General features: G+C 44.6%; 1 protein-coding gene across 1 annotated transcript; it reads left to right on the top strand.

Annotated features, from left to right (window-relative positions):
• Positions 1 to 21,174: 21,174 nt before the first annotated feature.
• On the top strand, positions 21,175 to 57,133 carry LOC138301192 (lipocalin-like). Its single transcript, XM_069241420.1, has 7 exons — positions 21,175 to 21,451; positions 41,627 to 41,766; positions 42,849 to 42,925; positions 46,997 to 47,110; positions 47,563 to 47,664; positions 52,580 to 52,606; positions 56,945 to 57,133. The coding sequence occupies exons 1-6, from the start codon at positions 21,356 to 21,358 to the stop codon at positions 52,600 to 52,602; spliced, it is 552 nt and encodes a 183-aa protein (XP_069097521.1). The 5' UTR covers positions 21,175 to 21,355; the 3' UTR covers positions 52,603 to 52,606; positions 56,945 to 57,133.
• Positions 57,134 to 72,089: the final 14,956 nt, after the last annotated feature.

The following is a 72,089-nucleotide window of genomic DNA, read 5'->3' as shown; positions in this document are numbered from 1 at the left end:
GCCTCTTAGCATCATACTTATAGGAAGAGCTTGCATATCATAGTTGGAGACATGTCTATGCAATGGGGAAGTAAGATTTTATGTTACCACAAGTGATTAATATATACTTACATTGGAAACATTCCCTTAGTAATCCCAAGACAGATGAGTAACATCTCCAGGATACATCAAAACAAATCAATTCCTCTTCTTTTGCCTCTGTACCCTTATCTGCTAATTTGAGCGCACATCGAATCAGGCAGAACACCAGTAATAAGAGCTATTTAGGGTACATTGCCATTGCTCTTTCCTAACCTATATCCCATTCCTCACTGTCTGCCCTCTTCTCCACTTACCCCTCCCTACCTACTTGTCTGCGTACCCAGAGGAAACCTCTTCAATATACAAAACTCTAAGATAGGCTTTGTATGTGATTACTTTAACAGTGTGTCAAATTTAACCTTAGTAGTATGGTACAGAAGATCATGGCCTAAACATTATCTGATAAAAAATAAGGTGTTGCAAATATCATTCAGAAGTCTGGGGCCATATGTATCAAGCTCTTTTTTCTGGGTGCAAACGGAAAAAAGCAATTTCAATGTATCAGGCCAAAACTGCGAATCAGTAGCAAACTACAGAATGGCAACTTTGGTTTGCACCCAAATACCGATTCGGTATTTTGAAGGGGAGCACCCTTCCAAATCCCGAATTGGAATCCTATGTATTAATGTTTTGTAACCGAATTCCGGTCACAAAATATTAATAATTTACCAACTACAAAAGTGTAGTGGTAATGTAAATAATAATATTTTTTAAGAGCAGGCAGTGGACCCACAGACCGCAGCTGCCCACTCTAAAAAAATAAAACTGCAAAGTTTATTTTTTTATTTTTAAACTCACAAATCACTCTTGATCCTGCTCCAATCGGAACAGTCCAACCTGAACTGCCAGGCCATGACCTCCCTGAACCGGCACACAAGCAACAATTGGGGCTCTTCAGTATAGCTTGGTTGCAGTGGCACAATGAGCATGACAGCCACCTCTAAGCTTTCATGACGGAATCCATCTTTAGTAATTCCTGTGAATAAGAGTTATCTTCTTCCATTCCCATTGTTTCATACACAGAATCTTCCCTTTCATAAATATTAGATTTCACTAAACATTTTTAGGTCCGGTCTGGAGACAGCTGTCTTCCTAGCCCCAGGTAATAAAGAAAATCATAACTAAGAAAAACATACATATATATGTACGTAGAGTGTCTTTGGGCCAGCCCTTTACTTCGACAATGCTTATTTGTTTTCATTCTTTAGTTTGTTTTTCACCCTTGTTGATTAAACTATCCCTTCATCTTACAGTAATTCAACGCCAATAGTGGCTGTCCAATAACCACTCACTGTTCCAGAACCCACAGAAAATGTCTAAAAGAAATGAAGCTACTATTGTGTTACTGTAGTTGTCAGTAGCCTGTGTTTCTCAAGAAAACCAGAATTATCAGCAATTAGTGATGGATGCAGGGGCCTCCATTCACTTTTATGAACTCATACGAGGCCCGGGACATAAGCTCAGATGGCAGTGACTACATTGCTTTTTGTTATTCACAGGTAGAGCCATGGGTGGAGTGGCTGGGCAGGCTTTTTACAAGGGGAGCAAAATAGTTTCCTTGCGTGATCTGAAAATGGTAAAAGTCCATGCACAACTTTTAATGAGCTTCAAGACAGGTGCCAGAGGTACTAGCAAGGATTGAGGAGAGTAGCCCCGTAGCACAGGCATGCAAGGTAGGCACTGGTGTGCCTAGGCTGGTGACCATAAGTAAGGCTGCCCACAGCAGTGCAATGAATGAAGCCCAGCGAGGAGCACTGGGAAGGGAAAAGGACGTGCAGGTGTGATATCAGGGCTGGGAGAAGCAGCCTGAAGCACTGAGGTGCTGTGAGAAGAAAGGGCAGGGTGATGAACTGTTAACGCGTCCCTTTATGATAATTTATTACACATCAGGACTCGTTTTAGGCCAATGAATCTTTTGACCCAGTTGAGAGACACCTTAGGACGACATAGCTAACCAATATGTCAATCAATACGTCAATAATGTCATCAATATTTATCACAACAATACATTTCACTTTAGTCAAAGACATTAATCAATTCAAAACACCACCATGACCTGGCAGTCATGAATAACCACACCAGTTTAGTAGAATTTTATGAGTTTTATTCCCTATTGGTTACAATTCTAAAAGCAGATGTGTTAATCTCAAAACCAAGAAACACAATAACATAGTCACAATATGGCAACTCTGATAAGTTTTCATCAAGGCAAGGATCACAAACATCAAAACATAACACAGCGTGAACATAGATCAACTTTAGCAGAGTGTCATTAACGCGTCAGTTCAACAAAGCATGGATTCAGTCGTTTGTCTATTTGTGTCAGTTTAGTGAACACCTGTCCTCACCACTGATTAGCATTAGCATGTTGGGCTTCATGCAAAACAATTTAGAACATCAATTTGGAAAACATCTAGCTATGGTCTCTGTCAAAAGTAAGCAGTTGGTACCTAGAAAGGAAAAGCAAACAGACAAATCACAATTTCATTGTCATAGTTACCCTCCAAGGTTTAGGTCAGCACTCAGGTTCAGTCTTCGTCTTCAGGACATCAGTTGATTCGTCATCAGTCAAAATCTCAGCTCCGGGAAAAGGGGCACTTCCCTCATAAGGAGGTAAAGCCTAAATGGGCAATCTAAGGAAGAAGATGGTTTTAATAAACCAATCAGTCACCAAACAGAGTGACAGAGTTTCTGTATAAAATCAATAGCATTCCCTAACACCTCTCTCTGGCTCCCCGTGTCATGGGTTTTTATCCCTTTTTCGTTGTACATTCCCCTAAAACTTCATTGGTCCATGGTCATACCCCACTATCTTTATCCAGTTAGAAAATAGATATGTCATTAATCTTTCACCCCATATTAGTTTACAGACATTTTATTGGTCCATATGATTGACGTCTTCAGAGGTAGCACGTCCGGTATGATTTCATCCTTCTGTAATTCTTTGCACATCTTTTGGTCAGTAACTCCATTGTCTTCACTGGTTTAAACGACCTTGTAGATTATATTAGTCTACACGGTTGCCTTTCGATTAAACATTTCTACAAGCAGTATGAATTTCATGAGAACGGATCCATTATGGTTCCATTCAGCTTCTAGTTTGAAGAAAACAAGAGGTCATGTCCTTTTGCGAGTCAGCACACTGCACGTTAGAGAAACACATTTAATATGAGAGCCAGGCAGCTAAGCTTCAGCTCATGCTAAATTAAGGCCTACAAGATTTATTTAGCATAACGTTAATAACATAATCATTAATTAATTAGTACAAAACCATACTTTAATATCATATTTTATCAATATTAGTCATCTTCATTAGTCCTCATATACATTGGCGGCCACTCCCCGTGGTTACATTTCAAGTGCACGTTTTAGCAAATCAAGTTAATACAACTTCTATATGGCATTACCACACATTAGTTCATAAACATTTCATGTTAATATAGATTTTATAAGCTACGCTCTCTCAGTCCCTCCTCTGATGACGTTCATCATCACACAAACCTTTCTCTTTTTGACCTTTCATTTTAATTTTTCACCTTGCGCATAATGCGCATTTCAACACCCTGTCCTTTGTGTGAACTCTCCCAAATTTCATTTAACATTTTCTCCCTTTCAATTTCCTCGTTTCTTCTATTCCTTCTGGTCCAATTTCTTCTAATTTTCTCATTGATTTTACATGCTCCCCACAGACTCAATAAAGAAGCCGGGACAATTAATAGACCCCCTAATATTTTTGCAAGCACCCCATTCCAAATATTTGTAAACCAGCTCCCTACTCTGGCAATTCCTTTTCCAATCTTCTTCCAAACTCCGGGTTCCTTCAAATCTTTCAAATCTGCACTATCTCTAGTTAGGTTTGTAAGCATACCTCTAATCTTTCTACTATTATCTGGTATAAATGAGCAACAATAATGCTCGTTAAGCATCTTACAGACTCCGCCGCTCTTTACTAAAAGAATGTCTAAAGCAAGCCGATTTTGAAGAGTCATAGCTCTTTCCGGAGCAAGTTCAGTATCCATCAGGAGTATAGCCCCTGTGAAGTTCGTCAGCATGTTATCCACAATAGTAGACAGCTTTCAAATCTTTATGGAGTTTAAACTAACCCCTACTGAAGGAATTATGGCTCCAAATATATCACCAACGACAGCAGCCGCTGTCTCTCGTTTTTGTCTAGCATGTTGTAATTCAGACATTTTAGGTATTTGCTTTAAGTCATCAATCTGGTAAATCTTTGGGAAAACTATCCCCAAATAACATGTCCTATACCATCCCTTAGGGAGACGGTAATAAGCATTGAGTCCACAGATGTAATAGATCCCAGGGATCGCTGGATCCTGTCCATTTAACATGAATGTCCACTTACTCTCAAACAAAAACACATGCCTGCATTCACTCGTTCCCACAAATAAAGTGTCATGATCAGATTTTGGTCTATATATACAAAGCCTACCTACATGCAATGCATCCACAGCTAATTTTCCCTGTGTTTTTATTGCAGTGTAAGCATAATCATTTGCATAGGTGCGTTTCTCTAACCCTTTCTCTAATCTTTCTTTCAGTGCTTTGCGTCTATCATCAGTATGATCTAAGAAGCTTTTCTCCACAGGTGTTAATAAGCAGGTCAGATTGTTGTGGTGTGTATAGGCTGTGCCAAAGGTTAGCGTCGGCTCAAAGAAGCCTCTAACTAATTTTATACTGTGTTCTTTAGCTAACTTATTCAGAAACTCAATCACAGGCACAAACGAAAACACTACGGCCCTCATTACGACCCTGGCGGTATAGAACCGCCAGGGCCGCGGCACGCGGGAGCACCGCCGACAGGCTGGCGGTGCCCCGCAGGGCATTCTGACCGCGGCGGTAACGCCGCGGTCAGAACAGGAAAACTGGCGGTCTCCCGCCAGTTTCCCGTGGCCCGTTTGAATCCTCCAAGGCGGCGCAGCTTGCTGCGCCGCCGAGGGGATTCTGACAAGCCATACCGCCATCCTGTTCCTGGCGGTTCGGCCGCCAGGAACAGGATGGCGGTATGGCTTGTCGTGGGGCCCCTGGGGGCCCCTGCAGTGCCCATGCCAATGGCATGGGCACTGCAGGGGCCCCCGTAAGAGGGCCCCACTTTGTATTTCACTGTCTGCATTGCAGACAGTGAAATACGCGACGGGTGCCACTGCACCCGTCGCACCTTCCCACTCCGCCGGCTCGATTCCGAGCCGGCGTCCTCGTGGGAAGGTTGTTTCCCGCTGGGCTGGCGGGCGGCCTTAAGGCGGCCGCCCGCCCGCCCAGCGGGAAACTCAGAATGCCGGCCGCGGTCTTCAGACCGCGGTGCGGTATTCCTGCGGCGTAACTTTGGCGGGCGGCCTCCGCCGCCCGTCAAAGTTGTAATGAGGGCCTACGTCTAGATTTGAATAAAAATATTGCACATGTTCTTGGTCATAAAATCTTGTTAGTAGCAAACTACAACTTATCCCATAAGTTAATGGAAGACTATGATAGGTGACCCCTTCTTGCACTGATGAAGGGATCTTTGTACACACATAACAGTTTCTCGCATCCATGGTATCAACATACTCATTCAGCAAGCGATAGAAGACGTTAGTAGAGAGTTCCCCCTTTGAATTAGTTCCCTCATGCAAGTGTTGTGTATCTTGCTCAAATTTTTCCCACGGTGTTAGTGTAGCAGTTTCAGGTTTTGAAGCATTTTTAGTCGCTTTCTTCTCCAACCACGGCATTCCCACAATCACCCCCAATTATAATTGCACACACAATACCTAATATAACACTTAACCAATCACACACTTTACTCTTTTTGCTACTACCTCTAGTGTAAGCCATGATCTGTAAAGCATCAGATAGAAAATAACTCAAAACAAACAATCATCTTGAGGATGATTAAAAGCTCTCTCTTTTTTTTTTTTTCTTAATGCAAAAGTCTCCTTTTCTCTCTTTCTGCGTGTATTTACGGCGTTTCAGTCACTCCAGGACCCTTTTATCAAATCAGGTTAGCAACTTGTCATAATCGGTCTTTCAGAGTCAATTCAGGTTTTATGTCACCTCCAGTAATTTATAAGTCTCTTTTCTCAGCTTTCAGCTTTCGATTTCAATTTTAATTTTTAACACAGTCTTTTCTTGTTTGAATTCAGGTACAGTAGTATTGGCCTGGTACTTCTTGATCAAAGCAAAATGCTAAGAATTCTTGTTGCCATTCAGATGTCGTTGCATACACCCATTCAGGACCTGCGTACCTTCTGTTTGCGATTCTCTTTCTTTTCAGTCTGCGTTCACTTTGCAACTCTCCTTCACTAAGATCCTCTTTTCTGGTTGTGTCAATTTCTTCCTCTATTGTTTCATATGTGACGACCTCTTTCCTTGCAGCTAGTTTCTCTGGCCAGTTATCACCTTTATGCGTTTTCTTCCTGCTTGGCTTTTCAGGACGCTGGACAGCACCCTCCTCTTGTACTATGGTGTTTTCTCTTGACGGATCTGCAATTGGCTCAGGAGGTATCTCTGTGTTCTGATCTCCTTCTGTTTTTTCCCCCTCATCTTCTGGGTCTGTAACGGGTTCAAGCTCCATCCCGTATCCGTCTACTTCTGGGAGAACCTCTCCTTGTTGCGGTTTCCCTGCTGCTTCTACTGAGATAGGCTCACCGTCACCTCTCTCGGTCTCATTTACTGTTTGAGGGACTAGGCCGTCCTCAGTGGGCTCTCTTACAGTCTCAGTTTCCCTTTGAATACTCTCCGGCCCTGAGACTTCCCTCTCTTGAGCTGTTGTTTCGGGCACTTCAAGTTCCTCAACAGTTGGACATGTTACCTTCTTTGTGTGACTGGCATTTGGAACTCCTGCACACTTCACATCAGTGGTTGTTGTCAGTATTACTTGATATGGCCCCTACCGGAGCAGCTCCAAACACGACTTACTTACATGCTTCTTGACAACCACCCAGTCACTGGCTTGCAGAGTGTGACCTGGATCACTGATTGGTGGCAACGTATTGGCCTCCACCTGGTGGGAAAAAGAGCGGACCACATCAGCCAAACCTTTGCAGTAGTCCAACACCATATCATCCGTGATATTCACAATAGCATTTGCAGGTACTGCCGGCAACCTCATAGCTCTGCCCATGATTATCTCATGGGGAGATAATCCTGTCTTCTTGTCGGGTGTGTTTCTCATTGACATCAATACTAAGGGCAATGCATCTGGCCATTTCATGTTGGCAGCTGCGCACATTTTTGCCATTCTCGATTTCAAGGTACCATTCATCTGTTCCACTAGTCCTGATGCTTCAGGGCGATAGCTACAATGCAGTTTCTACTCAATGTCTAATGCAGCACACAAGAGCTTAATTACCTCATTGTCGAAGCGTCTGCCCCTATCTGATTCTAAAGAGACCGGAAAACTGAACCTTGGTATTAGCTCTCTAAGCAACAGCTTTGCTACTGTGAGACTGTCATTCCTACGTGTAGGGTAAGTGTTGGAAATGGCCCTTCTGCAGGGTTATCCCCAGACTTTTTGCCTTCCTCCTTCTCTTTTTCTGACCTCATTTTTGCTGGTTTTTAGACTCTGCACACTTTACCACTGCTAACCGTTGCTAAAGTGCATATGCTCTCTCCCTTTAAACATGGTAACTTTGGATCATACTCAATTGGACTATTTATTCTACTTATAAGTCCCTAGTAATGTGCACTATATGTGCCTAGGGCCTGTAGATTAAATGCTACTAGTGGGCATGCAGCACTGGTTGTGCCACCCACTTAAGTAGCCCCTTTACCTTGTCTCAGGCCTGCCATTGCAGGGTCTGTGTGTGCAGTTTCACTGTCACCTCGACTTGGCATTTAAAAGTACTTGCCAAGCCTAAACCTCCCCTTTCCCTACATATAAGTCACCTCTAATGTGGGCCCTAGGTATCCCCTAGAGCAGGGTGCTGTGTGGGTAAAAGGAAGGACATGTACCTGTGTAGTTTACATGTCCTGGTGGTGTAAAACTCCTAAATTCGTTCTTACACTACTGTGAGGCCTGCTCCCTTCATAGGCTAACATTGGGGCTGCCCTCATACATTATTGAAGTGGTAGCTGCTGATCTGAAGGGAGTAGGAAGGTCATATTTAGTATGGCCAGAATGGTAATACAAAATCCTGCTGACTGGTGAAGTTGGATTTAATATTACTATTCTAGAAATACCACTTTTAGAAAGTGAGCATTTCTTTGCACTTAAATCTTTCTGTGCCTTACAATCCACGTCTGGCTGGGTTTAGTTGACAGCTCCTTGTGCATTCACTCAGACACACCCCAAACACAGGGTACTCAGCCTCACTTGCATACATCTGCATTTTGAATGGGTCTTCCTGGGCTGGGAGGGTGGAGGGCCTGCTCTCACACAAAGGGCTGCCACACCCCCTACTGGGACCCTGGCAGACAGGATTGAACTGAAAGGGGACTTGGTGCACTTCTTAGCCACTCTTTGAAGTCTCCCCCACTTCAAAGGTACATTTGGGTATAAAACAGGGCCTCTGCCCTACCACCTCAGACACTTGCTGGCGAAGAAACCTGAACCAGAACCTGCATCCTGCCAAGAAGAACTGCCTGGCTGCTTTAAGGACTCACCTGACTGATTTCTACAAAGGACTGCTGCCTTGCTGTTGCCCTGCTGCCTTGCTGAACTATTGCCTTGCTGCAGAAGTCCTCTCCAAGGGCTTGGATAGAGCTTGCCTCCTGTTCCCTGAAGTCTCAGGACCAAAAAGACTTCTCTTTTTCAACTGGACGCCTTGTGCGCCGAAAAATCCGACGCACAGCTTGCTCCGCGGTGAAAATTTCACCACACGCCGATCCGGAAAGACGCCGCTCGACGCGACGCCTGCGGTGCGACCGGAACTTCGACGCACGGCCTCTCCTGGACAACGCCGCCCGACTTCCAGAGAGGAAATCAACGTGACGCCTGCCGTGAGGGAGAAGATTCCACACACAGCCCACCGGAACGACGCGCAGCCGGATAACAAGCCTAGGATTCCACACACAGACCCCGGGACATCTGGTAATCCCGTGAACCACAGAAGGAGACTGTCCATGCGCGGGAAAACGACACACGACTTCCCAGCGTGAAAAATAACAACGCAAGTCCGTGTGTGAAGGGGCGAAACCGACGCACACACCATTTTTACACGTATCTCCTCCTCTGCAGCCCTTTGCGGAGATTTTCCACTTTAAACCAGGTACTTTGTGCTTGAAAGAGACTTTGGGCCTGATTACAATTTTGGAGGAGGTGTTAATCCATCCCAAATGTGACAGATATACCACCAGCCGTATTACGAGTTCCATAGGATATAATGGACTCGTAATACGGCTGGTGGTATATCCGTCACTTGACCGTCACTTTTGGGACGGATTAACACCTCCTCCAAAGTTGTAATCAGGCCCTTTGTTTGCTTTTTAAAGACTTAAGACACTTTTCAGTGATATCTCTACAATTTCATATTGCATCTTTTATTGTTTTGACCTGCAAATACCCAGATAAATATTATATATTTTTCTAAACACTGTGTGGTGTATTTTTGTGGTGCTATATTGTGTTATTGTATGATTTATTGCACAAACGCTTTACACATTGCCTTCTAAGTTAAGCCTGACTGCTCGTGCCAAGCTACCAGAGGGTGGGCACAGGATAATTTGGAATGTGTGTGACTTACCCTGACTAGAGGGAGGGTTCTTGCTTGGACAGAGGGTAACCTGACTGCCAACCAAAAACCCCATTTCTATCAGTAAGCTTCAATCCAGTGACTGAAAACACACACAATTACCAACACGTACTTCAAGCCTCCACACACAGGCATTTCAATGAAATCCATTTGCATCTTGCTAAACGGACCTCCAGCTCTCCCTATGTGGCTCAGAGTTACTACAGTTCCTTTTCCCCTATTCATCTGTTGACAGATGATGCACCTGTGACAGGTAACCTCTGCGGCTTGTCTGAATTTTGGATTAAACCAATCAATTTTGAACAATCTGATCCTCGCATCTCTCCCAAGATGTGCCTGTCCATGGTACAACCTTGCAAATTGTGACAAAAGACTGTTTGGCAAACCAAATTTCCCCTCCTCTGAGACCCACAAGTCGTCAGCTCTTTGTACACATTGCATTCTCTGCCAGGAGCGTTTCTCTTCTCTACTAGCACGACCCTGCAGTGATTTCAATTCATCTAATGTGTCAACAACCCTTAATGCAAAGTTTAAGCATGTTTCATTTTCTGTTTGCGGTAACAATTCCCACTCATCCTTAAACGATATACAGTTCAATGCGCAAGACCTTGCGACTTGATCTGCATTGCCTTTTCCCATTGAAACAAAGTCTTGTGACTTAACATGAGTATTTCATTTCACCACAGCAATTTCATGAGGCAACTGAATCGCATGTAACAAATCCTTAATCTTTAATCTGTTTGCCATTTTTCACTGGTGAACCAGAAGAGGTCATGAAACCCCCCTGTGATCACAATTGGCCGAAATCATGTACAATTCCAAATCCGTATCGGCTGTCAGTATAGATAGTAACTTTCAAATTTTCAGCTGCGTGGCATGCCTTAGTAAGGGCAATTAATTCAACTTGTGCGGAATACACTCTTTCGAGCCAGGAGGCTTCTACAATACCAGTGATGGTACACACAGCATATCCGGCTCTCAGAATTCTGACTGAGTCTCTCAAACAGGATCCATCAACAAACATAATGCAGTCATTTTTTTCTAACTGCGTATCTTTAATGTCAGGTCTGGGTTTGGTGCACAGTTCTGTTACCTCAAGACAGTTGTGCTCCACTTCCTCTGTATTGTTAATTTCAACAGGAAGTAGAGTTGCCGGGTTCAATACAGTACATCGCTTTAGAGAGACATTAGGTGACCCCAAAATAATTGTCTCATATCGGGTAAGTCGGGCATTTGTCATGTGCTGAGTTTTAGTTCGGGTCAACAAAATTTCAACTGAATGCGGAACCATTACTGTTAGGGGATGTCCCATCACTATGCCTTCATACTGTGTGAGGCTCTGACCAACTGCTGCAACTGCGTGCAAACAACCTGGTAAGGCTGCTGCGACTGGGTCCAGAGTAGCTGAAAAATATGCTACAGGGCGATTTGCACCTCCATGGACCTGTGTTAAGACAGACAAAGAACAAGCATCATGTTCATGACAAAACAGTAGGAAAGTCTATGTATAATCAGGCATACCTAAGGCTGGTGCCCTACACATGCACTCTTTCAATTCTATGAATGACTCAAGCTCTTCCTCAGATAAAGTTATGGCATACGGTTCATCCTTAGTTTCCTTGCCTGTCAGCTTTATCAATGGTTTGGAGATAACCGAAAAGTTGGGGATCCACTGACGACAGTAACCCACCATACCCAAAAACATTCTGACATCCCTCTTTGTTGTCGGGGGGTTCATGTGCAGTATGGCCGTCACCCTCTCTTTCGATATTCTCTTGGACCCTTTCTCAGTCAAATGCCCTAAATATTTTACCTCTCTTTGACAGTACTGCAGCTTCTTCAGGGACACTTTATGTCCATTCTTTCCCAAATGGTTCAGTAAGGCAATTGTGTCATACCTACAGTCATCTTTTGTTCTGGACGCAATCAACAAATCATCAATGTACTGCACCATGGTCGAACTGAAAGGCAGTTCTAGCGACTCCAAATCCTTCTTCAATAACCGATTAAAGATGGAAGGTGACTCTGAAAACCCTTGAGGAATTATGCAACAACTGTACACCTTGTCCAGAAATTTAAAACTGAATACAAATTGGCTGTCCTCATGAAGAGGTACCGAAAAGAATGCTTGTGACAGGTCTACAACTGTGAACCATTCAGCATCACATGGAACCTAGAACATAATCACTGCTGGATTTGGCACTATGGGGCAACACTTTACCACAATCTCATTTACTTTTCTCAAATCTTGTACAATTCGAACCTTCCCACAAGGCTTTTTCAGACCCATTATTGGCGAATCACATGGGTTGCTCAATACCTCTTTCAGGACACCCTGCTTCACAAAGTCCGCAATTATCTGCAACACCTGAATAAGGACATCTTGTGCCATGTGGTACTGCGGCACCTGGGGGAACACTGCATTCGGCTTCACTTGTACTTTACAGTTTCTACTCCCTTTATCAGTCCCACTTCCTTTCCTGTCAGGTCCCACACTTTCTCTGTCACCGTTCCCTGCAGCTCGGCTGGCAGGTCTGTTGCTGTAAGCATCGGAAACAAGGTTATCAGCGGGTAGTCTACATTTACGGTCTCTGTTTCTGTTTCTGATTCTGAAAACTGCCCATCATCTCCCTCATCATCACTGTTGGTTTGCACTTCAATCACTTCATTCGAGCAGGTAATCAAACATTTCGTCTTGCACAGTAAGTCTCTTCCCATTAGGGACACGGGACTCGAATCACAGACTACAAACTTATGCAGTCCCTGGAAGTTGCCAATCTCAACTTGCACCGGGTCAGTAATCGGATTTGTCAGGTACTGGTTTGCTACTCCTACCACTCTTATGGTACGCCCTGACAGTGGTAATTTTGGAATTTCTGCACTTCTGACTGTAGAGCGTGTAGCTCCTGTGTCAACCAAAAATGAAACCTTGTGACCCATCACCTTTCCCTCTACATAGGGTCCTCTCTAATCTACTTCTAGGGATGCTGCAAGCCTGCACTCCTCGCTATCTGAACTGTCATCCGACCATTCATCATTCATTCCATCTTCACCACGCAATGGAAATTGCTGTACTGTGTTATTTTGGCTCATCACTTGACCTGTGACCTGCTGAGGAAGCATCGCCTGTTGCTGTCCCATTGGAGCTAATGGTAATTGCATTTGCTGTCTAGGTACCATGGGAACCTGCTGCTGTACTTGCTGCATTTGTGTTGGTTGAACACGAACAGTTGAATCCCGGACTATCGCTTTTCTCCTTATCTCTTTTCTTTGCCCATCTGCCTTCCCATTTCTCTAGAGCTCCCCAAATCTGCGCACTTTGCAGTATTTCTTTAAGATGCGCTTTCATTCCGGCAGACCTCATGTGCTCAAAATCCTTAGAGTCAAAGTCTAATCTGTAGCTTCTCTTCAAATGTTTAGTATTCTCAATATCAATATTATATTTGTCTGCCAGGTTTGCCAACCTCTGATGTACCTTACCTACTTTTTTAGTGATTTTGGGGCACAAAAATCTCAATTCTGCTTCTGTGTATGACTCTAATCTGTACACCCCCATTGTCCCTTCCACTAGTTCCGCAGCTTCCACACCCAGTCTCACAAAGTTTAGGTAATCATCTCTCTCTGATCTCTCTGCGATCACTGTAGCAGGTTGTGTAGGTTTGTTATTTCCCAGCCACTCGTTGAGTTGCTGCACGGAAAAGCCTTACAATGAGATATTCCCTACATGCATCATTGGCGACTGTGAGACGTTTGTACTTATTGTCTGTGGGTTTAGTACACCTAACCCTGCCTGTCTCATTGCCTCCAAAGGTGCTTCAACCGGACTAAGGTCTAACAAGGACCTGTGTCTGTCAGCTGATTGATGTCCTGGGGCCATTAATTGGGGAGTTCCTAGGGACCCTCCTTTTATTGCATCTTGGGTCATTACTCCCTGATCACACATACCGGGCTTACACTGCGCATACAATGGTACCGGTGGACCAACAGTAATTGGTAACGATATGGCAGCTGGTGTCTGCCCTGATCCCAAACTCCGTGGAGCAGTAACTCCCAAAGCTTGTCTCCCAGTGGCTGGTGTAGGCTTGAATGTGGATCCTGCCACTGGACTATAACTTGGAATCAGCTGTTGCTGCAGCTGGGGTAGCAATTGCAGAGTTGGCTCAATCTGCACTAGCCTCGATTTTGTGTATATCGGATCAGGCGGCACTATTAGATTCGTAGTAGTCTCTAGTACTGGGACGTCTGGATAGATTCTCTGTGTCTGCGGTGGAGGTTGCAGCTGTATCAGTATGTCTGGCGCAGTGGGTACACTGACACCATTCTGTATCAGACCTGTATGGCCAGTCTGTACTGTATCTGTAACTCCCTTCTCCTGCGTCTGGTTCCCAGGACCCGCACTAGTGCTCGGGCATTGTCATCTACTGCATAAGGTGGCGGGCGATCATGCAACAACTGATTAAGAAACTCTTCGTCGTCTGAGTCATCTTCTTCCATCCAGGACCTCTTAGTCTCTTTAGGCTTATTAGAGTCTCTGTCTGTCTTGCAGGAGGCTTTCTTTCCCTGTGTCTCGTCTCCCTGTGCTATTCCTGGGAACAATTTAAGTCCGTCAACTATTCCCCTTCTCCACATTTTGCTCTCATTGTCCCATCTAGCCTCGGCTAAGGTCTTTTCTGCCCTCCTCATTTTTCTCTCGAATTTCTGCTGTCTTTGTTTAATAGCCATTAAATCCCAGACTGCTAATGCCTCGTACTGAGCTGGCCTCGGAGGTGGCTTTTGTACACTTAACATCCACCTCAAATTCTCTAAAATCCTTGTATTGAACCTTCCATGTTCCGGAAACGGCAAACATCCCTCCTTTTCTGTCAATTTGCGCCACTGTTTCATCCATAAGCAAGGTGCGACTCCCTTCTCCTCCATTACTATATAAGTTGGAGTATCCTCGGGCGGTGTAGGCTCCCCTTCACTCGCCATAATGTATGCGCCTCCTTTTAGAGCACTCCTAAAAGCCTTAATAAAATGCATCTTTGCGTCTTTACTTTGTTTTGTATGTAATCAGGAAGTGACTTTAATTCCCAGGACACTCTTCACCACCTTTCTCAACCTATTGCCTCTCACGGATGGCTGCCAATCCGTGCGCGACCCCTCTCTGCAACTGACCTATCCCAGCGCGGCACCACTGACGTCACACTCACACCCTGCAGCTGACAAAGTCTTGCGGCTCGTCCGCCCCTTACTGGATTCACACCAAACTAATGCAAAATTACTGCAAGCACTTCTAACACAACAACAACTCAAATCTGCCTGTTTACTACAGGAAGGGTACACAATCACTTTAGAACATTACAGAGATTTCACTTGAAGCCTCGGCCGCTACTCTCTCTTTCTCAGTTCCAGCATATGCAAGCAGCATTCGACCCGCAAATCCTACTCTCGACTTGTCAATGGTTCGTTCTAGTGCCCTATAGAACTTGCCAAATCTCCATCGAAGGTTTCACTCGCACATTTAGACTCAAACTCGACTTGTCAACCACGCCCGATTGACCTATTAAACCGCACAAATTATAACATAAACCCAAGTGTCTCCTACACTTCATCAATATACTCCGGTGTCTTAGACCACGACGGGTCCGTACATTAACAACCAACCACATGGATAATTTTTTAGCACAAAGCGCCACACTCACATGAAGTACACCGACTTCCCTACTCTCATACTGCAGAGTACGCCCACTCCTACTAAAACAACATTTACCTGGCCTAAACACACGCAACTTCACAAATCACCTGCTAAATGCATAAGCTAAGCAAGCGCAAATCCTACACCACACATGCTAAGACGCGGAGAACATTCCCAACTCACTTAGGCAGGCTCCGAGATCCCGGGAAAGTAATGGGGAATTTAGAAACACATCATATCTCCAATTTACATTATCTCAGAAAAACTATTTAAACAATGATTCTCTGTCCTAGGGCCCCAAAGGGCCAAACCGTCGCTCTGCTACCAGAACTGCTAACGCGTCCCTTTATGATCATTTATTACACATCAGGACTCGTTTTAGGCCAAAGAATCTTTTGACCCAGTTGAGAGACACCTTAGGACGAGATAGCTAATCAATATGTCAATCAATACGTCAATAATGTCATCAATATTTATCACAACAATACATTTCACTTTAGTCAAAGACATTAATCAATTCAAAACACCACCATGACCTGACAGTCATGAATAACCACACCAATTTAGTAGAATTTTATGAGTTTTATTCCCTATTGGTTACAATTCTAAAAGCAGATGTGTTAATCTCAAAACCAAGAAACACAATAACATAGTCACAATATAGCAACTCTGATAAGTTTTCATCAAGTCAAGGATCACAAACATCAAAACATAACACGGCGTGAACATAGATCAACTTTAGCAGAGTGTCATTAAAGCGTCAGTTCAACAAAGCATGGATTCAGTCGTTTGTCTATTTGTGTCAGTTTAGTGAACACCTGTCCTAACCACTGATTAGCATTAGCATGTTGGGCTTCATGCAAAACAATTTAGAACATCAATTTGGAAAACATCTAGCTATGGTCTCTGTCAAAAGTAAGCAGTTGGTACCTAGAAAGGAAAAGCAAACAGACAAATCACAATTTCATTGTCATAGTTACCCTCCAAGGTTTAGGTCAGCACTCAGGTTCAGTCTTCGTCTTCAGGACATCAGTTGATTCGTCATCAGTCACAATCTCAGCTCCGGGAAAAGGGGCACTTCCCTCATAAGGAGGTAAAGCGTAAATGGGCAATCTAAGGAAGAAGATGGTTTTAATAAACCAATCAGTCACCAAACAGAGTGACAGAGTTTCTGTATAAAATCAATAGCATTCCCTAACACCTCTCTCTGGCTCCCCGTGTCATGGGTTTTTATCCCTTTTTCGTTGTACATTCCCCTAAAATTTCATTGGTCCATGGCTATACCCCACTATCTTTATCCAGTTAGAAAATAGATTATGTCATTAATCTTTCACCCCACATTAGTTTACAGATATTTTATTGGTCCATATGACTGACGTCTTCAGAGGTAGCACGTCCGGTATGATTTCATCCTTCTGTAATTCTTTGCACATCTTTTGGTCAGTAGCTCCATTGTCTTCACCGGTTTAAATGACCTTGTACATCATATTAGTTTACACTGTTGCCTTTTGATTAAACATTTCTACAAGCAGTATGAATTTCATGGGAACAGATCCATTATGGTTACATTCAGCTTCTAGTTTGAAGAAAACAAGAGGTCATGTCCTTTTGCGGGTCAGCACACTGCACGTTAGAGAAACACATTTAATATGAGAGCCAGGCAGCTAAGCTTCGGCTGATGGTAAATTAAGGCCTACAAGATATATTTAGCATAACTTTAATAACATAATCATTAATTAATTAGTATAAAACCATACTTTAATATCATATTTTATCAATATTAGTCATCTTCATTAGTCCTCGTATACATTGGCGGCCACTCCCCGTGGTTACATTTCAAGTGCACGTTTCAGCAAAACAAGTTAATACAACTTCTATATGGCATTACCACACATTAGTTCATAAACATTTCATGTTAATATAGATTTTATAAGCTACGTTCTCTCAACCCTATGGGGAGCCAGCTTAGAGAGAGGTTTCTGCCTCAGCCGTCATACTTCTGGACATCATTTGTAAAAGTAAATATCAAGCACCCCCATTCATTGGAACAGGCGGGGGACAGACTGCTGCCTCCAATGTGTGGCATTGGATGAAGACAACTGAAAAGAGGTGGCCGGCTGGAGAAGTGAAGACGCTATATAGGAGGCCTGGGTACCTGCTTTCCAAAGGCAATGCGTGGTGTTCTTCTGAAGGGTTTATACCTGAAAGAAATTGGAATGGACAGTGTTAAGGGTGCATGCCCTCCAAGAATAATAAGATGATGGCTATTGCAATGCTTAGCATGGGGATGCTTGGCAGTCAGCTGGCAGTGACTTACTGCATCATTGGAGGGGTTTTGTAGTGTCTGAAGCTGAGGAAGGAATGTTCAAGTGGTATTTTCCCGGAACAAAGGTCTGCAGTAGTCTGGTGGAGTCACAGGCAATAGAGTCCAAGAAATGTAAAAAAGACTGGAGAAGGATGCCTTGCTATTGAAAGCTTGTGAAAGCTAGGAGCATTCTGATATTGAGGGATATAAAGAACAAGATGTGCGTTACAGAGGTCTAAAGGCAAAGGGCTGGGTTTACCAGAAGGTTGTAATCTGTATATTCAGGGTGGTGGTGGGCAGCAAACTGCTTGTGGTCAACTGGGTATGGAGTTTTTATGAAAGAAAGAAGTATGTTCTGCCCTGGGCGACTGTCTGGAGCATAAAGGGAGAGCTCCAGACAGTTGGTAGATGACTGGGCCCTACACTGAATAGCTATGGAAGGTCACGAGTAGTGAAGCATCAGCTGCAAATGCCTAAGGTCTGGGGGCAGACAGGAAAAGAAGCATACCAGGTGGGACAGATGACAGGTGAGGATTACAAGTGTGTAGATGTAGGGAGTAAGGACAGACTGATCAGATGGCAAACTGGGGGAGTAATCAACGTTCCAGGACAGGGGGTGTAAGAGGTCATAGACCAGATGGCCAGGCACTGGAAAAGGTTGTTGGGACATCTGTGGAAAATAGCCAGTAGGGAAATGCTGAGGAAGTGTATTTTGATAGCCTTTAGAAGGAAAAGGGGAGCATGCGGGAAGTGGAAAGCGGATGACTTGGCCGTAACTGGCAAGAGCAATGGCTTGGGTTGCACGTGGCATGACCATGGAGCACTGGGGCAGCATATAGGTGCCAGGCAATGGAAGGCTTGGGAAAGCAACAGGGGTTATAATGAGTGAGATTAAAGTAATCTATCCTGCGGGGTTTTATAGAGCTACTGAAAGGTGTGCATTTAGTGCAGGATAACAGAATGAGGCTTAGGTGGAGGAATAGGAAGGTATCACATGGTAAAGGAAGCTATGAACCGGTTGTGGACAAGAACAAGAATGCTGCACAAGCCATAAGTGAGCGTTGATCCCTGAAATAGTCTGAGTGTTGCAGGGGGAGACCACTGTACGTCTGTGGTTCTGAGTAATGGTGACCTCAAGAGGGAGCATAGGGGAAAGGGTGCAGCTGCGAATGGTGAAAGGGTGCAGGGATAAAGATTGAAGTGATTATTTGGAGTTCACCTGGTGTAATTTTAGGACAGGATGGGAGAATTACTGTGATCCTGACTCTTTAAGGGTATCGTGAGGTTACATAGATTAGAGTGCAATCATGCAGTTGGAAAGAAGACATGCTCCAGAGTTCTTCAGCAGGATAGCAATGTTCAGCACTTACCTGGTACGACTACAAAGAGAAACATGGTTACAGCATGTGCTGCATTACCAAATATGGGGCTAATTACTGGGGAGGTGAGGGAGGAGGGCACGTGGGTGACTAGTAGTGGTTTTGGGGGAGTTAGGGTAGACATTATTTCTCAGCCTAGAGATGAAGGTTTTGATGTGCTTCATGTCTGAATTTATGAGTGGAACTGTGGAGCAGAAACTTTGCGTTGCAGTGACAAGAAGATATTATGGGTGGTGATGTTGGAGAGGAATGGGGGTTTTAAGGTGTGGCAACGGGCCTAAGACACTTGGCCTTTGCTAGCTGGATAGTGGTGTACTTGCGAGTTGTGGGGTCCAGAGGTTGGAGCTTCACTCATTAGCGGTCGTTGGGTACAAGCCAAACTGGAAGATAGCTATGGGGTGGTCACAATGAATAAGAAGGCTTTTGGAAGGGTCCAGACTCTGAGAGTTGGGAATGACTTACGAGGATGGCTAGGTGGATGCTGCAACAATGTGGCAGACAGATACTGTGGTTGGGTGGCACTTGGATTTCTTTTATGAATGTTTGCTGGGTAGAGGTAGTGTAGTACAGGTATGCAAGGAAGGGTCGTAGCAACTGTGGTAACAAAATAATGGGACATTTATGGCTTAGAGGAGGCCAGCTGACTGGCAATGGGTTTCTGTAGGATTCCGGTTGCTGTGATCCATGGAAGCCGAACAACGAAGTAAAACAGGGCTAGAGTAAAACATGGGGTAATATAAGACCTGGACCAGAGGTACAGAGATATTTTCGTTGTAGGACTTCCTAGTGCCTTATATGAGTGGCATGGGTTTTGTGAAAGGGAACTAGGGCCTGCTTTGAAATTACTGTGTGTGCTAGGAGGATAACAAATTACATTTCTTAGAAGGGGGGGGCAAGTAGGCATGCCAGTGGATTGAGGAAGGGACCCCGCACAGGGTACAAGAAGGCACACACAGAACGGCAGTGTGCAAAAGGATAATTGATACAGACTTTCTTTGAGCTGGTAAGAGGTTGGCCATGGCTAAAGCGGGACCCTTAGATTGTTGTTGGTTATTTGACACAGCTACTGGCCGGGGAACTGGCCAGAAGGAAGGCAAGCTTTGAGGATGTGCAGGATGAATTGCTGGGTGCAGGAGGTGATCAGCTGGATCCTGTGGAGATATATGCGGTGGCTTCAAGTTACGGTGAGATTATTAGTGGTGCGAGGTCGTGATCATCCTGTAGGAAATTTGGGGATAGCGGCAAGAGATGGCTGGGCAGGTTTAAAGCTGGTTTGGGGAGGACACAAAAAACAGCAAAAGGACTCCGTTTGGTAAACTAGAAAACGATGGTATGATGAAGACGGGGGAGATTGTCAGGCCTGGTCCAACTGCAGGTATGCGCAATTCCAGGGAGAACTGGTGGCGCAGGAGACCAACGGGGGAGCACGCTGGGGAGAAAACGGGGGTAAGTTCATTAAGGAATGGTGGAGCAGAAAGACAGGTCGGTTCTGTTAAGTCATGTACAAGACAGGTAGGCCAAGAAAAGTTATAGATGGGAATGGCGGGACCTTTAGAGCCAAAAGAGGCTTCTTGGTTTGTTTGGAGGGCGGATGGTGGTGAAGAGGGGTGGGAGTGGGTGGTGGAGTTGCCGTGAAAAACAATGTGTTCGTTTGTAACGAGGGGCTTTGCTCTTATGTAAGGCGGAAGGGCGAGGATGCGTTCAGCTTTTCCCCATCTCCTAATTAAAAGCAAACTCACAAGCGAGTCCGTGTGGCCTGTCTGTACACAAGAGGTTAGCAGGTGGGCACCTATTATTTTCTTTCATCTTTTATACAACTGTACAAATATTCTAGAACTGTCCTGCCAGAGGAATGTTAATTAATCTGCCCTGCCAGCAACTTCCTCTCTCCCCCTCCCACCCGCATGGAGCCAAATCACCCTGGGATTTGTGCATTTTAAGCACTGCGGGCCTGGAACTGCCCAGCGGCTTCTGGGGAAGGGGGGAGCAGGGCTGGTCTGCAGCTGGAGCCGATGTGACGCACAGTGGAGTTTGTTGTGAGCGCTACGCACATAAATAGGCGCCTGCCACAGACCGACTCAGTCACAGGCAGCCCCCAAGATCTCTCGGGTCGCGCAGGCTCCGTGTCTCTCTTTGACTGACACATTTCTCCCCGAGGCCGCAGACCTCTCTCCCCAAAGACCCGAACCGCGCCATTTTTCGCAGCATCCGCGCGCCTAACTTAAGAAACATGCAAGTTGCAGCGCTGAGCCTGGGGATGGTCTTTCTCTGCTGCCTGCAGGCCTACGCGGAGGTGCCCGTGCAGCCTGACTTCCAGGATGACAAGGTAATTAATGTTTCTGTTCATTTAGTTCCATTACACCCCTGAGCATTGCCACGTCTTGCTCACTGTCTTCAGCAGCAATATTTCCCGTCTTGTCTTTCTGTGATATCCTAATGCGTTCTGGGGGTTGGAGTCTTGGAGTAACTTCACTGAATAAACTGGAGTACTTATGTTTGTATCAGAAAAGCAGAGATAGGCTATACTGTTGACCAGTGTAAGTTGCAACCTGCAAACACAGTTACGTTTCTTTGAGCTTTCCTTCCTCAACGGTCTATGAATTTTCCAGCCATACCACACGACAAACATTAGGAGGTTGAACTGAGGATTCGAAGTCAAGCTGTCAAGAAGGTTTTTTTCTCTGGAGCTTCGTGGCATAGAAATAATGTCAATGTGAGCTTTAATTGAAAATGTAGCAAAACAAAAAACAAACGAGCTACAGTGCAGCAAAAATGTGCCTGCTTGTAGATGCAGTCACCTGCCATAACATGCATTTTTTACATTATCTTACATGTGAAAAACAAAATAAATCTTGTATCCATGGTGAACCGTCTCGGTGAGTTTGTCCCAAAACACAAAATTAGCATTTTGTAGCGGTTTTCTGCAGTGCTTAATTTGTAAATAAAAAGGTGCCGGTGCCAAAGCCCTCCTCCTCTTAAACACGCGGCGGCTGCAATTAAGTGTGTGAACACGGAATACTGAGGCGGCGTAATCCTGAAGCAAACTCGGGCCTCTTCAATCCATATAAAGCCACTCCCTGAGCCTTCAGGTCACTCTTGCAGCTTTCCGCTTTCTCCCTTTCTGACGCTTTTTCGTTTTTCCCTTCACCCGCCTTTTCCCATATAAGTGCTCAGCACCGGAAACAACAAGCACAAATTAAGCACTGGTTTTCTGTAGTTTGCTGAATAGAGGGAAATGAAGTCAAGCTGCAGACGCCACAATTGTAGTGGATGCAGTTTGTCATTTCTGTGGCGTTAACCTCTTATCTTAATCTGGCAACCATGAACTGTCTAGAAACTCCCCGGGAGATACAGCAATTCGATCGCTGTGCTCTAAATTGTTTAGCTTGAAACGGATAAGCCTTCCTGTTTTAAACGGTACCCTTTGAGGACATCCATGGACATACATTTGCACAATTATCTGACAGTGGTTCCCAAACGTTTGACTTCTGTGGACCCCCACTTTATCTTTACTGAAACCCGGGTACCCCACTAAATCATTATTGGAATCTGAGGACCACCCCACTGAGTCATTTCTGGAAGTCGGAGACCCGGCCTAAACATTGTCTATGATTTGAAACGCAAAGCAATACACAAAATATACAGAAACAAGAATTCATTATACACATATGATAACACATTTTAGTTAAATTTGCAAACAAATATAATTAAAAAAAATAATAAATGTAATTTGAATAGGAAGGTTAAAGCTTTTCTAAATTCAATGGAAGCCACACATCCATACCATCATACTATATTATGCAATGCTCCCATGAATCAATCTGAGGATACTAATTTAACTTTTAGCCTTCAATTTCAAATTCCTTGACGTTTACAGTATGTTTTAAAATGTCCAACTGTACATTTAGTCACTTTATTTATGCACTTTATTTATTTGTTAATATTATTTAATTTTTAAGCAGTCACAGACTCCCTGAGGCTTTGGAAACCCCCAGGGGTCCCTGGACCCTAGGTTGTGAACTGCTTGTCTGAAATATATGGCAACTGCTGGGTAAGCCAGTATCTATATTTCGGTCTGGCCTAGTTATCTCAGCATCCTCATGTTTTTTTTTCATGTTTTTCAAACATTTGGTAATACATTTGGTAATAAAAATGCATATCTATCTATCTATCTATCTATCTATCTATCTATCTATCTATCTATCTATCTATCTATCCACCCACAGAGACACACACACACACACACATTTCTCAGCCCTCCTCGTCCATTGGTCTTTTCAAGTGTTATTTACATTTTGCTTGCACCCTCCACAACATACACTATTGGTCAACAGTTAGTCCATTTCAGTTATTGTCTCTCTTCACTGTGAGTGCCGGTACTTTGCACATATGCACAAAAGTAATCCGAATCGTTACCCTTAACGGTGAACCAAGGATGGCTATTGTTATCATGGTTTAAGCATGTAACACAGTGGTTCCCAACCTTTTGACTTCTGTGGACCCCCACTTTATCTTTACTGGAACCCGGGGACCCCCATTGAATCATTATTGGAATCCACCCCCCGCTGAGTCACTACTAAAAGCTGTGGACCTAATCTGTTAATATTATTTAATTTTCTAAGCAGCAGCGGACCCCATGAGGAGGCTTCCTGGACCCCTAGGGGTCCCCAGACCACAGGTTGGGAACCACTGACGTAGCATGGAAGGATTTGCTGCAGCAAACTATGACGTCAGTTAAGAGGACCAGGTTTGCTTGGACAAGCACAGCCCAGGACTGCCCAGGAGTATCTGGGCAGGTTCAGGAGTACTCCGAATTGCCTAAAGTCACACGCTACTTAATTTGAACTGGTGATTTCATGGTGGGGCTCACCAGCATTCATTTTTAGGGACCGTACTTACTCTTGCTCATCAAACTTTGACCCAGAGGAAAAGAGAAATCAATGCAGAAGGATGAGGACTAGAAAGGCCGAAAAACATTAGCAAATGGAGAAAGCAGAAATGCAAAAGAACCTGCAAGAGTGAAATAAAAGGGCTAGGGAGTGTATGGTGGTGAAAGAAACAGCCCTGAGGTTGTATCCAAATTATGCAGAGTTGGTGTTCAGTAATACTGACATTTGTCAATGCTAGCTGGGGATTTCTGACCAAAACTTTGGACACCGGAACTTACTATTTTCCAAATCAAGCACTGACGCCATAGCATCTCTCTTGCTCTCTTCTGGGGAGACTTCAAGATCAGCCAATCAGAGGTCTGTGGATGTGAATTATAAGTGCTGCCATCCTGCCATGCACTATGTGGTCAAGGATGAAGACAGGGATGATGCTGTACACTGTGGCAGCAGGTGAGCAGTGCAGCTTTGCTAATGTTGCTGACAGTAATATTTCTTTACTGTATGGCATGATATGAGTGTGGCAGCCGACCAAGGTTGCTGCTCTCCTTTGGCAAACAGTTACCGTGTACTATGTGGCTGCAGGTAGATAATAATGCTGTACTGTGTAGTAGTGGGTAGCAGACCTTGGAGCATGCATGGGATGCTGCAGTACTGTTTGATAGCAGGCAGGTGGTGTCACCTTGCTGCGTGGGTGAGCAGGTGATGTAGACTCAGAGGAGGGATACAGCTATCTTGTGGAAGTAGACGGAGGATACTGCTTTGCTCTGTGTCCTTTGCCCTGGGACACATCTTTCTTTTTATCGGTTAACGGCAAATTGAAAATCATGCTTTACTGTACGTCTACAGGCATGTGAAAAAGCTTCCTTTTGAGAGCCAGTAGGTGACATTCCTTTATAGTGATTGTTAGAATTGGGGTCACTAGTTGGCCGTGATTTGCACCCTGTCTCACTCTAGCCAGGGTAAGGGTGTCAACAGCTAAGATAACCGCTGCTTACCCCCTTTAGTAGCTTGGCTGAAGCAGTCAGGCTTATTTCAGAGGCAAAGTGTAAAGTATTTGTACACACACACACAGAGTAAAACAGTGAAAACACCACAAAAGTACTCCACACTAGTTTAGAAAAATAGCCAATATTTATCTGTGTAAAACAAGACCCAAATGACAAAAATCCAACATTTACAACTAAAAATAGGAATGTTCCAAGATTAAATGTAAAATGCACTCAGAAACACAGTAGCTCCAACTGGAACAATGAAAATGGTTTGTCAGAATATTTTAAGAAACAATATGTAGCCATCTCCTGAATGCAAAGCTGATAGACCATGTATTAAAAATTCACCAATGGACATTATGAGAAAGGACCCTATGCCGATTGTTGGGTTTTCATTGTTCAAACTAGTGTAATCTTTGAGTTGTAGGCTTGGTATGCTGAGCTACTTGGGGGAGATTAATAGATTATAGTTTCTGTGGATAGAAATCCAGTACTGAAAACGTGGTCATGGCGCGAGACCAAAGACCTCCTTGACTTCAGGAAACTTCTCAAAACCTGGCTGTTCGAGCAGTAGCAGCACCTCCTCCCACCTTCTCCCCCCTCCCCTCCTCAGCGGCTCGAGACCCTCACGGGTGAGTAGTGCGCTTTACAAATCTCCTGATTGATTGATTGATGACCCTAATGCATAGCTGCCACGATTGCCAGGTCCAGGAGTGACTAATTAGGCCAGTCCAGGTTTTTTTCTTACCATTCTGAGACTTGTAGTCTTATTAATGGGGTATAAAACTAGGGCTATAAGCCCCAGAATTCTAGGAAAACACAGGACTGGCCTACCAAGTCACACATGGACCTGGAAAGCCTATTGAAGACTTAACGTTTTAAGGCTTTTCAGAGGTGACCAAACACACGATACAGTGTAGGGCTCACAAGCACATAAGGTGCCCCTAGCAGGATCCAAATTTCTGATCAAGAATCTGTCTAGAAAGGCCAGCTGTTTGCCCTCATTGGTCAAACTTGATGGTCCCTCACTGCCTTTCATGTGAGACTTTCCTAGCTCTTTGGTGTGCAAGTGAAAATGCTGCTTAACCCCTTCGCTGCCAGGCCTTTTCCCCCTCCTGTGCCAGGCCTTTTTTTGCCTATTTGGAATAGTTCTCGCTTAGGCCCTCATAACCTTTTGTCCACATAAGCTACCCACGCCAAATTTGCGTCCTTTTTTTCCAACATCCTAGGGATTCTAGAGGTACTCAGACTTTGTGAGTTCCCCTGAAGGAGGCCAAGAAATTAGCCAAAATACAGTGAAATTTAGTTTTTTTAAAAACAAATGGGAAAAACGGGCTGCAGAAGAAGCCTTGTGGTTTTTTCCCTGAAAATGGCATGAACAAAGGGTTTGTGGTGCTAAAATCACCAGCTTCCCAGCTTTCAGGAACAGGCAGACTTGAATCAGAAAACCCAATTTTTCAACACAATTTTGGCATTTTACTGGGACATACCCCATTTTTACGATTTTTTGAGCTTTCAGCCTCCTTCCAGTCAGTGACAGAAATGGGCATGAAACCAATGCTGGATCCCAGAAACCTAAACATTTCCGAAAAGTAGACAAAATTCTGAATTCAGCAAGGGGTAATTTGTGTAGATCCTACAAGGGTTTCCTACAGAAAATAACAACTGGAAAAAAAAAAATTGAAATTAAGGTGAAAAAAAACAGCAATTTGTCTCTACGTTTTGCTCTGTAACTTTTTCCTGCAATGTCAGATTTTTGAAAGCAATATACTGTTACGTCTGCTGGACTCTTCTGGTTGCGGGGATATATAGGGCTTGTAGTTTCATCAAGAACCCTAGGTACCCAGAGCTAATAAATGAGCTGCACCCTGCAGTGGGTTTTCATTCTATACCGGATATACAGCAATTCAGTTGCTGAAATATAAAGAGTGAAAAATAGCTATCAAGAAAAACTTTGTATTTCCAAAATGGGCACAAGATAAGGTGTTGAGGAGCAGTGGTTATTTGCACATCTCTGAATTCTGGGGTGCCCATACTAGCATGTGAATTACAGGGCATTTCTCAATTAGATGTCTTTTTTACACACTCTTCTTATATTTGGAAGGAAAAAATGTAGAGAAAGACAAGGGGCAATAATACTTGTTTTGCTATTCTATGTTCCCCCAAGTCTCCCAATAAAAACAATACCTCACTTGTGTGGGTAGGCCTAGCTGCCGCGACAGGAAATGCCCCAAAATACAACGCGGACACATCACATTTTTTGACAGAAAACAGAGGTGTTTTTTGCAAAGTGCCTACCTGTAGATTTTGGCCTCTAGCTTAGCCGGCACATAGGGAAAGCTACCAAACCTGTGCATTTTTGAAAACTAGGGACCAAGGGGAATCCAAGATGAGGTGACTTGTGGGGCTCTGACCAGGTTCTGTTACCCAGAATCGTTTGCAAACCTCAAAATTTGGCTACAAAAACACGTTTTCCTCACATTTCGGTGACAGAAAGTTCTGGAATCTGAGAGGAGCCACAAATTTCCTTCCACCCAGCTTTCCCCCAAGTCTCCCGATAAAAATGATAACTCACTTGTGTGGGTAGGCCTAGGGCCGCGACAGGAAATGCCCCAAAACACAACGTTGACACATCCCATTTTTTTGACAGAAAACAGAGGTGTTTTTTGCAAAGTGCCTACCTGTAGATTTTGGCCTCTAGCTCAGCCGGCACCTAGAGAAACCTACCACACCTGTGCATTTTTGAAAATTAGAGACCTAGGGGAATCCAAGATGGGGTGATTTGTGAGGGCTCTGACCAGGTTCTTTTACCCAGAATCCTTTGTAAACCTCAAAATTTGGCTACAAAAACACGTTTTCCTCTCATTTCGATGACAGAAAGTTCTGGAATCTGAGAGGAGCCACAAATTTTCTTCCACCCAGCATTCCCCCAAGTCTCCCGATAAAAATGATACCTCACTTGTGTGGGTAGGCCTAGCGCCGCAACAGGAAATGCCCCAAAACACAACGTTGACACATCCCATTTTTTGACAGAAAACAGAGGTGTTTTTTGCAAAGTGCCTACCTGTAGATTTTGGCCTCTAGCTCAGCCGGCACATAGGGAAATCTACCAAACCTGTGCATTTTTGAAAACTAGAGACCAAGGGAAATCCAAGATAGGGTGACTTGGGCTCTGACCAGGTTCTTTTACCCAGAATCCTTTGCAAACCTCAGAATTTGGCTACAAAAACACGTTTTCCTCACATTTCGGTGACAGAAAGTTCTGGAATCTGAGAGGAGCCAGAAATTTCCTTCCACCCAGCGTTCCCCCAAGTCTCCCGATAAAAATGATACCTCACTTGTGTGGGTAGGCCTACCGCCTGCGACAGGAAATGCCCCAAAACACAATGTGGACACATCCCATTTTTTGACAGAAAACTGAGATGTTTTTTGCAAAGTGCCTACCTGCAGATTTTGGTCTCTAGCTCAGCCGGCACCTAGGGAAACCTACCATACCTGTGCATTTTTTAAGACCAAGGGGAATCCAAGATGGGGTGACTTGTGGGGCTCTGACCAGGTTCTTTTACCCAGAATCCATTGTAAACCTCAAAATTTGGCTAAAAAACACGTTTTCCTCACATTTCGGTGACAGAAAGTTCTGGAATCTGAGAGGAGCCACACATTTTCTTCCACCCAGCATTCCCCCAAGTCTCCCGATAAAAATGATACCTCACTTGTGTGGGTAGGCCTAGCGCCCGCGACAGGAAATGCCCCAAAACACAACTTGGACACATCCCATTTTTTGACAGAAAACAGGGGTGTTCTTTGCAAAGTGCCTACCTGTAGAGTTTGGCCTCTAGCTCAGCTGGCACCTGGAGAAACCTACCAAACCTGTGCATTTTTTTAAAACTAGAAACCAAGGGAATCCAAGATGGGGTGACTTGTGGGGCTCTGACCAGGTTCTGTTACCCAGAAACCTTTGCAAACCTCAAAATTTGGCTACAAAAACACGTTTTCCTCACATTTCAGTACCAGAAAGTTCTGGAATCTGAGAGGAGCCACAAATTTCCTTCCACCCAGCGTTCCCCCAAGTCTCCCGATAAAAATGATACCTCACTTCTGTGTGTAGGCCTAGCACCCGCGACACGAAATGCCCCAAAACACAACGTGGACACATCCCATTTTTTGACAGAAAACAGGGGTATTTTTTGCAAAGTGCCTACCTGTAGCTTTTGGCCTCTAGCTCAGCCGGCACCTAGGGAAACTGACCAAACCTGTGCATTTTTGAAAACTAGAAACCAAGGGAATCCAAGATGGGGTGACTTGTGGGGCTCTGACCAGGTTCTGTTACCCAGAATCCTTTGCAAACCTCAATTTGGCTACAAAAACACATTTTCCTCACATTTCGGTGACAGAAAGTTCTGGAATCTGAGAGGAGCCACAAATTTTCTTCCACCCAGCATTCCCCCAAGTCTCCCGATAAAAATGATGCCTCACTTGTGTGGGTAGGCCTAACGCCCGCGACAGGAAATGCCCCAAAACACAACGTGGACACATCCCATTTTTTGACAGAAAACTGAGATGTTTTTTGCAAAGTGCCTACCTGCAGATTTTGGTCTCTAGCTCAGCCGGCACCTAGGGAAACCTACCATACCTGTGCATTTTTGAAGACCAAGGGGAATCCAAGATGGGGTGACTTGTGGGGCTCTGACCAGGTTCTTTTACCCAGAATCCATTGTAAACCTCAAAATTTGGCTAAAAAACACGTTTTCCTCACATTTCAGTACCAGAAAGTTCTGGAATCTGAGAGGAGCCACAAATTTCCTTCCACCCAGCGTTCCCCCAAGTCTCCCGATAAAAATTATACCTCACTTGTGTGGGTAGGCCTAGTGCCCGCGACAGGAAATGCCCCAAAACACAACGTAGACATATCCCATTTTTTGACAGAAAACTGGGGTGTTTTTTGCAAAGTGCCTACCTGTAGATTTTGGCCTCTAGCTCAGCCAGCTCATAGGGAAACCTACCAAACCTGTGCATTTTTGAAAACTAGAGACCAAGGGGAATCCAAGATGGGGTGACTTGTGGGGCTCTGACCAGGTTCTGTTACCCAGAATCCTTTGCAAACCTCAATTTGGCTACAAAAACACATTTTCCTCACATTTCGGTGACAGAAAGTTTTGGAATCTGAGAGGAGCCACAAATTTTCTTCCACCCAGCATTCCCCCAAGTCTCCCGATAAAAATGATGCCTCACTTGTGTGGGTAGGCCTAGCGCCCGCGACAGGAAATGGCCCAAAACACAACGTGGACACATCCCATTTTTTGACAGAAAACTGAGATGTTTTTTGCAAAGTGCCTACCTGTAGATTTTGGCCTCTAGCTTAGCCGGCACCTAGGGAAGCCTACCAAACCTGTGCATTTTTGAAAACTAGAAACCAAGGGAATCCAAGATGGGGTGACTTGTGGGGCTCTGACCAGGTTCTGTTACCCAGAAACCTTTGCAAACCTCAAAATTTGGCTACAAAAACACGTTTTCCTCACATTTCAGTACCAGAAAGTTCTTGAATCTGAGAGGAGCCACAAATGTCCTTACACACAGCGTTCCCCCAAGTCTCCTGATAAAAATGATACCTCACTTGTGTGGGTAAGCCTAGCGCCCGCGACAGGAAATGCCCCAAAACGCAACGTGGACACATCCCATTTTTTGACAGAAAACAGAGATGTTTTTTGCAAAGTGCCTACCTGCAGATTTTGGTCTCTAGCTCAGCCGGCACCTAGGGAAACCTACCATACCTGTGCATTTTTGAAGATCAAGGGGAATCCAATATGGGGTGACTTGTGGGGCTCTGACCAGGTTCTTTTACCCAGAATCCATTGTAAACCTCAAAATTTGGCTAAAAAACACGTTTTCCTCACATTTCGGTGACAGAAAGTTCTGGAATCTGAGAGGAGCCACACATTTTCTTCCACCCAGCATTCCCCCAAGTCTCCCGATAAAAATGATACCTCACTTGTGTGGGTAGGCCTAGCGCCCGCGACAGGAAATGCCCCAAAACACAACTTGGACACATCCCATTTTTTGACAGAAAACAGGGGTATTTTTTGCAAAGTGCCTACCTGTAGGTTTTGGCCTCTAGCTCAGCCAGCTCATAGGGAAACCTACCAAACCTGTGCATTTTTGAAAACTAGAGACCAAGGGGAATCCAAGATGGGGTGACTTGTGGGGCTCTGACCAGGTTCTGTTACCCAGAATCCTTTGCAAACCTCAATTTGGCTACAAAAACACATTTTCCTCACATTTCGGTGACAGAAAGTTCTGGAATCTGAGAGGAGCCACAAATTTCCTTCCACCCAGCGTTCCCCCAAGTCTCCCAATAAAAATGATACCTCACTTCTGTGTGTAGGCCTAGCACCCGCGACACGAAATGCCCCAAAACACAACGTGGACACATCCCATTTTTTGACAGAAAACAGGGGTGTTTTTTGCAAAGTGCCTACCTGTAGATTTTGGCCTCTAGCTCAGCCGGCACATAGGAAAAGCTACCAAACCTGTGCATTTTTTAAAACTAGAGACCTAGGGGAATCCAAGATGGGGTGACTTGTGGGGCTTTGACTAGGTTCTTTTACCCAGAATCCATTGTAAACCTCAAAATTTGGCTAAAAAACACGTTTTCCTCACTTTCGGTGACAGAAAGTTCTGGAATCTGAGAGGAGCCACAAATTTCCTGCCACCGAGCGTTCCCCCAAGTCTCCCGATAAAAATTATACCTCACTTGTGTGGGTAGGCCTAGTGCCCGCGACAGGAAATGCCCCAAAACACAACGTAGACAAATCCCATTTTTTGACAGAAAACTGGGGTGTTTTTTGCAAAGTGCCTACCTGTAGATTTTGGCCTCTAGCTCAGCCAGCTCATAGGGAAACCTACCAAACCTGTGCATTTTTGAAAACTAGAGACCAAGGGGAATCCAAGATGGGGTGACTTGTGGGGCTCTGACCAGGTTCTGTTACCCAGAATCCTTTGCAAACCTCAAAACGTGGCTAAAAAAACATGGGTTCCTCACATTTTGGTGACAGAAAGTTCTGGAATCTGAGAGGTTCCACAAATTTCCTTCCACCCAGCGTTCCCCCAAGTCTCCCGATAAAAATGATACCTCACTTGTGTGGGTAGGCCTAGCTGCCGCGACATGAAATGCCCCAAAACACAACGCGGACACATCACATTTTTTTACAGAAAACAGAGGTGTTTTTTGCAAAGTGCCTACCTGTAGATTTTGGCCTCTAGCTCAGCCGGCACCTAGGGACACCTACTAAACCTGTGCATTTTTGAAAACTAGATACCTAGGGGAATCCAAGATGGGGTGACTTGTGGGGCTCTGACCAGGTTCTGTTTCCCAAAATCCTTTGCAAACCTCAAAACTTGGCTACAAAAACACATTTTGATGACAGAAAGTTCTTGAATCTGAGAGTAGCCACAAATGTCCTTCCACACAGCGTTCCCCCAAGTCTCCTGATAAAAATTATACCTCACTTGTGTGGGTAAGCCTACCGCCCGCGATAGGAAATGCTCCAAAACACAACGTGGACACATCCCATTTTTTTGTAGGAAAAGAGAGGTGTTTTTTGCAAAGTGCCTACCAGTAGATTTTGGCCTCTAGCTCAGCCGGCACCTAGGGACACCTACTAAACCTGTGCATTTTTTAAAACTAGATACCTAGGGGAATCCAAGATGGGGTGACTTGTGGGGCTCTGACCAGGTTCTGTTACCCAAAATCCTTTGCAAACCTCAAAATTTGGCTACAAAAACACGTTTTCCTCATATTTCGGTGACAGAAAGTTCTTGAATCTGAGAGGAGCCAGAAATTTCCTTCCACCCAGCGTTCCCCCAAGTCTCCCGATAAAAATGATACCTCACTTGTGTGGGCAGGCCTAGCGCCCGCGACAGGAAATGCCCCAAAACACAACGTGAACACATCCCATTTTTTGACAGAAAACAGGGGTGTTTTTTGCAAAGTGCCTACCTGTAGATTTTGGCCTCTAGCTTAGCCGGCACCTAGGGAAACCTACCAAACCTGTGCATTTTTGAAAACTAGAGACCTAGGGGAATCCAAGATGGGGTGACTTGTGGGGCTCTGACCAGGTTCTGTTACCCAAAATCCTTTGCAAACCTCAAAATTTGGCTACAAAAACACATTTTCCTCACATTTTGATGACAGAAAGTTCTTGAAACTGAGAGGAGCCACAAATGTCCTTCCACACAGCGTTCCCCCAAGTCTCCCGATAAAAATGATACCTCACTTGTGTGGGTAAGCCTACCGCCCGCGATAGGAAATGCTCCAAAACAGAACGTGGACACATCCCATTTTTTGTAGGAAAAGAGAGGTGTTTTTTGCAAAGTGCCTACCAGTAGATTTTGGCCTCTAGCTCAGCCGGCACCTAGGGACACCTACTAAACCTGTGCATTTATGAAAACTAGAGACCTAGGGGGATCCAAGATGGGGTGACTTGTGGGGCTCTGACCAGGTTCTGTTACCCAGAATCCTTTGCAAACCTCGAAATTTGGCTACAAAAACAAGTTTTTCTCACATTTCGGTGACAGGAAGTTCTGGAATCTGAGAGGAGCCACAAATTTCCTTCCACCCAGCGTTCCCCCAAGTCTCCCGATAAAAATGATACCTCACTTGTGTGGGTAGGCCTAGCGCCTGCGACAGGAAATCCGCCAAAACACAACGTGGACACATCCCATTTTTTGACAGAAAACAGAGATGTTTTTTGCGAAGTGCCTACCTGTACATTGTGGCCTCTAGCTCAGCCGACACATAGGGAAAGCTACCAAACCTGTGCATTTTTGAAAACTAGAGACCAAGGGGAATCCAAGTTGGGGTGACTTGTGGGGCTCTGACCAGGTTCTGTTACCCAGAATCCTTTGCAAACCTCAAAACGTGGCTAAAAAAACACGTTTTCCTCACATTTTGGTGACCGAAAGTTCTGGAATCTGAGAGGAGCCACAAATTTTCTTCCACCCAGCATTCCCCCAAGTCTCCCGATAAAAATGATTCCTCGCTTGTGTGGGGGGGCCAGGTGCCTGCAACAGGGAAAGGCCACAAACTTGTAGAGATAATGGGGATAGCACAGCACATATTCTTCTTTTATACATCTTTAGGCTAACTCTGCTTTGGGGACCCACACAAGCGAGGTATCATTGTACTTGGGAGACTGAGGGGAATGCTGGGGAGTAGGAATTTTTTGCTGGAGCCGTGATCGTACAAACGAAGGTCAGGAAAATATGCTTTTTTAAGCAAATTTTGAGGTTTGCAGAGGGGTCTGGGTAAGAAAATGTTGGGGGATCCATGCAAGCCACACCTCCCTGGACTCCTTGGGGTGTCTAGTTTTAAAAAATGTCTGGGTTTGGTAAGTTTCCCTAGATGAAGGCCGCACCTATACCCAAAAACATAGGTGCCCCCTCCCCCCCAAACACAGGTAGTTTTGTAATATATCATTTTGATGTGCCACATACGTCTGTGATGTGCCAAACACTAAAATTGTGAAAAGAAACGCACTCACGTTATGTGAAAAAGACCCTTCACCCACCAACCAAGTTGGTGGCATGCTTCATCATCGGGGTCCCACCTGAGACACCCAGCGTGTCACAAGTGTGCTGCGACGCCTGATTACAGCAGAGCAGGTTTTGTCATTTGTACCACACATACTGGTTGGATTTGGCACGAGGGTGAGTGATGGTCCTGTAGATCAAATTTTATTAACAAGAGATTTCACAAAAGTGAAATGCACTGGTAATAACTGAAAGGCCAAAAAACTGAATCAATGACTCACAGCTCGTGAGCTGTAAAGCCACGGCGAGGCACCAACCGCTTTACAGTCCTTTCACACACCTTTCATACATGACATGCACAAGACCATTCACGCAGCCAGCCACGGGCCCAGCACATTACAACACTCGCATCGACAGACAGCGCCAGTCAAGGGCCCATCACTTTCATACGCCCACATGCCTGATACAGCAATCACACCAGCTGATGAGTGTGTGGACTGGCGCCCCCCCCAAGCACACCGCCAGCCAAGCGCCCCCCCCCCCAAGCACACCGCCAGCCAAGCGCCACCCCAAGCACACCACCAGTCAAGCGCCACCCCACCCATACTGCCAGCCAAGCGCCACCCCACGCACACCGCCATCACTTTTTTTTGTTGTTATAAACAACAAAGAAACCACTAACTAATTATAAAATAAGTACAAAACTACAAACACAAAAGCTCTAACTAAATACATGACAGTAATGCCAACCGTGAAACTGAAAATATGAAAATATAAAACAGGCAGTTTACGCTCACGGTATTTCCCAAAAATGTTTCCTAGTGTGGTAACTTCTAAAACAGCCGGGCACACAGCCCAGGCTTTGAAGGGCATTCGGGGCAGTACATCTGGCTCTCCCTCCGGATTGATCTCTGGGCACATACTCTACATTTCTTTGTGGGCAAGTCTTTTTTGGGAGTGGGAGGAATGTGATCTGGAAAGTGGTGATCTTTCAATCTAGCCACTTCCTCCACCACTTCTACTCTAGGAACTCTTGCCCATTCCACCACAATAATGCTCTCTATCACTGACTCCTGAAATTTAACAAATGTCATCCTTGACTCAGGTGAACAATCCTTGAACACAATAAAAACATTAAAAGTTGCCAAATAAAATAAATGTAGGGCCAACTTTTTATACCACACGTAAGCCTTACGAAGAGCAGTGTAAGGTTCCAACCTCTGATCTACTCTATCAACACCACCCATGTGCCTATTGTAGTCCAAAAGCACGCAGGTTTGCGCACTTCCGCAACCTGACCCCTAACAGTCACAGGGGAAGTATTCTCATCATGGATGGTAGATAGCATGTACACATCCCTCCTGTCTGGAAAATTTCAGAGCTAGCAGCTCATTATTCCGCAAGGCACTGCACTGTCCCCTCTCAAGTTTTTTTTACAGACAAGCTCCCTTGGATAGCCTTTCCGGTTAGAACGGATTGTGCCACAAGCAACAGTGTCCACTCTAAACAAATCCTTGAACAACTGCACTTCAGTGTAGAAATTATCTACGTACAAATGGTGACCTTTGTTAAACAGTCGTCTACCAAGTTCCCACACAATTTTTTCACTAACTCCAAAAGTGGCTGGACAACCAGGAGGGTCAATACTGGAATCCCTACCAGTGTAGACCCGCAAATTATACACATATCCTGTACTGCTTCCTGACAGCATATTCAATTTAATCCCATACTGTGCCCTCTTACTAGGAATGTACTGCTTAAAAACTAAACGCCCCTTGAAAAGGACCAAAGACTCGTCCACACTTATCTCTTTGCCTGGAACATAGACCTCTGAAAACCGATCTACAAAATGATCAAGGAATGGCCTAATCTTAAAAAGACGGTCATAATCAGGGTGATCTCATGGCAAGGCTAAAGCATTGTCTACAAAATGCCGCATACGAAGAAGAAGCAAATAGCGATTACGTGTCATAGTTGCAGGAAATATAGCCATTGCCATCAAGAGACTAGTAGACCAATAAGAAGCCAGTGACGGCTTTCTGATCAACCCCATCAAAAAAGTAAAACCTAAAAACTTTTTAATCTTTTCCAGATATGTGGGAACCCACTGAGTAGCTCTAGACTGAGGCCTGAGTCTGGCAGCGTTGTCCCTCAAATATTGCTCTGCATATAAATGAGTCTGCTCCACAATCTCTTCCAAAAATACATTGTCCATAAACAAGTGAAAGAAATGGACAGGCAAAATGTTTTCCGTATTGACTCTACACCCTGGGAGACCAGTAAATGCAGGTAACTGGCTGCTCCATGTTTGGGGCAATCCAGGTGTCAGGTCTTCTAATGGGAAACCCTTCGGCCCCAGGCTGCTGCACTCTTGGCACATCAATGTCCTCCTCTACAACAGGCCCTTCATCTGCACTGAGAGTCGCTTCCTCATCAGAAGAATACTCTCGGACAGAAAACTCACTGCCAGAATCTCTCACTTCCTCCTCTGCCTCAGATGCAGTCAGTCTCGTAATCATGGTCTGAAGATGACTCAAAGAGTATGCCAACAACCTGCTGAGCGGTCACTCTGCGGAAAGCCATGCTCCTCACTAACAACAAATGGATTGCCAACAACAACTAGCACTAAAATAAGTAATAAACAAAGTGTAGCTTTATTACAGAGAGTTATGTACTAAAAAACTATACCACTCACTTGCCTGAAAAAGCTACGCACCAGCAACTACTCTGCACAGACACAGCAATCACCAATGATATCCCACTAAAAAGAAAAAAGCTAATTAGACATATGACAACACAAATATCATTGTGCTCAAATCTAAGGACAATTTCACACACAATACTGCATTTAGTACACCACCTACAAACATGTCATTCATGCATGTCAACAATACTCCTTTGGAGTAAATTGCTTTCACTTACCTAAAACATGCAACTATGCAAACCGCAGGACAACTACTGCCAAAACCGCAAGGATCCACAGCAAAGGAAGCAAAAGCTTTGAACTAGAACAAAAAGAAGAAATAAACTGTTATAATCTCAAATACAAATACTTCGTCAGGTGACAAACACCCCGCCACCAAGAACTTAGAAATTGTCCCTGGTGCCTAAGTGGCTTCTGCCCCACTAGGAGGCAGATGGTCCTAAAACAAAATAGGCCGATCTGCCCCCTAGTGGGTCAGAAATTGGCAACAGCTCTGTACCCTGTTTGGGTGGGGGGGCGGCCCTTGCGAAAGGGGGCGAATGGGGGTGCCCCAGCACAAAAAAACAAAGGGAACCCAAAAAAAATATCTCTGACATCCTGGTGCCTTCTGCCCCCGTGGGGGCAGATGGGCCTAACAAAAATAGGCTGATCTGCCTCCAAGGTGGGCAGAAATGGCCATCACTAATGTGCCCCCTTTGGGGGGGTGACCCTTGCCAAAGGTGCCGCCCCCCACACACACAAAACACACATGATCCCTGGTGCCTAAGTGGATTCTGCCCCTCTTGGGGGCAGATGGGCGTAAAACAAATTGGCCGATCTGCCCCCAAGGGGGGCAGAAATGGACAACCGCTCTGTGCCCCCTTTAGGGGGCGACCCCTGCCAAAGGGGGCACCCCCAGCACAAAACAAAAAAAGGGGGAACAAAAAAAAAATTCCCTGGCGTATTGGTGGTTTCTGCCCTCCTTGGTAGCAGATGGGCCTATAAAAATAGGCCCATCTGCCCCCAAGGGGGGCAGAGATAGCCAATACGAAATTACCCCACTTTGGGGGGGGCGACCCTTGCCCAAGGGGTGCCCCCAAACACACAAAACACACACCACACAATCCCTGGCGCCTAGTGTGTTTCGACCCCTCCGGGGGCCAGATCGTCCAAAAACATGGCCGATCTGCCCTCGGGGGGGCGAAATAGGATACAAAAATAGCCCCCCTCATGGGAGCGACCCTTGCCCAAGGGGTCGCTCCCAAAATCAAACACAAAGAAATCCCTGGTGGCTAGTGGGGATTCCTGCTCCACGATCGTGGTGCAGGAATCCAGTGACAACAGGCACAGGGGGAAAGGAAAAACCCTTTCATTTCCCCCTGTGTCTGTTTTCCCCCCCCCCCAAACCCCCAAAAAGGGAAGGACTTACCTGAAGGAAGTCCTCTTCCCTCGACGCGCTGGGAGCAAATGGCTTCCAGCGCGTCCCGGCAATACTTGATGACGTCGGCGCACTGTGAGCGTGCTGACGTCATCAGATTGCCAGGGGTGGAAGGGGAAGGGATTCCCCTTCCATCCACGACCGGGGGGTGTGGGTGGGGGGCCCATGGGGGGAGCTCGTCCAAGGCACCTGGGAACTGGTGCCTGGACGAGATCCCCTTGTCCAAGGCACCCTACGGGTTAAGGCACTGGCAGGGAGCACAAAACAGTACAAGACGGCTGCAAAGAATGGCTCAGGGGAACTTGTTACATCAATGCATAATATTGACTTGCTTACTGGTCAGATTTGTGATTGATTCTGATGTGAAGTTTGTATTTTTTTCTGTGGCAAACTGTTAGAAATGGGGTCTTTGGTTGGCAGTCAGGTTGTCCCTGTCCAAGCAAGGACCCCAACTCTAGTAAGGGTAAAGGAGAATCACACTCAGTCAACCTCCGCTTACAACCTTGGTAGCTTGGCACAATTTGGCAGGCTTAACTCAGAGACAATGTGTTAAGTATTTGTACCAACACACACCGTAATATAGTGAACCACTACAAAATGACACAACACAGGTTTAGAAAAATAGTAAATATTTATCTAAATAAACAAGACCCAAATACAATAAAAATCCCCAATACACCATTAAAAATACGATTTTAGCCCTTAAAAACACAAAAATAATGCCTAGAGGCACAAATGCTGCAATTTGATGTTAAGCAGCGTGGTAGCTGAGTCGTTTCATACAATGTGACGCCATGGGTGCCGTTTACGGATTCACATGGATCCCCAGGTACAGTACCTTATTAAAACGAGTAGAAAACAGGCTGGTGCACGGAGTCAGGGAGCGAGGCATCATTGGACCCGATGTAGCATAAGTTCTGGTGCTACAGGGCAGAGGAGCAGAGGCGTCGCAAAGAGAAATAGGGTCCTTACTGCGGAGTGGTGGAGGTGAGGCGGCGTGGTTGCGAGGTGTCGGTCCCTTGGTTCCGGCAGAGACGAAGTCCAATGAAGTCACAATACTGCGAGGTCGCGCTCACATCACGGGTACACCGCTGCTGCAACAGAGTCGAGTGTCACGAACGTCGGTGCTACGACACTCTGATCTCAGCAAAGTCATGCAGGAACAGCGGCTGCGGGAATGCAAGGTCTGAGGAGTCGTTTGGGTCGTCTCGCTTCTACGAGGTTCACAGCTTCAGGTGCAGGAGGCATTGCGGGTTCTGTACAGTGGCGTCCTTAGTGAAGTTGCACGGCGTCGTCCGGTGTCGTTTCACAGGATTTCACCAGAAATTCACTTCCCGGGGCCCAGGAACTGGAATGGCACCCTTTGGCAAGCTAGAGTCCACAGTATGGAGACTCAAAACTGGATGGTGGAGCCATTGCTGTCCCTGAGGTTTTAAGACAGGAGACAAGCTCTACTCCAAGCCCTTGGAGATAGCGCTCAAGCAGGAATGCACAACAAAGTCTAGTCTTTGTCCCCTTTCACAGGCAGAAGCAGCAACTGCAGGATAGCCCAACAAAGCATGTCCCCTTTCACAGGCAGAAGCAGCAACTGCAGGATAGCCCAACAAAGCACAGTCACAAGCAGGGGGCAGCACTTCTCCTCAGTTCTTCAGCTCTTCTCCTTGGCAGAGGTTCCTCTTGATTCCAGAAGTGAGCAAAAGTCAGAGGTTTTGTGTCCACTACTTATACCGCTTTCTGCCTTTGAAGTTGGCAAACTTCAAAGGAAAGTCTCTGTTGTTCACAAGATCCTGCCCTGCCCAGGCCAGGCCCCAGACCTTGGAGACTGCATTGTGTGAGGGTAGGCATGGCCCATCCACTCCTCCCTCCGCTCTAGCTCAGATAGCTCATCAGAATACCTAGGCTACACCCTTGCTCCCTTTGTGTCACTGTCTAGAGCAGTGTTGTCCAACCTTTTTATCGCCGCGGACCGGTAAATGTTTGATAATTTTTCCGTGGCCCGCTTGTCCCATTGTGTGACAAGCGGGCCACGGAAAAATTATCAAACATTTACCGCCCGCCACAGTGGGGCGGCCCGGTGCTGATTGATCCACGGACCGGCACCGGTCCGCGGTCCGGGGGTTGGGGAACACTGGTCTAGAGGATATGCACAAACTGACCCAGACAGAGAATCCACAAACAGGCAGTGTCACAGAATGGTTTAAGCAAGAAAATGCCTACTTTCTAAAAGTGGCATTTTCAAACTAACAATCTAAAACCAACTTCACTAAAAGATGTATTTTAAAATTGTGAGTTGAGAGACACCAAACTCCAAATTTCTACCTGCTCTCAATGGGAATCTGTATTTTAAGAATATTTAAAAGCAGCCCCGTGTTAACCTAGGAGAGAGATATGCCCTGCAACAGTGAAAACTGAATTTGGCAGTATTTCACTGTTAGGACATGTAAAACACATTAGTACATGTCCTACCTTTAGCATACACTGTACCCTGCCCATGGGGCTACCTAGGACCAACCTTAGGGGTGCCTTACATGTATAAAAAAGGGAAGGTTTAGGCCTGTCAGGTGGGTACCTTTGCCAAGTCGAATTGGCAGGTTAAAACTGCACACACAGACACTGTAGTGGCAGGTCTGAGCCATGTTTACAGGGATACTAACGTGGGTGACACAATGAATGCTGCAGGCCCACTAGTAGAATTTGATTTACAAGCCCTAGACACCTCTAGTGCACTTTACTAGGGACTTGTCAATCATGGAAAGGCCAATTACACATACATTTTACATCGGGAGCACTTGCACTTTAGCACTGGTCAGCAGTGGTAAAGTGTCCAGAGTAACAAAAACAGCAAATACAGAGTCTAGCACACAGAAAACAACCTGGGAAGTAGAGGCAAAAAGTTAGGGGAGACCACGCCAAGGATGCCAGGTCTAACACAAACCATGATGATAACTCTAGTTTTTCTTTTATTTATCCACAGATTGTGGGGAAATGGCACAGCATAGGCATAGCATCTAATTCCAGATGGTTCCAAAACAAGAAGGACACCTTAACAATGTGCACCACCATCATCAACCAGAATGCAGATGGCACCCTGGAGGTCACCTCAACCTACCCTAGGTAAACCAAAGCACCTTCTAGTGTCAAGCTGTCTAAAAAGTCATAGTGAAAGCATCTCACTAAGCTGATGGACCAGAGTCGCAAGCCAGTAATGACAGGGTTGGCTCTCCCCGCTCCCACAGCAAGAAGTATTTAAACAAATCCATGCCTCCATCTTTCCTGCTCCTCTTATCCCCTTCTTCAAACACTAGGGAGTGATTGACCTGGAGGTTCTGGGAGGCAGAGCTGGCTCTCTGTCTCCTTGAGGTGCTGATCAGACCCAGGGAAGGGTCTCTTTGCATAGAATATGCAACATTTCTTCCTCACTTCTCACCAAACCAGGACAAGAGCAATGAGGTGGAACAGAGCGTCCAGCAAGAAGTGTGAGTGAGAGAGAGAAGTGGCGGAGTTGACTATAATCTAAAATCAGCTCTGATAGAAATGTACAATTCAGCCATAATGCTGCACAAGGCTGTGACAAGAATGGGGCCATGTGGGCATTGTTGGATCATGGCAGCTGATGATTCTCCAAAAGCAGCCAATAGCCTGAAGTCCACTGTCAAAATTTGAGAGTGGTAGAATGAATAGTCCAGCCTTTGAAAGGTGTAAAAGAGAGTGAAAGTATGTGTTTGAGTGCTGGCACATGTAATGAGGTTGCCTGACACCTTGTGCGCTGGCTGACATACAGAGAATACCTATGGCACCTCCTGTATATTGATTTATATTTGGAGGGCTGCCTGCAGCACATCATGGAATTGACTGGCGTATGGAGTGTTCCTGGAGTTTAATCTGGCCTTGACAATCTTTTTTGGGATACCTGGAGTACACAATAGTGCCTGGAGATTTTAAGTTAAGATTGGGTCAATGTAGATGTTTGTAGGACCTTTGAATCCTGATCCTAGTGAAGGGGTATAGAAAAAAGTAAGTTAACTTAATAGTGGGGAGGATCAGAGGCAAGATATTAGTTTTGTTCCATGGGAAGCTGTAAAGAGAGGGATAGATAGGCCTGCCCTCTAGTCACTGGGTAAGTGGAAAGGCAGCCATGAGTATGTAAACCTGCACTGATCTTTTTTTTTTCTCTTGAATTTCCAAATATATTTCAGGGCTGACCGGTGTGAGACCAGAAGCATGACCTTCATCAAGACTGAGCAGCCTGGCCGTTTCCGTGCCACCAGTCCACGTAAGTGCTAACATGTGAATAGACAGTGCACCACACACCCTACAGAATTAAGTTATGAGTGCACCAACGGGGTCCAAAACACTCTATGACTGACCCTCAAATGAGATGCCAACAATATGTTATGAATAAGGCACTAATACTACTTTCTTCATAATGCCCTCAATCTTACATTCATTGTTTTCCGGCACAATTTATTGGATTGTGCTCAGTTTTAATTGTGATTTTTAACTAAGTAACTATTGTTTTCAACTGTGCGGGTTTCACCAACTTAAACAGAGCCTGAGCTCTAAAACCATGGCTTTCTTGTGTTACTGGTATACGTTAATCACTGGACATGACAACATTTAGAACCATTAAGGAGGGATAACTTCTTAAAAAATGTAAAGGAATTTAATTTCCCTGTTAACCTAGACTGGGATGGAGGAAGTCTCCCTCCTAAATCGGAGTTGTTGGAATGTGTGTGGACCCCTCTACTGCAAGTGCTGACCTTGCATCTACATGAAGATCTTAAAGGCCCTACTCTATAGGTAAAAAAGGAGCTCACTGACCACAAACTAAAAGTGATCATAGCACACACAGAGCACCATCCTACTACCCATAATTAGGAGCGCATCTCTGAAAATCGTTGCCCACAAACAGCAGGAGATCATAGCCCAGGTGTGGGAGGAGCCATTCCTAGGTACCGGTAGAGCCTATTGCCTGGGCACAGGCTGTGCTTCCTGCTCAGTATAAAGAGTGTAGGACACAAGAGTAGGAGGTCATTGCGTATGTGCAGGAAAGCCCTTTCCCCATTACAGGGGGAACTTTAGTCCAGGCACAGTCAGTGCTCACTCCCCAACTGCAAGGTTGTCTCTTCAAGGGAAGGAGGTGTCAAATACTCCGATATGGGAGGACGTAACCAGGCAAATCCCTGGCCAGGTATTGGAGCTTAGTGCTAATGTTTCGGAGGTGGCCTCTGTTCATGTATAGGAAGCTCTCGATGGTTGGGTACTGGAGGAGTTTACTTCCCAGGTTCAGGAGGAGCTCATTGTGTGGGTACATGATGTGCTCCTCTGGCCTGGTATTGGAGAGGTCTAGTGCTGTAGTATGAGAGGGTCACTGTCCAGGTACTAAGGCACAAAGTGCCAGCTGCTGGAGGAGCCCACGTTTAGGCAGTGGAGGAGCTCTCTCCCAGATACTGCAGGTGTTCACTGTTATGTAGGTAAGGGATAACTCTCTGGGTGGGTAAAGGGAACGATCAGTCCTTATGCACAAGAGTAACTCGCTGCCATATTAATGTAGAAGCTCATTGCCATAGTAATGCAGGATCTGACCTCCCGGAGTGAACTGCCCAGGTACTGGAGCTCACCGTCCAGGTACAGGAGCTCACTGTCTAGGTACTAGCGCTCACCGTCCAGGTACAGGAGCTCTATGCAAAGGTAGCGGAGCTCACCGCAAAATCTCCATGCATTTTCCATACACTTCTTTAAGACAGGCTACAGAAAAACTGATGAACGGAATGACACCAAATTCCACAGGAAGCTAGATCTTGGTTCTGCACATCGTGCTTTTTTGATTTGGTGTAAATCCATTCATTAGTTACTGGAAAATTAATGGTGAAAAAATTATAACTATTGGACGGTTGGGCTTGCAAGAGGTTTGAGAGACTCTCGCTGGAGTACCAATTTAAAAAAATGGAGCGTTCTGATTGGTCCCGGGAGCTTTATTTCCCCTGGGCCATCTCACTTTTGCAGGAGTCTGAATCCCGTGAGCGCTCTGAGTGGCTACCAGCAGCATGAGAAAAATGTTGCTAGCAGCCATTACAAGTTTCAGGAATTTAGTCCCTTGTGAAGTTACAAAAAAAACAATACTATATGGGGCAGAGTAGGGATACCCTGACCCTCTAGACCCAATGAAGGGGACCCAGGAGGGCACCCTTTGGGGCCAAAATGAAAAACAAAACCCAGCAAAAATGCCACAGTCTTGGAAGACTCTCACATGATTGAAAAAAGAAAATGTGGGCGGACTGCATCCATTGTTTTATGTCCCGGGCAGCCTACCCCGGGGCTGTTTTTTAAAGGGGAGGGGGACACGTGGCCCGCCTCCCCAAGCTGTAAGACGCCAACATTTGCTTATATGGAGGGGGGGCTTAATGGCCCCCACCCCGTGCCTCAAAAGGCTGCAAGGAGCCCACCACTGCGGTCAAAATGTCACAAAATGGGGAGAGGGGCTGCACGCCCCCCTCCTTGAGCCTCAAAAGGCCCACTGAATCCCACCCTGTTACCAATTACTTGAGTGTATGGGGGCCTTGTGTCCCCCCATCATTAGCCATTAACAGCCCTGGGGACCCCAACTCCCACCCCCGGGACATAACGGTTTTGGACAGGGAAACCTGTGTTTTTCTCCCTTGGGAAGAGCATTTTTAAATCACCCACCAAGCGGGAGCAAACACCAAGTCCGATCTCAGCTGGTGGAAACTTAAAAAATGCTCCAGCCCGCTGGGAGCGGACTTTAGATCTGTTTCTCGGCCAGCAGGGAGCAGCATTAGGAGCTGCTACCTGTGGGCGGTAGCAGTGCTGGCCTCTCTGGGACTGTGGGGGCCTTGGGGCTCCCCCCTCAGCCCCCAAACAGAGCATGGTGGATGCCTGAGTGGGCACCAGGACACCCACCTTTACCTGTGGTGTGTCCTGGGGATGTGGTTTTCAGGCCGCAAATGGCCAAGGAATGGGAGATGCGTGCTCCCCTACCCTTACAATAACGCCAGCTGGGGCCCCCGGGGCTAATATCGGCGTGGCAAAGGGTGCCACATGCTCCCTCCCCTTAATTATAATGAGTGGCCCTGGGGGATGGAATCCCAAGGGCATATCAAGGCTCAATGAGGCTCTGAGAGTAGGGATGTGTGACTCCTCTCGCCCTTATTTTAGTGAGTGGGCCTGGGGGATGGGGTCCCCAGGGCCAGGCCCAATGGCCAACACCCCTCGCCCACACTGCGCTTGGCCAAAGGCTGTGAGCAGCATGTGGTTGGCTGTATGGGGGGGGATGATGGCTGCAGCCAAACTACTGCTACGCACAGCTGATGGCTGAGTGCGGTGGAGTGCTAGATTTACAAATAGTAATTAAATATTACCTTGTGTTTAAAAAAAAAAAATAATAAATCCAAGAAATGCACTGGAAAAACCAAAGGTTAAAGTAATGTTCTAGATAGGTGTGATACAAATATTTGTTTTTGTTAAAAATAAAAAACTTTGAAATTCACTGAAAAAAAACAGTGATAAAGTAATAAAGTAATAATATGGTTAGGTGAATTGGTCAGTGGCAATATTAAAGTTTTAAATTAAAAAAACAAAGATATGTAGCAGCTAGCAGCTGTTAGCAGTAATCAATGATGTCACTTGAGACGTCATCAGTGGTGTCATAAATTGTGCCATAGAACATTTCATGAATGATGTCATATGTGAGGTCATAAGCAGTGCATGGCGCAAATTATAGTTAGCACTGCTAACCATAATAGGTGAATTTCTGTGTTTTTTTTGTTTTTCAAAACATGAATGTTGTCACTGGCAAATTCACCTATTAATGTTACTTTAACCTTTTGTTTTTTTTCCTCTGTGTGTGTGTGTATTTGTATATATGATACAATAACTTTGAATTTGTAGTTTTTGTCAAGCACAAGATGCAGTATATGAATATGGCATTTTAAAAATGTAGAGCAGATTGATAGTCCCTGTCCTTAACAGAAATGTGTTGTTCCTACTTCCACAATGCAAATATAACCCTGCAGTCTCCAAAAGGATATCTGGGTCTCCTGCTAACCCAGACATGTTTGGTTTATTAATAAGGTAAGGCATCACCAGCATAACAATAAATAATATACTTAGTATAATAACAATGTTTTCTTTTTATATTTAAAATAAGAGAATAATTTGTGAACAGTGGCACACTTAACATTCTTAGTGGCTTTCCCTGGGTGGGTTAGATCCAGTTTGCCAGATGGATGCCCCATTTGGGTACCATGTACATTGGTACGTTACTGCTGGTAAGCTTCATGTTTCATTTTCTATTTTCATTTACTCTATCATTTCCTTTATGCAGGCTGGGGGAGCGAGCATGATATTCGCATAGTTTCCACTAACTATGATGAGTACGCATTGGTGTTCAACCGCAAAGCAAAGGCGACAGACTTCTTCACTATGGTGACCCTCTATGGTGCGTACCTAATGAAGGATTAACGTTTCTTGACTGCTTGCCTGGTGGAACCAGGCTGATGTGATGTTACATTATGTTAAGTGCATTTGTATAACACCACAACCTTTAGGAATCTGGATGCCTTTTATGATTTCATGTCTTTTACGTAGCTTTGATAGTCTGCTATGTGTATGTGACTCTGGTAGGGTTAAATTATCATCATTAGGAAGGGTGATATAGATCTTGGGGAGAGAATATAGATACGTCAGTATAGCTTGAGTGGATGTCTGTTGTGCTGGCAAAGGCTTAGCCAACTAGATGGCTTGAAGCCATATTGCACGTTTGAGGGTTTTAGTGGTTTTGACTAATTCGTATTGCTGTTGTAGTGTTAATGTATCTTTACCAGAATGTGTTTTAGTTTTGTAATTTACCTACAGATGATTCTTCTTTTGGTTTTCTATTTCTAATTGTAGGAAGATCAAAGAACCTTAGGCCCGAACTGCTGGAGAAATTCGAAAAATTCTCCCTGGACCAGGGACTTCCCCAGAGCAGTATCATCACATTGCCCCAAACTGGTAAGAACATGACCCATTATTAACAGATATAAGTATATATGGTCTTCAGATGATTACATCCTCTACAGGGGCACCCTTTAATACCACAGAAAGCTTCGTCAAATGTATACTTTTTTTAATTGTGCTTTGTCAATCAATGTTAACACTTTGATCCTGAAAATGAAATGTGTACTCTAATCAATCTTTTTTCAGGGTAATTCTTCTGTACTGGCAAAGCCTTCTGAAACCTTGCCTTCTCTGACATTATTCCCCCTACATGGAAATGCTTTGATAGCCATAAAAGCCAATGAAAGAGCTCTGTTTATTATACTCTGATCCTGTGTCCTCACTGGTTGGGGATGCCCATCATCTCAAGACAATTGCAGTAACCTTGAGTGTCCTGAAGATAGTTGTGTAAGTGTCAGCACCTTCTGTACTAACCCTTGCCAATGTGCTTTTCAGATTTTCCACTATAAAACATGTCTAAGATTCAGGAGTCTACTGTGTCATGGCTGTTTCAGCAGAAGGACCTTATACCTTTGTGTGTAAATTAGTGTTGATGAAAAGAGACCAGTTGTGTGAAATAAAAATAAGGAGAGCTACTGTCTATCTTGTCACCTCCAAGAGAATACATACTAATGCAAGAAGTAATGCAGGTGTCTCTGCAGATCCTCAGCCATGCTATGGAGGAGAACGTACCTCTGATTCTGTACATGAACTGCTGTAGCCTTCTTTACACAGACTGTCAACATGTTTGCCAAAATTCATTAAGGTGTACATGTTTCTACTTCAAAGCTATGCCTTGACTACTAAGTTAAGTTATGAAGTTCATCACCTTTCGACCAGTTGATGAAATAAAGACCTGTTCATAAAAGCCTCTCCAATCTTCTGAGACCCTGATGCCTGTTATCGTAAGAATGACACCCTCCTCAGTCCATAGATTTCAAGCCAATGCTTTTTGGATTGGCATTAATGCCTGGCTCTGAGAGGGATTATATTTATTTGAACAATGCTAATGTTAGTTATGGGCTAACGTCCTTTAAATGTACCAGTGAGCGCTGAACTAAGGTCATGAGGTCCCATTCTTACACTTTTAAAATTCTAAATTTTGGGATTCATTCATCTGATGGAAACCATTTATATTTCTTTATAATTTGTCTATAGAGCGGTAACGCAGACCTTACTAAAAGTGGAGCTCAATATGATTATTTTAGGCACTATTTCTGAAAGGTATCCTTTTTCCTAAAAATGAAACCCACTGTTGTTTAAAGTATGGGACCACATTTGGACATTGTGAATTCCAAAGGTATTTGGATATGTGTTAACTCATGCTTTTGTTAGAGTTTTAAACATTCATCAAACCTTGTAGTTTGCTGCCAATTATCAATGTACCTCCTTCTCCTGGGCAGGAGCAGGGGGGGGTGGGAAGGAAAGAAGAAATTGATGGGCCCACCCACACTAGTAGTTGTATCATGAAAAATAGCAATCAGTTTGCACTAAAGATGCAGACTCTTTCAGTTGGTGTAAAGGAAGACCTGGATGGTTGTACATAAGAAAACCAGACTTTAGATCAAAAATAATTTAACATATGCATTTTAAAGGCAACCCCATAATTATATTGTAGGAAACCTGGTGTCCCCAAAGACATGTAGATTTATAGATGTGCGGCTGTCAATAACAGGGTAGTTTTTACTGAGGGGTTCCAAAGTGACATTGGGGAGGCAACAATAGCAAAGCTCAAGTTGTATGATGTAACTTGTAATTCCCCGAGTTGAAAAACCCACCCTTTTTAACAGCTACTCATGTACACTGCTGTGCTAAGTATGCCCCCCCCCCCTCAAAAAAAATGTTCTCTTTCCCATTTTGCTACCATGGCACAAGTATGGAGCAGTCCTGTGGAGTCATGCACATGACTTCACATCTCTGAGGCAGTACTTTAAAATGAATACTTGCCTGGTCTCCTACCACTCACTCCATCGTTCTCTGGCCATAACCTTTCCAAGCAAATACTGCAAAAAAACTGAAAGACAGGCCATCCTCAGTGGGTGGTCAGGTGTTTTTTTAACTGGGGAGGATACTAGGCCTCCCCTTCGATAAAATACCTGCCTTCCTGTGACCCCCCCCCCCCCCACCCTACTATGCAAAAAAATACAAAATACCCAGCGTCTGCGATTGTCACCCCCATGACCTTCAGCGACGCTCCTGCTTACCCAGTCCCAATATTAAAAACAAATTGAAGTTATAATTGGTCTTATGCCACCATCCTGCACCACCCAATACACATTTCCATTCCCCTGCTAACCCTAAGCTGCTCTCTCCATATGCAGATTGTGGTCAGAAAGCTGGGTCCGCCCTAACACCGGATCTGTGAGCGCCGCTTGTCTTGTTTCCCCTTCAATTCCCTATCAATGCAAGTCTGAAGAGACCCACTGCTAACAGGGGAGATGCAGATGGAGATTTGAGGTGCAGAAAAGCCATTTGCTCTTTGGTCTCTCTGATTCCACATCTCAGGCCCAGGCCCATCTCGATTAGGAATTAAATTGAGTAGAACAGTACAGACTTATAAAGCCATCTTCCCTAAAACTCATTTTAAATTTAAAGTAGTACCTGCCGGGACCTTGACATCATTGATTTGGTTAGAACCATTGAAAACCTCTGCTCAGAACCCGAACTTGTGTCCAAGCAAGCCAAAGATTAAATACCTAAGCGAAGCATCGTCCAACTTGCTGATTAAAATAAGAATTATACATGTTGTATAAATTAGTTGGTGACTTCTAAGTCTAAACCTGTCTCCCATATATTCAATTTACATAAGATCAATGTCAACCAGCATTTCTATATCTGATTGCAGCTACTTATTCCAAATTTACGTTTCAACCATTTCTTTTTCAACTACCCTATCATTTAAAACATCGCTTTGCACATTGAAGGTTTTGGCTCTTCCCCCTACAAGAATTACAGGCAAGCAAGAAAGACAACGAAGGGAGGCAAAGCTGTATATGATGTGAATATAAGCTAGAATAGCTTGAACACATTATCTGTTTTACCCTAGTACTGGTCTCAGAGATACTGTTGCTTGAAAGCTCTGTGTGTGGGCATGAGTTAACTATGATGGCCAGCTTAGAGCTCTATGCTTAAAGGAATCAATACATTATATAATCTTCATAATGTGCAGGTCCTTTTCTCACATGAGAGAGATCCTTTGTGCAGACTGGAATACCACACCCACATATCGGTTGCAGCATGCCATCTAGTTTTTCTTTCTGAAGCACAGTCATTTCTACTTTGTGAAGCATTAGTGTAAAGCATTTTATCTATCTTGACACACTCTAAGTGTCACCAGAACCACAGTGACCGCATTTTTCCGAATGGACACAAAGGAAAAGAGACCCATAAATTGAGTCAACACTTTATTTTCCCAACCTGATTTCTTCACCCATACATTACATTATACACCTACATTCCATTTCTGGTTTTCAACTGAGTATTTCACACCATAACTTACTTTATAGTTGCATTGATAACTCATACGCTGGGAACTTCTCATCTCCGTAGTGACATTATTCACATTTCTGCCCCAAAAAATTCCAAACTGGATTGAACTTCGAGCTAGCCACTCTTCCCTTCAAGATTTTAAAAGGTGACTTAAATGTTACATAGTTAGGAATAGTGCAAAATGTCCACCAAATCTCTCTAAGAATATCCTTCAGAGATAACCTAGAATCCAGCACCACTGGAAATAAGGAGTTCATCCTTTCTACAAGCTGATTAGCTTGTGGTGAATAGACAGCAGTTTTCAAGTGACTGATTTCCCACGTCCATCAAAAAACATTGCATTTCTTGGGACACACATTGCACCCCATTGTCTGTTACCAAACGCCTAGGTATCCCTTCACTTGCAAAGTCATCTTTAACAACCAGTCTTGTGCATTTTGTGGCCCAACTGCCACCCGTAAAACTCTTGTAGCCTCAAGAACTACCTTCACATGCCTTTATGCGTAGAACTCTAAGCTGACCATAACTCGTGCCCACAACACACTATTCAACAGGAAAGGAATTAGAAGATGTAATGAAGGATCCACAACATGCATGAATGTGATGGAACGGTACTAAAATGGCTTTCATGATAATCCCCCAGTCTTGCAATTATTACATTGCTGCATGATTGACTGGACCATGTTTAGTGTCTATTGTTTCCAAGTTTGTAACTATGGTTTTACTTGTGCAGTTTCTACCGACTTAGACACAGTCTTATGTTACAACCATGGCTTTTTTTGTTTGTAGATGATTTTAATTTATGTTCATATAGTTTGCTTTCAGTCCAACTGTCCAGGCCATGCCTGCGTGATTAATTACATTGTTATAGCTTTTTAATAAAGGCCACCACATGTGACCAAATATTTATTACCTTTTAAAACACAGTCTTGTTTTATTTTTATTTTTTTTATTAACCACACAAAGTTAATGAATGAATTAACAAAATGGATGCCACCTTCATCCTCCCGTCTCCTTCATGTATCTGAAAACCAAGGAAGTCAGTGGATCACAGCAGTAAGAGCATGGGCCTTGTGGCCTGGAGCTTCATGGCTCTGACATCCGAGTAGAGAATAACTAGGGTTCAAAACCTTGTTCCTAATTATGACTTCTTCTGGAAGCTATGCATAAAAATATTGATTCAAAAGTATTCCTTTGATGACTGATGATGTTGGGTTGGGATTTTAGTCTGCCTTATACATCATTCACTACATGCTCCCTACACCTAATGCTAATGTCGCTAGGAGGATGAAAGCATGAGACATGGATTCTCCACTTAAGAGCTCTAGTTTATCCACTAGGTCTTTAGAAAAACATTGAATGCATGCATGTCTGTTTTATGGAAACATACTGTGTTAAGGAAGCATACTGACCATTCATGTTTGCTGTTTTTCCTTCACAGATAAATGCATGACAGATGCATAAAGAGGTGAGTACGATCCCATGTGTAATCAATGCTTGGAATTCACGGGTGGAATCTCACAAATTGTACCCATTGGTTGGACAACAAGGATCCATTTCTAACCTGGGGAGCTTAACATCATTGTTGTCCTTCCTAGAACTTCTAACCACTAAAGTCAGAAACTATACTTTTACACACTGAGTTATTTGAAATGTGCCTTTATGTATTTAGAGATTTCCATTATTTTTATGTCATGCCCTTATATGACCCTGTCCCTCACTCCTGTTTACCTGTGGGCCAATGTTAATTTGACCCCCGAGCTCTTTGTGCCTGATTCACAAAGCTTTCCACACTCAAGTGTGACTCCTGAGTAGAGAAAGTCAAATATTCCATATGCAGAGGTGTCATCTGTAAAGGCTGGAGCTATGCAATGTATGCAGAGCTTCCCTATTTGTAAGATATATCTAGATGTATAGCGATGGGTGTTCCAGGGAGAATATCCGCAACCAATGTGTATTCTTCACAAGAACATTCTTAACTCTTTATCCATGTTGGACAAAAAATGACACAGGCCTGCCTGTCTCTTAGCAACCATAAAGCATGTCTCAGTTCATGACGTTAGATGTTGTTCTGTAGGTCCTCATTAGTGACTGCGAAACCACTGGTATGGTATATTTTAACAATCCACTCCACAAACAACATTCTTTCTACATAATTAAACCCTGTTACCAGAAGATAATTTGGTAAAAATCTCTGGTGAAAAAAATACCTGAAACATGTATCCTGGCTCCCTGAAAAACCTGATTTGAGCCTGTTGAATGTAGTAACCTATTAAGAATCAGTTTGTGTCTCTCAGTGTCACATGCCCTCATGAACTGTGTTTGAGCACTCAATGTGCATGGATATGCAGATGGCTGCAGGAATGCATGGGATGCTGGTGCAGGCTACTAAGAAACACACTGGTGCAAGAAAAAAGAATTGCTGTACACATGGCTCAGTGGTGGGCAAAAAAATGTCCATTAAGGGCCTCATTTCAAATTGGGTGAAGTGTGATTCTGGTGAAGGTTTAGGGAATTAGGGAGTATATGCATTATTGAACCCGGTCATTACTGGTTCAGAATGTTATACTGCAATCTTTGCATATCTTGAAAAATGCACTATTGTAAGGGTCCATTCATTCTTGGTCTGGTTCTTAAAGTGGGGATCACACGCCCCTATTTCCCATTCTTCACTATCCAGCTTCTGTCTTGGACACACACATTCTCTCTCTCTTTGATGATGGCTCATAATCCCTACTGCTTCTGGGCCTTGAAACACTAGGGGGCAGATATATGAAAAGTGGCACTGCACCGAGTGCAGCACCACTTTCCTTGCACCCCTTAGCGCCCCTCTACTGCCAGCATGTGTGCGCTGTATTTAAAATACGGCACACCATGGTGCAAGGTAGGGGGCAATAGCATCATTATTTTAGACGCTACTGATGTACTGTTCAGGGTTAGCGCCAACATTTTGGCACTAACACACGGGGCCCATTGTAACCAACGGTGTGCCCCATTTTAACGCCTGCTCTGAGGAGGCGATACAAATTACAAAAAAATGGTGTGAAGAAATCTTTTAGATTTCTTTGTGCCATTTTTTTTCCACCCCTCCCCCAACAAGGGGATGCCCCTCCTTGCGTACATTATGCCTGGCGCAGGCATAATGTGGCCCAAGGGGTTACAAAGTGGTGCAATGCATGCCTTGTGCCACTTTGTAATTCTGGTACGGCTATTTTGGACTCGTTGGGCCACATTAGTATAAAAAATTACGCTAATGTGGCGCAAAGAGGCGCTAGGCCCTCTTAAATCTGGGCCTAGGTTTGTACTCATTTTCTCAGACACAGTCTGCCCCAGATATCTTTTTCCAGGCTGTCTTTGCTCATTAAACACATGAGGTTTTAAAGTTTCCAACTTTGGAGTACTAAAGCCTGTTTTAAGGGTGCATGTTACTGCAATGATCTGGAACGAGGTAGGCTTTAAGACAGGGACTCCGATCTGAATAACCCATTTGGAATGTGGGGTGCAGTTCAATTTTCTTTTCTAATGTACAATAATTCCACAGTAAAATTTGAAAGGTAACGTAAGTAACAATGTCATGTTTTTACTGCATTTGGTATTGTGAATGTTCAGGGTAAGTAATTTTAGCACAACAACCAGGGTCCTATTGGGTATTCTTGTACAGAGGATCTGAGCAAAAGCTTACACCATGGTTTCCCTTTGAGCTATTTCAGAGAATCTTAGGAGCCCCTCCAAGTGTTGACTTGGGTATCCTCTGCCGGTGGGGGTTGTGTTGGCACATGTGAGTTGATTGTCACTTCTAGTTATAGTAGCTTCTCTGATCTAAGGACCAACTTATGACTCTATTGCATTGCCATGTGCAGGCATGAAGCCTTGCACACCATACACTCCACCTGGGTGGAATGGGCTGACCAACTTTAGGACATTGATTTCATGGGCCCACAAAATTATAAATAACATGTGGGTTTACAAAAACACAATATCTGTAGTGCATCAAGGTGCTGAAGAGTGAATCAGAGTGAATGAAACATGGGATCATGAAAAGAAAAGGTCAGGATTAATGTGCGTTGGCCACATTGATTCATTGGTGTCAATTCTTTGTCCAAAGTTGCAGACGTTTTCTTTTTTCAAAACTTGTTTATCTTTACGAGTGCTAAACTGTACAGCACACATGCAAATTGAAAAAAGTTTTAAACTATGTCTGACTATAGTATTTTGAACTGGAAGTACACCCTTTCCAGTATTGATGGAAAAGTGGTAGGCAGGAATAAAGTTTGCCAATGCAGACAATGACACTAACAGAGTTAGTTATCTTGGTAGATACGGTGCTATACTCCTCATTTCCTTTCCTGTAACACAGTGGAGCAACTTTGGTTGCTGCACTGCTTTGCTTGAAAAAAGTAGTACAATTGGCCCTTCACTTGTAGTATGTGTACACAGAAGAGAATGCCTCGTTCCAAGGATAGGAGACCCTATGGCACTTAATGCTATTTTATTGGCTTTGGTATGATACGATGATACGGACATTGCCATTAATATGACCTCATAGCCCTGTTTTTTTTTGGGGGGGAGGGGAGTTGCACACACTTTCTGTGAGTGTATGTTCTGGGTATTGTGTCCTGGTCGGTTTCTGGTAGTGCCATATTCAATGGGCAGTGTGTGGGTGTGTGGTTTTTGGTGTCTGAAAGGTCTGCTGTGGTTCTTTTTTGCATATGCATACCTACGCATGCCCATTGCCCTAAGGATATGGACAGCTTAGGCATGGTGTTATTGGCTGCAAGACATCTGTGAGCTGTGCATTGAGGAGTTCTTCCTAACGTGTTCTTCTGGATATTTGTATGTATTGTTTCATGGGCGCAAGTGTTTTGCATTTCTCATATTCAGTTTATCTTTATAATGCAGACCTAGCCAGAAGAAGGGCAGCATAGCACTGTGGGTTTTCACTATACAACATACTCACAGTAGGCCATGCCCAGTAATGCAGACTTGACCATAACGTAGGTAGCCCTTCACTTTTTTTTTTAGAAGTAGGGAGTAAAAAACATTCTTAATTTAAGATTCGGCATAGTGCTGGATTACTTTTTCATTGTCTTGCATTGCTATCAAAGATTTTTAAAAGGAATATTGTTTTCATACGTATTTCAAAGTATAGAGAAGGAGCTGTTTGAACGTAACAGGCAGATATGGGGACTCGGAGGGGGGGCGTAAATTATACTGAGAATCCTAATGGAACCCAAAGTCTTCCAAATATGCTTATCATTGTATCACATTAGCCCTGTGCAGCATCCAGTCATTGATATATCCCAATTTTATCAAACAAGCTGACAGCTAGGCTTTGCAGCCTTAAGCCAGGAATGCCCTATACTTGGGCATTGGTGCTTATATTGGTAGGGGAGCGACACTAACTAATGCACGTGCATCCCTGAATGCACCTGTGCAAAACCTATATATTAATATGTTGGCTTTCAATTTTTCGAATTCTCTATATTTGCATCCGTGTCAGGCAATAAGGGATGCACATTCGAGTTATGTGGTCCTTATTTGGTTTGATATCCAATCCTGGCCGCTAGTCCTCACTGGGAACATTTCTGTTGTCTGTGGGGGTATGATGTTGGACAAACTAGTTGCTATCTCTGGCTACTGCTAAATTAATTCCTTGGAAAAGTCCCTTAAAATACATTAAACATTATGAGTTTCTAGGAGTGATCAACTGAATCTAATGACCAGTTGATGGAAGATGAAGTGCATCACCCGCTTGAGGGATAGGCTGGATGTGTTCATTAACTTTTATTTCCTGTTTCTCTTTTAGGAAACCAGGCAACAACGGATATCTCTTTACGAAGAAGTCCAAGCAGGCTCGAGTGTAACTAAAGTTGCAACTCCGCTGTGTAGAAACTGTTAGAACTGCAGAAGAGACTACAGGGTTCCATCAGGAACTCACAGAAGGATTCCTTACTTGCATTGCTTTTATTGAATAAAATTGTGAAACCTAAAAAAATACCTATCTGTGATTTTTTGTTGTGCTATGAAATGTGCAGAGCAATGTATGTCTTCTTTGAGTTATGCTTTCAGCGGTGTTAGTAAAAATGGGGTACTCTTCTGGGTGGCCTGTACTCCCATCTCCAAAATGTAAGGACTAATCTAGGTCTGTGAATGAATGTTGAGGGTCAGTGGAGAGAGGTTAACCCAGTCTAAGCTGTGTATTTAGACTTCAGACTGAGCCATAGTAAGTTGGAGTTAGCCACACAGTCTTATGTTGGTTAGATGTGTCTTCAGCTCAGACACTGGGAGTATAGTAAACGTAAGGTAAGCTGCCTGTCAAGGGCCCAGAGAGACAGACAGACAGACAGACAGACAGACAGACAGACAGACAGACAGACAGACAGACAGACAGACAACCAAACACTGGTAGTCCACTTTAAGGGGTAGTAGGATCCAGTACCACCGATACCAATCCTACTCTGGCCACTGTGGTTTTCGTTTAAAAACAAAAACAAAAAATGTATGACATTTTTGTTTTGTTGATGTGGTTTGTGACTTAGATTTGCTCGGGTCCTTTGTGCAACCTATCTAATTTTCCTTACCTATCTGATTTAATCTACCTATCTATCCCCATTCAAGAGGCCACCTGTCAAGCAGCGGTTACTAGGCCACAACTGTGGGATTTGAGGCAGTTTACCTGTCCTTGTCCTGCCCTGTTGTGGCTTTGCAAACTGGGCCTACTACAACCCTTTCTACATTTGACTTTCAGTGGTAGTGAGGGCAAGCAGTCGCAAGCTTCTCAGGGAGGTTAGTTTGGAGATTACTCAGGCTCAAGAATCAATACCACTCCCCCTTCCCCACTGACAGTGCAATAAGTCAATGTACTTCCTGCCCGATGGTTCCATTTGTAGACCAGACAAATACTTAATTACACACATAAATATCAAAACCACTACACAGGCAATTATAGTTCCATACCCGATCCTCTGGTGTGGGGCTTGGTGCTCGTAGGGGTCTCTGCTGACCGGCCTGTCTCTGGCTCTAGTGGGTCCTCCCATGTGGTACCAAGTTCGCAATGTTCACTTCCCTCTGGGAAGTTGTCTGTCTGTGCTACACCAACCCTTGGGTGCTTTGGAATCCCTTCATTCGCTGCATTGCACCCCCTCATCTGTAGAAGAGACCGTGTCAATGAACAACAGATAGATCTTGGGCTCCCATCTTTGTAATGTAATGCTTTTGCAAAGGAAGGATGTGTATTCCAGGCCTGCTCCCCGGAGCGTGTTTGAATCGGTTCCACTTTCTTGTGTCCTGCCTAGGCCGCGTCGCAGGCCTCGCCTCTGTCTGCAAGAATGCTGTGCTTCATAGAACAGTCTACAGGTAGAGTACCCATAAACAATTAAGAGGCGAGGAGAGACTACACCCAGCTATTTATGATCTCTGCTCACAGGAAGCAGATAAGAATCTGTGCCCGTTCAAAGGACTCCATTCCCCATAGGTATCACCCTTTACCCCCTACCATTCACCAGATAGCAGCTGCAATCAGAGTCCTTTACAATGCACTGATTCAGCAAGGGCCTTGGCACTTAAAAGAAAAGCCTATCTCCTCTTTTCTCACCCTAGTGCCTGGTGCTTCCGCTTCCATCGAAGAGTTGCCAGCAATACACATGTGCTGGTTGGAGGAAAGCAAGCTTTCTCAAAACTTGTACCCAAGCGCAGGCTGTGGGCTTCCAAAATGAAACCCACAGCCCTGCAACAATCCTGCATGGCTCACTACTGCTCCTAGCACACATGCACAACACGGCATGGCACACTATTGCTCTAGCAACATGTACATGCACAAAGCACAGATCTCGTGTTTGGGATTCTGAGTTTATCTTGAACAGCAGAACTTTAGGTGAATGGGCTTGTTGGTGCACATTCACAACACATAGGTAAAAAAAAAAACAGATCTATAAGTCACTTAACTTGGTATGATGACACCACTGTGCTCCATGCATGAAACCTGTGACAGGGACAGTAATCTACTGTCACCTATAAGGATATACTTAGTGTGCCCCTCCTGGTTCAGGAATAGATCCAGAACCTAGCACTGCTAGTCCGAGGTCAATGAGCGCACATGGGATTAGTGTGTACATGACCCCAAAATTTAATTAAAAAAATATAACCGGATCATAGAAAGGTGGGTGACACAACTGTACATCATGAAGGGGACACTCTCATCCCAACAGACACTCCTCTCAACTTTGACTACTTTGAACCTTAATCTGATTGTTGGACTGGCAAAACAGATGGGAAAGTCCATCTGCATACCTGTAGTTTCATCCACCCCTGTGCTCAACTGTGAAATCTCTGCCCTTTAATGGGATTGACAGTTTGGGATCCCCTTCATTGATATGAACCACTTGTCTGAGTTGTGATCTATTTGTACCACAAACTTAGTGCCAAACAAATAAAGTAGAACCTTTGCACAGCCCACACAATAGCAAAACACTTTTGTTTTCAATGGCTGCCAACTTCTATTTCCTGTGTCTCCACCTCCTGCTAATAAAGGACACAGGGTGCACTCTCCATCTGTCATCGAGTTGAGCCAGTACTGCTCCAACTCCAGCACCAGAGGCATCTGTCTGCACTCTAAAGGGCTGACTGTAGTTGGGTTTTTTAAATACAGGCACATTGCTAAGTGATCTCTTCAGTTCTACAAATGCCTTCTGACACATCCTAAACTGGAATGGTCCTTCAGGATTTGACAATGCTGTAATCTCCTTGGAACTTGGTGCGGAAGCGATCTGCCAGTAACTGCTGGTCATATCAAAGGTGCTCAAATACTTTGAAGCACCCAGCCAGTCCACAAACTCATCAGCTCTGAGAACCAGATGTGCAACCATCATGATTAAGTCGTTGAGGATACAGTAGTCAGGTATGCGATACGTCTTAATTTTGAGAAGAAGACTGTCTCTGTGTCTGTCTCATGGACACAGACATGTGTTAACCCTGGAGTCAGTGAGATGTGGGCAATTTTTTACCACATCTCCCTGCACTCTCTGCTGATCAGGAATTAACTTGGGGGCCAGGTGTACCCCTCCCTTAGTCCTATCCTTCCTGGCACTAAGCTACAAGGCTCAGTCTTCCTCGACTTCTTCTGACATGGCCATGATGTTCAGTGTGTAATCTCTCCGGCAGACATAAGGAGTAAGTAGGTACAGATGGAACCTGCATTCCCTTGTGTGCCTGTATCTACGAAGAAGTTTAGCACTGCACTACTTTGTAGTGCTCTGGGAAAATTGACTTTAGCACTAACACCTCCTGAGCTTATTGGTACCCAGTCAACATTGCCTTCAACGCTTGTCTAGCCTGAAGATTTTTCTTTGCCTGACCCATGTACTGCACCATAAACTTCTTGAGGCCAATCACACAGTCAATTACCTACTTCTGTGGTGATTCTTGAGTTTGTTCTCACCCCTATCTGATCAATGTGTACAGTCCACATACTGCAGCAAACCATTGGTTTGTAAAAGGAATGCCATGGACAAGTGGTGTGTCACATCAGCTTACTCGCATATCTCTCTCGTGTGAAGAGGCAAGTTAGTTCTTTCGGTCGGATAGTACCGTCTTTGGAAATCCCACCCTAGAAAAGATCCCTAGGGGAGTCCAAACCACCACCTTTGAAGTTGTGGTCCTCGTAGGAACTGCCTCTGGATACCTGGTGGCATTATTCACCACAACTAAGATGTACTTGTTGCCAGGTGCCAAGGTCAGTCAAATAGACTAACAGTGTCTATTCCCACCCCCTGGAACGGAACACCTCCAATGTGGGTAGAGGCACGTAACAATGCCTTGGTCTTACCCTCTCACCCAGACTTCCTATTTAAGTGGCAAGGAGGCAAGTTTCTACACAACTTCTCTCTGTTTCAGGAAGGTAGTAATACAGACGACAACTCAAAGAGTGTTTATGTGAAATTGCAAAAACTGAATGTTACTTTCAACTTGATACCGAAATTTAGGATACCAGGAACTGCAAATGGAAAGGTATTTTATATAAAACCGCTACTCTTTGCTATTCATTCAGCCATCTTGTTGTAGAGTTGGCCTGGGGAAAGTCGATTGGAAATGGCTACTAAACTGTGGGCGTAAGCACAAACGCAGTCACAGAGAAGATATCTGGGTTAGAATTCAACACAAGGGCTTACAGTTGCTATCAGCATTTACCCACAGACCTTAAATTGAGAAGTGAACAGAGAAGATTCTGGTTGTACAGATGATTGCCTTGTGGAGCTTTGCTGTATCCAACAAATCAGAGTACACGCTAGAAGAGGAAAATAGAAAAATACCATACTCTTGCATAACGTAAAAAACAGACTTACAAATGGGATAAGACCCATGCAGGTCTAAGAAGGGCTGAGACCGGAGTCCAGTAAAGTAATCTCTGGTAAGGTTTAAAGTGAAATCGGCAATCTAAGGCTAATCATCGTATGCTGCCATCCTTTGCTGCATGACTGATGCTGCATGCCAAGGGATTCAATATATCTGTATGGAAAGCAAGAGATCGACTGTGATCCCACATGATGGTGTAAGCACACCAGTGTGTGCCTAGTGGATCAGGGAAACCTGTCTACCCACCTTGATTTTGTATACACGTGATCTGGAAAATGACGTCCTGGGCCCCATCGTAGACAGGCAAGCCACATTGGTCAAACAAGGAGTGGGTGAGTGCAAGCCCAAATCAACAAAGCATCTGTACTCTTCTGGTTTAGGCCTCCAGACAGCCCTTCCACACTGATAGTAAGACCAGCAGTGAACCAGGCAGTCAGGTAGAATTGTGTGATGACATAGACACTGTTTAGATACTATGGTGTTATAAAATGAAACTTAGAGATGAAAGACTTATATAATCCATTATATGTATCCAGATATCTAGGTACTATGCACCCTTTTTCATATTTTTAGCACTGGGTTCATTTACTATTCTAATTCCAGGCCTGGCAAGCTTGAGGTCCAGTGCTTACCAGAGGGTTTAGCCGCATGTCACTGTAAGGAGATATGTATGTAAGGATGAGATTTTGGGAGTTTACCTCTTGGAGTCTATCTTTTTGCCAGTGCTGTTTCTGCATTCTATGGGGCATATTTATACTCCGTTTGCGCCGAATGTGCGTCAAAATTTTTGACGCACAATCAGCGCAAACGTTGCCCCATATTTAAACCCTGACGCCCGAGCCCGCGGACGTCAAAAAACCGCAATGTGCGTCATTTTCTGGATGCGGCAACCCGCCCTGCGTTAATGATATGCAGGGTAGGCGTTCCCGTCCAAAAAACGACGCACACAGCCGTGCGCTGTATTTATGCTTCCGGGCAAAAATGACTCTTGCCGGGAGGCGGAGCAAAAAAATGACGCAAAGCCCGATGTGCGTCAAAATTTAACGCGTGGGTCAAGGCAGGCGTTAAAATGGGGCAAACACACCTCTATTTAATCAGAACACACAGAACACACAGAACAAGCAGCAGAGCAGCAACAGGGAGAAATGGAGGTGATTTTTATCCAGCGTGCACGTAGACGCAGAGCCCTGCAGCAACAACAGCAGCTACAACAACAACAGCAGGGACCCCAAAGGCAGCGCAGAAGGCAGGAGAGGATATTCCGCCCAAGAACAACCCTGCATGGCCTCAGGGAACACGACATCATACAGAGGTACCGGTTGAACTGGCAGGCCATTCAGCAGCTGCTGAGAAATATTGAACAGCAGTTGGCCCCAACTTTGGTGACACCCCACACCATCCCAACAGAAACAAAGCTGCTTGCCGTACTTCACCTGCTGGCAAGTGGCTCGTTTCAAACAACTGGTGCCCTGGTTGGTGGAATATCACAACCATCATTCTCCGCATTTCTGCCAAAAGTACTGGATGCCATCATTCGCCTGACACCCCTCCACATCTGTTTCCCTAACACACTGCAGAAGCAGCAGAAAACAAAACAGGGGTTCTACGCCATCAGTGGCTTCCCACACGTCCTTGGTGCAATCGACTGCACACACGTACGCCTTGTGCCACCTGCTGCAACAGAACACCTCTACCGCAACAGGAAGCACACACATTCAATCAACGTGCAGGCCATAGTCGATCACCAAGGATTGATCAGCAACATTGTGGCTAAATATCCTGGGAGTGTACATGACGCATTCATCTTCCGTCACTCTACCATCAACCAACACTTCCAGGATGGACGGTATGGCAATGGACTACTTGTTGGGAAGTACAAAAATCCAACTTATATACACACTGCACAGCAACCCTCTAGGACACACAACACATACACCACAATAGCAACACCTAGCCAGGAACACACTGAGGTCCTCACATCACTAGCCATGTTTCTGAAGTCATCATTGAACCTGTCACACATTGGAATTTACTCTACAGCTTAATGTGAAGACATTAATGAGTGTGGTTGCCTAAATGTCACCTTGCAAATTGTAAGTGTCACAATAACCTGTACATTAATACATTGCATAAGTCTTAAGGTATGGGATGTCCAGGGTACTTTAATCTGAACGTGTTAACTACACTTTCATTTTTAACTCTGCATGGAACTATCATCTCACCCCCAGTGAAGACACACGGACACGTGTATCACAAGTCACAATGCTAGGGAGGGCACACTGTACTGAAAATCCCAAAACATACTGCTGACAAACGGTTAGCTAACAAACACTTGCTCAGCCAAGGAAAAAACTCAATGCAAAAGTTTTAGCCTACAAGTATAGGTTGTCACATTAGTACACAAAAGAGTCACAGACAACACAAGACAATCACTGCCGTCAAAGGTCTGTACAAGAGTGCCTCCTACATCTACATGATCCCATTCTGTGTTTTTCTTTCAGCTGATCAGGGGTATGGCATCCAGCCTTGGCTAATGACACCATTTGGGAACCCGACTACTGCTGCAGAGCGGGCATACAACGACGCCCATAAGAGGACATGCAGCATTGTTGAGCGGACCTTTGGGATCCTCAAGTAAAGGTTCCGCTGCCTTGACATCACTGGCGGTAGCCTACTATATTCCCCAGAGATGGTCTGTAGGATCATACTCACTTGTGCCATATTGCACAATATTTGTGTAAAAAGGAACATTCCCCTCCTTGAACCAGACCCAGACATGCCTGAAGATGACGAAGAGGAGGATGCTGTCCTGCAACAGGAGGGGAAACAATCAAACACGGCTGCTGGAGTGCGTAGGCGCCAACAGATTGTAAATAATTTCTTTTCATAATTTCTTATATCAACACTTATTGCACAATTATAAATAAACACAGATAACAAACACCACATCATGGTTTAGCCTATTAATTTCTGCCCACCTTTAGTTTGAAATTGCTGAAGAAGAATGTCGTCTCATTGAGCAATAATGACATAACACTCATCACACCAAAAATATACACCACAAATGTCTGCACAGAGGCTATGATTTTTCATGATACATTACCATCCACAGAGGCCAACAGGAGTACAAATGTGGCAATGACACATGCCTGATCCAGACACCTGAGACATTCTCTCACTCAGCACAAAAATGTAGCTCATTTGGAAGTCTCATTACATGTGTTCAGTGACAGGGTGGGACCATCCATGTGTACGTGACCATGTCCTCAATGGCTTCTCTCAATTTTAGCTACAAACAATGCCCAATTGGAACAAGATTAGCTGCCACTAACTCATGAGGAGACCTTGACGTTATAGGGACAACATACACCCAGACAGTTGATAGTGGATCTACATTGGACCACACATATAAACATATGCCATCCAATCAACCAAATATTTGCAAGCAGCCGATCACAGTAGTGTCCCAGTTCGAACCTAGCAGGAAGAATGAAACATGCCACTAAACCAGGTAATGCATAAAGGTCCACATACATCAACAACCTATTTGTCATCAGCACATGAGGAACGCCGAGATTTAGCAAAACATTTCAGTCCAAAATGGTATGTCAGATTGCTCCAAATAATCAATAGGGCAAACGTCAAATGGGCAAATGGGATTATTGAATGGCTAACAGTGAATCATACCCTATGGCCTTCCATGAGCCTGCTGCTGCAGGTTTAGCATAACAGAATAAATGAAAGCCGTGGATAAATTAGCAAATCTGGAAGGGCAAACCCTAGGGTGCTGGGGGCCTAAGTCCACCTCTACCGCCCCCAAAATATACAAGAATTATGTACATGTGAAGTAAACACATGCATAAGGCGCATGTGTGGCCTACATGTCAAATGTAAAACACATATAAGATACACAAAATCATTATTTGGACATGGTTAGCCCCATAAAAAGTGTAAGTGGCAATTGCACTACCTGTTTGGACTATAGATAAATGGATTACCGTGATAAATGTGGACACATTTTTGCTAAGGAATACATCCTGGTATCCCATTCATCATTTGAAATTAGCCATCAGCAATTACCCAAAATATGTGTACAAATATGGGTAATAACCATTTTGAGCAATCATTAATATTACACTGTGAATGCCTTCTATACATCCAATAAGGGACATGTGTCATAGCTAACCACAAATGTGTATCACTTAGCACCGTTTGGTCATGACAAAATTCCTTTCACAATTCAAATAAATTAAGACATTTTTGTCAAAATGCGTCATATTTTCACGCATACAGCATGGGCGTCATAATTATTTGACGTACAGGAGTGCACAGAATGCAGAGTCAAAAAATATCCTATTAAAAATAATAGATTAATAAGCTGCATTACATGGCCACCATATTTTCTATGATGCGTCATATTTCCACGCATACAGCATGGGCGTCATAATTTTTTGACGTACAGGAGTGCACAGAATGCAGAGTCAAAAAATATCCTATTAAAAATAATAGATTAATAAGCTGCATTACATGGCCACCATATTTTCTATGATGCGTCGTATTTCCACGCATACAGCATGGGCGTCATAATTTTTGGAAGTACAGGAGTGCACAGAATGCAGAGTTAAAAATAATTTTCATATTTGGTTCTCATATTTGCCAGCGAATTACATTTCAACTCTAGAACTGTAAACTCAGCCTCACACAAATGTAAGGGAACAATGTAGAAATTAGTTTTGAAAAAATATGACGCACAATCTGTATGCGTGAAAATATGACGCATAACGGGAAAAAAAACACGGCGGCCATTTTATGCAGGATGTGATGTAATAGGATATCCTGTTTACAGAATCTGTACCGTGAGTGTACTTTCACTTTCACTTTGCAGTCTCAGATTATTCTAGACTGTGTGGCTGTGTGAAAAGTGTTGTCCTGTGTTTTAGTGCTTTTGTGTCCAGTGTACCTTCTCTATTGTGCTTTTGTGATCATTGTCTTGTTGTCTAATATTGTCTGAGTCTGTTTTGTATACTTTTGTCAAATCCAGTGTTTCTTTTTTTTGTCTGTGGGAGTCTGTTCTGGATAGTTTAAATTTGGGGTTAGTTGGGCTATTTTTCTTAAGTTTTCTTTTTCCTTCACTACTCTACCTTTCCCCATTTCCCCCTTTTCCTTTTTGTTCTAAATTTTTCACCTTTGTAATTGTAAAGATGTCAGGTTGGCCACGGCTTGCCAGGATGGGTGAGGAGGAATTGGGGGGATTTATTTGGCTTGTTTGCCATTTCCTCCCACTCATGCTGGAGGCTGGGGGCCGTGTGATACAGAGGTATCACACGGAGGCACGTAAAGTCCGGTGGGGGAAGGTGCGCCATCACTTGGTCCGGGTCTACGGTAGCATGAGGAATGACCATCAACTCAAGCACCGCTGGGCTGATCTGATATCCAGGGAGCAGGATCTGCTGGACCACCTGGGAATCAGGATTGGTGGCCATGTTGGTGAGTACAAATCAATTACATGTGAATAATTGAAAGCTGTATGGGGACATGTGATGATTGTTACCCAATCTGATAGATAAGTAGCTGACTGTGTGTAATGCTAGGGAAACCTACTGGGTAATTGTTGCACAATGTGTTGGAAGACAAATGCTAGCAGTCAGATGGCTCATGTTTTCAACACATACCGTATGCCTGTAGCTGTATGTAATGTAGTGTTGCCTTTGTGTCAGACAAGCGACACGTTAATGCCTCTATTTGAGCTCTACAGGTCATAATTGCCAGTGAAAAAGGGATGTTGAAACATCATACCTACATATGTAGACGCCATAGCTAGACAGAAATTTGTAAAACCATTATGATGCTATAAATGAGTGGTGCCTTCATGTCAATTGAAGTTAGCTATGTTGTCCACACATATGTCACATGTGTGTCTGGTTGGTGTGTGTTGAAAATGACCCCATAGCCTGTTTGAGTTTGAGGGGTCATGCAGTCCTCAAGTAACCAGCTTTTGGATGTCTCTCTGGGATGCACATGATGAGATGAATGCACCCCGATATTGTTGGGGCATACTAATGGAGGTGTATCTTTGACACCACATGACTGTCCTGGGACTGCATGTGTGTAGCATGGTGTGTAACTGTAGCAGGAGACTCATCCAATGTAAATGTTGATTAAGAAATCTGCCATGCAGTATGAGCATGTGTCAAAGTGTTTCATTACGCATGTCATATTCTCACATTGTCATTGTAACTGCAATTGTTTGTCAGTGCACGGAGTCTGAGTATATTCTTCCTTCCATGCTTTACAGGTGGACCTGCACCGTACACCGTGGGAGAGGTGGCTCATTTTGAGGACCCCGACACCTACAGTGAGTGTGGCATGAGTGCTATTTTTATTGTTTGCTAGTGATGCATGATGGACTACTGTGTGTTCAACAGAATTCAAGGTTTGATGCGCTGCCCGTTCATTGGTATTGTTGCATTAGTGGGATTTCAAATATCACTTCAGTTTCTGTAGACCAATGCTTATCCATCTCTCAGATTTAGGGGCTGTAGGTCATTCCAGTCGGCCCGCTATGGGGAGTGGGATGAGTCATGTGGAATTCACTGGTTAATGTAAGAGTTGCTCTGGGACTTGGCTTGGACTGAGTCTGCATTTCAGACTGACATTCTTCCAGATAGCTTCTGCAAAAGGCTTGTCTTAAATATGCAGCTTCATAGTTGAGGATGGACTGAGTACACTGTAGGTTGGATCTTCCGGGGGCATGTACTTCCACAAGTTGAACTAGAAGTGTGTGGGACTAGAGTGCAATGGCCTAGGTGTTCATTCTACTCATGATCATGGGTGTTCTTGCTCCTCTGTGTGTGTGTGTGTAAATATGCCTCACTGGTAGTATGTGATGTTGGCCTGAGTCAGTGCATTTTGACATGTGTGGACCTTGGATAGGACAATGTTTGGCTGACTCCAAATTGTTGCTAGCCCTTCATTGGTGTTGTGTGTGGAGGCAAATACTTGTTGACCTTTCTATACACTCCTGGGTGTGCATTGGATCTGGGATTGTTGGTTGTTCTTCCCACCCCACCCTCAAAGACTGCCATGTGATTGGGAATAGGGTACCTAGGACTGTAGCAACCAGTATGTTACACATACTTGTGACCTTTTGCAACTTTGTTTAGAACCTAGTGTACACATTCGGTTATGGCACATGAGTTCAATATTTGCAAACAACAATTTACAAATGGCATTGAGTGAGGGTTGTGATAGTTATCACATAGAGTGACATATGTAGTGAAGTCAGTATGCGGAAGAGGTTCAGCCATAATGTCAGCTGCATTAGCCATTATTTGGATGAGAAGTTTAGGCAGATGTCACCCATCATGTAGATACATGGATATGCTAGGTGTGAGATGGCCTTTTGTATGCAGGCTTCACATGTACTTCCTCAGACTTTCAATGAACTATGTTGTGACAATCGCTGTAACAAATACAGTACAAGTAATGTGCAATTGACCCATTGTGCTATTCCACCCAATGCATTTCCTATGGTAAATAGTTGCCATATCTCTTCACAGCTGCAAACATGAGTGCCGCAGAGAGACACCAGTTTGAACGGCGTGCAATGCGATACCGGCACATCCTGCAGGTGCAGTCGGGGTTCAGGAGGATGGCCCGCAAATACCAAGCCGATCGGGCCTCCGGGGCATGGTGGGCCTCACCACAGGGTGGCCCTACATTGCCCACAACAGCCACCACCACCACATCCACCAGGTCTCCCCAAGTGGCCCCAGCAACGGCGGGGACAGTTGACCCTGCCTCGTCAGCACGACCAGGACCCAGCCATTTCCAACACGCAGGACAGTCCAGTGGGCATACAACTACTGCCACACCGTCCACCTCGGCCAGCACACAGACTGCAGCAGCCCCTCCTGTAGACCCAGCGGCATTCCTGGCATTAAGCCGTAAAATGGACAAAGTGTTTTCAAAGGTGGACAAGCTAAGCCAGGATGTGGCATATATTAAGAAAAGGGTTCGGTCCATCAGGCTGACCCTACGGAGGGCCAACCTCTAGGACTTTTGGCATGTTTTACATTTACCCCTCCCCTCTCTCCTCTTTCCTTTTTGTACTGATAGTTGGGTTTTGGGGATTAGTGTTAGGTTAGTGTAGGTTGTTAGCTTAGTTAGAGTAAGGGAGGAGGGTGGGGGGTCCTTATTGTTTATATTTTTCTTTTTTGTGTGGGTAGGTGGGGGTCAATGTTGGGATTCCTGTTTGTTAATTTAAAAAACAAAACAAAATTCAACAAAAAAATATATGATTGTTTAGGATAGTATAGTATGTGTGTAGGTTAGTATGTGTTGTCCTTCATGTGTCCTGTCTCATAATGGTGGGTGGGGGTTGATGTTTAGATCGATTCGTTATATGTGTAGAGTAAGTTTAGCTTAGGTTAGTTAGGGACAGTTGTGGGTTAGGAGTAGTCAGGTTAGATTAGTGTAGGTATGACTTTTCCCTTAGTTGCCTCTGGTGTGAATACATAGGAATAAACATATAGTTAATGTAGGAGGCTGGACTGGTTTGTAGTGAGTACCAAGGGGTACTTACACCTTGCACCAGGCCCAGTTATCCCTTATTAGTGTATAGGGTGTCTAGCAGCTTAGGCTGATAGATAATGGTAGCTTAGCAGAGCAGCTTAGGCTGAACTAGGAGACGTGTGAAGCTACTACAGTACCACAAGTGTCACTAGCACAATATCATAAGAAAACACAATACACAGTTATACTAAAAATAAAGGTACTTTATTTTTATGACAATATGCCAAAGTATCTTAGAGTGTACCCCCAGTGAGAGGATAGGAAATATACATAAGATATATATACACAATAGCAAAAATATGCAGTATAGTCTTAGAAAACAGTGCAAACAATGTATAGTTACAATAGGATGCAATGGGGACACATAGGGATAGGGGCAACACAAACCATATACTCCAAAAGTGGAATGCGAACCACAAATGGACCCCAAACCTATGTGACCTTGTAGAGGGTCGCTGGGACTATTAGAAAATAGTGAGAGTTAGAAAATTAGCCCTCCCCAAGACCCTGAAAAGTGAGTGCAAAGTGCACTGAAGTTCCCCTAAGAACAAAGAAGTCGTGATAGAGGAATAATGCAGGAAAGACACAAACCAACAATGCAACAACTGTGGATTTCCAATCTAGGGTACCTGTGGAACAAGGGGACCAAGTCCAAAAGTCACAAGCAAGTCGGAGATGGGCATATGCCCAGGAAATGCCAGCTGTGGGTGCAAAGAAGCTTCTACTGGACAGAAGAAGCTGAGGTTTCTGCAGGAACGAAAAGGGCTAGAGACTTCCCCTTTGGTGGACGGATCTCTCTCGCCGTGGAGAGTCGTGCAGAAGTGTTTTCCCGCCGAAAGAACGCCAACAAGCCTTGCTAGCTGCAAATCGTGCGGTTAGCATTTTTGGATGCTGCTGTGGCCCTAGAGGGACCAGGAGGTCGCAAATTGGACCAGGAGAGAGAGGGGACGTCGAGCAAAACAAGGAGCCCTCTCAGCAGCAGGTAGCACCTGGAAAAGTGCCAGAAACAGGCACTACGAGGATGCTTGAAACGGTGCTCACCCGAAGTTACACAAAGGAGTCCCACGTCGCCGGAGACCAACTTAGAAAGTCATGCAATGCAGGTTAGAGTGCCGTGGACCCAGGCTGGACTGTGCACAAAGGATTTCCGCCGGAAGTGCACGGAGGCTGGAGTAGCTGCAAAAGTTGCGGTTCCCAGCAATGCAGTCTAGCGAGGTGAGGCAAGGACTTACCTCCACCAAACTTAGACTGAAGAGTCACTGGACTGTGGGAGTCACTTGGACAGAGTTGCTGGATTTGAGGGACCTCGCTCGTCGTGCTGAGAGGAGACCCAAGGGACCGGTAATGCAGCTTTTTGGTGCCTGCGGTTGCAGGGGGAAGATTCCGTCGACCCACGGGAGATTTCTTCGGACCTTCTAGTGCAGAGAGGAGGCAGACTACCCCCACAGCATGCACCACCAGGAAAACAGTCGAGAAGGCGGCAGGATCAGCATTACAGAGTTGCAGTAGTCGTCTTTGCTACTTTGTTGCAGTGTTGCAGGCTTCCAGCGTGGTCAGCAGTCGATTCCTTGGCAGAAGGTGAAGAGAGAGATGCAGAGGAACTCGGATGAGCTCTTGCATTCGTTATCTAAAGTTTCCCCAGAGACAGAGACCCTAAATAGCCAGAAAAGAGGGTTTGGCTACTTAGGAGAGAGGATAGGCTACTAACACCTGACGGAGCCTATCAGAAGGAGTCTCTGACGTCACCTGGTGGCCCTGGCCACTCAGAGCAGTCTAGTGTGCCAGCAGCACCTCTGTTTCCAAGATGGCAGAGGTCTGGAGCACACTGGAGGAGCTCTGGACACCTCCCAGGGGAGGTGCAGGTCAGGGGAGTGGTCACTCCCCTTTCCTTTGTCCAGTTTCGCGCCAGAGCAGGGCTAAGGGGTCCCCAGAACCGGTGTAGACTGGCTTATGCAGAATTGGGCACATCTGTGCCCAAGAAAGCATTTCCAGAGGCTGGGGGAGGCTACTCCTCCCCTGCCTTCACA

Source organism: Pleurodeles waltl, chromosome 6 (genome assembly GCF_031143425.1).
Source record: "Pleurodeles waltl isolate 20211129_DDA chromosome 6, aPleWal1.hap1.20221129, whole genome shotgun sequence".
Taxonomy (NCBI): domain Eukaryota; kingdom Metazoa; phylum Chordata; class Amphibia; order Caudata; family Salamandridae; genus Pleurodeles; species Pleurodeles waltl.
This window is presented reverse-complemented; position numbering and strand designations above follow the sequence as displayed.

Coding starts and splice junctions, on each gene's coding strand:
- LOC138301192 (XM_069241420.1), top strand. CDS start 21,356: ATGCAAGTTGCAGCGCTGAGCCTGGGGATGGTCTTTCTCTGCTGCCTG. Junction 41,767..42,848: donor GTCACCTCAACCTACCCTAG/GTAAACCAAAGC, acceptor AATATATTTCAG/GGCTGACCGGTGTGAGACCA. Junction 42,926..46,996: donor TTTCCGTGCCACCAGTCCAC/GTAAGTGCTAAC, acceptor TCCTTTATGCAG/GCTGGGGGAGCGAGCATGAT.